Source organism: Hyaena hyaena, unplaced genomic scaffold (genome assembly GCF_003009895.1).
Source record: "Hyaena hyaena isolate Hyena2069 unplaced genomic scaffold, ASM300989v1 scaffold_870, whole genome shotgun sequence".
Lineage (NCBI taxonomy): Eukaryota > Metazoa > Chordata > Mammalia > Carnivora > Hyaenidae > Hyaena > Hyaena hyaena.
Window position 1 is genome coordinate 214968 of NW_024081505.1, and position 57816 is coordinate 272783.

A 57816-nucleotide genomic window follows, 5' to 3' on the forward strand; every position below is an offset into this window, starting at 1 on the left:
GGGATGGGCATGGAGGAGGGCACTTGTGGGGATGCGCACTGAGTGTTATGTGGAAACTAATTTGACAATAAACTATTTCTAAAAAAAAAAATTATGTTGGGAAAACTGAACAGCTACAATACAAAATAATAAAAATGGATCACTATTAAAAAAATGAACCACTATTTTACTCTATACATAAAAACAACTCCAAATAGATTAAAAACTCAAATGTACAACCCAAAACCATAAAATTCCTAGAAGAAAACATAGATGGTTATGCTCCTTGACAATGGTCTTAGCCATGTTTTTTGTATCTTACTCCAAAGGCAAAAGAAACAAAAGCAACAATTAACAAATGTGAACACATCATCCTAAAAAGCTTCTACACAGTAAAGGAAACCATCAACAAAACAAAAAGGCAACCTATTAAATGAGAGAAGATATTTACAAATCACATATTCTACCAGCGATTAATATTCAATATATACAAAGAACTCATACAACCCCATAACAAAAAGAATCAAATTAAAAAATGGGCAGAGAATCTGAATAGGTATTTTTCTAAGAAGGCACACAATGGCCAACAGACATATGAAAAGATAGTCAAAATCACTAATCATCAGAGAACTGAAAATCAAAACTAAAATGAGATTCCACCTTAGAGCTATCAGAATGGCTAGAATAAAAGCAAGAAATAATAAATGATGGCAAGGATGTGGAGAAAAGGGAATCCTTGTGTACCGTTGGGTATGTCAACTGGGGCAGCCACAATGGATAATAGTATAAAGGTTCCCCAAGAAAGTAAAATTAAAGCTACCACATAATATAGCAATTCCACTATTAGGTATCTAGCTGAAGAAAATATAAACTCTAATTCAGAAAGATATGTGCACCCCTATGTGCACTGCAGCATTATTTATAGCCAAGGTATAAAAAAAAACCTAAGCATCCATTAATATAGAAATGGATAAAGAAGATGTAGTATATATAACTGACCCTTAAACAACAAAAGTTTGAACTTCATGGGTCCACTTATGTGCAGATTTTTTTAAGTACTATGAATGTATTTTCTTTACGGTTTTCTTAATATTTTCTTTTCTCTAGCTTACTTTATTGTAAGAATACAGTATATAATATATACATGTGATATTTGGCTGTTTATGTTATCAGTAAGTCTTCCAGTCAAAACTAGGCTAGTAGTAGTTAAGTTTATGGGGAGTCAAAAGTTAATGTGGATTTTTGACTGCATGGTAGTTCAGTGTTCCAACCTTCATGTTGTTCAAGGATCAACTACATATACTATGGAATACTATTCAGCCTTAATTGAGAATGAAATCATGGCATTTATGACAACATAGATGGGCCTTGAAGGTATTATGCTAAGTGAGAGAAGTCAGAGAAAGACAAATACTACATGTTTTCAGAGTGGAATCTGAAAAAACAAAATAAAACCAAGACTCATAGATACAGAACATAGATTAATGAGAGGGAGGCAAAGGACCAAATGGCTAAGGGGAATCAATAAATACATAGTTTCAGTAAAAAAATATATGTCACGGGATGTAATATACAGTATGGATCGGGGAAATAGAGTCAATAACATTCTATTAGTTTTGTAAGGTGACAGATGGTAACTAGACATACTGTAGTGACCATTTCATAGTGCATCAAAATGTCAAAACGCTATGTTGTATACCAGAAACTAATATTAATAAGTTATGCCAATTATACCTCCATAAATGAATATAAACAAATCCCTACCACTTGGGGAAAAAAAGGAAGGGTTTTGAATGTCAAATTACTACTTTCCAGACTTGCCACATATGGGATTTAACTTAAAAATTAAGAGAAATAATAGTGTTCAATTGCTGTTTTACAAACTGAAGTAAAATAATGAGCATATTACACAATGAAGAATAATGGTGTTAATAAGAAAATATCAAGCTATTTTATTTACTTCATTAAAGTCTTGCTGTATGTACATTTCATTAAAATATAATGTTCTTTGTTTTTAACATACTGAAGTAATGTGTGGCAGAAAGAACAAATGATCTGGCATTTGAAGACTTGGCTTGAGTCCTCATTCTACTACTTACTAGTTTTGTGACTTGGGCAAAATAAAAGTTTGAGACCAATCCTTCAATTTTAAAATGGTGACATTACCACACATCTCAGAGTGTGAAACAAATGAAATAACATACAGGAAATCTCCATGTAAAAGTACCACACAAATATGGATTTCAGGTACGTTCTACTTTCATATAAAAAAGATAATTGCTTTAACAAGTGTACTAATAATTCTCTTGGTTATTTTTATTCATGGTTAAAGCCTAACTATTCAGACAAAGATAACTTTTTTCTTTTTTTTCCCCCAAAATATATTTTTTTCACTGATGCCTTTTTCCCAGAGCATGCTAAGTGGTCAGCAAGAAATAACTATACATCTGAGTGCTAAACTTAAAAATCTAAACTTTCATCACTTGAGATTTTAAAAAACCACTAAAGATGTGTAAAAGTAATAATTTGTGCGTTTCTGTAACTTCCATGATAACTTTAGGTGTTACCATGGACTCAAAGAGAACAAAACAGTTAAGAAAATGGATAGTTCAAGAAGTAATTATAGTGTTCTTTCTCCCAAACAACCAACCCAAAAGAAAAGCAGAGATAAATATTTTTATAATATCTGTTATTTTAGTATGTTACAGTTTACAAAACGTTTTCTTAACTATTTTCTCATTTAAACCATGTGATCTTTAGAAATTAAAATGTAACAATTCTCAAAGGAAAGTTCTGACCCCTAAGAAATGAATGTTTAAAGTTGTAACTGCCAACAAAACTCTTAGTAACTGCCAATCAAAATATAACATCTCAATTACCCCACAAACTACTAGGAACTTCAAGATAAAACTGTTCATAACATTCATCATTCAGCACTGTAAGGATAAATCTTGGTTTGGAGGAGAGATGAAAGAAACACAACTAAAAATATAAGATGTTTGAACTCTACATAAAGATTCCTTTTAAAACCTATTTCAGGCTGAAATCCATACATGTGAAATCTTCAATTTGCCCTGCATTATGTTGGTAACAGGACAGAGTCCCTTACCCTCAAGGCATTCACAGCACAGAAAGGAAACATATACCTAACTTACAAGTGTTCCTTATAACACAGGATCAGTGCAATAAGTAAATATAAGATAAAGCTGAAGACGTAATTAACTGAAGTGCTGAAGTTAGGGGTGGAATGGGAGGTGATCTCTAAGCAGTGAGGATGGTTAATCTGAAAAACTATTATTTTGCTAGGTGAAAAAGGGAGGGAAAAAAGACAAGGACTCTAGGTGGAGAGCACAATACACGCACAAGAGAATGTGGTGGTTCAAGAAACGCGATTTAGTATTATGACATAGTATACCCTTGGGAATCCAAAACAAAGCTGAATTTGCACCCTTTAATTCAGACAGTCAACAAATATATAAACTATGCAGGCACTTTTGTTCTAAGCAATAAACAAAGAAACACCTCCCCAAGCCCACCTTTGCAGAGTTTACACTTCAGCAAGGGGAGAAAGATAAAAAGCAATGAATATAATAAAAAGGGATACAGAATATTAAAGGGCTGCACACAATATAGGGGAAAACGTTTAATAGCACATTTTATTTCCAGGTCTTTATACTGTACACTCTCACAAGCAGGGGGAAGGGAAAAGGGCAGGAGAAAAAGAGGCAGATATACCCATCACTCACAAAGTCCCATGCTCTCAGCAATTATAAACAGTAACAGCACTATTCACTATAGTTTATAAATCCACGTAAGTGATTTTAGCTGTCAAAATGACAACAAATGCCACTGACACCTAGTGGGCAACGACTCAAGATGCTGGCTGGATGTTCTGCAATGCATGGGACAATGGGCCCACATCCAAAAGATTTCCCACTATGTAGTCCTGTAGGCCAAACAAAATTTTAAAAATTAATTATTTGAGGGGTCCCTGGAGGCTCATTTAAGAGGCCGACTCTTGATTTCAGCTCAGTTCATGATCTCCTACTTCAAGAGTTCCAGAACCACATTGGGCTCTGTACTGACATCGTAGAATCTGCTTTGGATTCTCTCTTCCTCTCTGTCTGCCTCTACCCTGTTCTCTCCCTTACTCTATCAAAGTAAGTAACGTGTTAAAAAAAAAAACAAAAAAAAAACTGAGTCTAGAATCTAACTCCATTTTGCATATAAACACAAAATATGTTCTGTATTTTATACTACAATCATTTCCCCAAAAGTGCAACTCCCGTATAAATAAGTAAAAGGTTGTATTTGGTCTTGTTAGGAACTTTACCAAAAATTGTTCATTTCAGAAAGTCACATTAAAAATTAAATAATTCTTGGGGAGCCTGGGTGGCTTAGTCGATTAAGCATCTGACTTCAGCTCATCTCATGATCTCACGGTTTGCGAGTCTGAGCCCCACATCGGGGTCTGTGCTGACAGCTCAGAGTCTGGAGCCTGCTTCAGATTCTGTATCTCCCTATCTTTCTGCCCCTCCCCTGCTCACACTCTCTCTCAAAAATAAACATTAAAAATTTTTTTAAAAAAACTAAACAATTCTTTCCTAAATTTGAGGGCAAAAAAAAAAAATCTGACCATCTGGGACAATAAAAAAAAAAAAAAGAAACAAAATCATCAACAAAGACTGATCTTTTCCTTGCAGATAGCTATCATCCCCTTCCCATGTATCCCAAAATTCCCACTTGTCTCCAAAACAAAGAAAAATTAGGAAAAAAATGCCACGTACTATTTAAAACCAAATATTCTGGTGTTTTGTTTTTGTTTTAATATTTGAATTCTGGTAAACTTCTGGCCCTATTAGAACCCAATAAGATTCTCATCCAAATTCTTTCACACCTGTCATATAGTATTTTTGCAACTATTTTTATCTTTTTTTTTTATCATGGGATTCATACTTTGGGGTTTCTAGAGATTGGCAGCATTCTCTCTCCCCAGATTAGCAAAGCCCTACTTTTCTTAATCCCTCCTGCCTAGCAACTTTGTAAGGTTTATAAAATGGCACTTCAGTTTAGCTCGGTCCTATCTGTATAGAATGTAACATGACAACTAAGACCCCTAGAATATAATGTTTAATTTCACAAATTCCAACATGAAAATACTTAAATACATGTTTAACTTAATCTACTTGGATAAGAGACAACCCTGAACTCTCACTAAATAAGACTGAAAATAGGACTTTACATGTTTAAAACACTTTAAGATAAATAGTCCGTGCTCAGAGTTTGAAAATAAAATTTTAAAATGTAAGGCTGTACACACAGTTTTTTATTTTTTTCTTAAACTGGGTGTTTAGAAATTTGGCTCTGATACTTTATATAATAGCATACAACAGTGGGCAAGTCTGCCTCTCTAGTCCTCAGTTTCCCCAATTAAAAAAAAATGAAGATTATCTGCAGATTTCTTCCACAAAGACTCCGTAATTTTACACTCACACAAAAAGGGATTTTTTTCATAATTTAAAAACCAGAGCACAGTTAAAGGGGATATGAAGAGTAGCCTTTTTTTTTCCTGTAGTGAGTTTTTAATGTAATAAAATATTATTATAGCTCTTGTATAATATCAACAATTGCTATAAACATGCTTTGGTGGCCAGAAGAACTGGAAGCAATTTAGCATTCATGCTTCTTTCTAATCAGGTACTGTAATGTTTATCCTTTCAAAGTATGGTCAAATCACAAGGACTTATTTTGGTCTGGATGATCTTCAAGGTTCCTTCTAACTATTAAGATCTATTCACTTACTCTTCAAAGTATATGGGAATGCCTGAAGACTGAAGGCCAAGAGGAGGTCCTTCCAGACAGAGTAAAAAAAGGGAGTAAAGATCTATGGTACAAACAGCATAATCTGGAAGTCGAAGGAGGCAAAAACCATTTCTGGGGCATAGGAATGACAACAGTTATGAGGAGTTTTACAAACATTGAGATACTCTCTGGGTTGGCTGAGGTTCATTTAGATGCCTCCCAAGATGATAAAACAGCCCAGGAAATCCACTAGAATGTATTAAAATGCTTCTCAATCTTGACCTAAAAGAATAAGACTATTCAGTCATGGGTGCAGTGTCCTGAATCATAAGACTAGTGTAAATTATTCAAGATTGAAATGTAATGACAAAGAAATCCTGGGTACCATCTTTGATGGTACACCTTATAAGTGTTACTTTCCACACATGCTAGCGGTCTCCTGATTATAAAGGGCTTATTTGCTTCAGAGTTTTAGAGACATAGAACCGTGCCTCGGAGCTATCCATGGTGCTTGACTCAGACTCAGCCCACCACTTAACAACAATTGGTGCATTAGCCTTTCTATTATATAGTACCACTAAGGATCTGTCTGACCCATCATCCACACAGTGGCCTGTGACAAACAGGCCAGGATCATGGGCCACTTGTATCCCTGTCTATTCCACTTTGCATATGCCCAGACCCTCAAGAGCCTTAGTTTGTCGTAGTATGGGTATCCAGCTCACCTACCCTTTTCTTCCAGGCCTGTTACTCTATCTGCTATACAAAACCCTTTCTGTGGAGATGGTACACCTTGTAGAAAATCACTGGCATACTCTGGGCAAAACATTATGGTTCTTCTGAACCAAGTCCCCACAAGATACCTTATGAGTTTTAAAACATTATCATTACAATTTTTACCATTAAAACATGAATAGAAATGACCTTTAAATTTTCCTATATATGTTTGTGACTTTGAGAATAGAAAAAAAAAAAGGAAATATTAACTCAAAATTGATGTGTGAGCTTCAGGGAATCACGAACCACTTGAAATTATGTGATTCTTTAGCCAGATGCATGTTTTTCTGAGGAAGAGGGTGTTGAGACTCCTATCCTTAAAAGGTTAAGAACCACTGATCAATATGGTAATAACTCCCAAATAATGATCACCCCAGGTTTAAGCACTAGATTTTTATGTTTGTGATATAACAAATATATATGGTCTTTGTCCAAGTTCCTGGCGCAAAGCTACTAAAATCCTTGGGATTCCCTAAGTCGTAAGAGTGTCTTTGGTTATTCATAAGGATCCCCGTTTGAGCATACCTAAGTGTATGCTAATAAATGAGTAGGTTAGGGCCCCAAGAGAGCCTCAGGATGAGACTGGTAACCAGAGACACCATGTGATTAGAGGGCTGGAACTTCCAGTCCTACAGAGTATCTCTGGGAAGGGGAAAAATGGTAGCGGTGGAGTGATGGGGGGTGAGGGGTGCTGGAGATTAAAGCTCTATAAAAATTCTTGAAAAAATTTGATGAGATTCTGGGCTGGTGAATGCATCCATGTACAGGAAAGTGGCACAATCCAATTCCATGCGGGCAGAAGGTATTGCATTTGGGATGCCTCTGGCCCCATGTGCCTCATCTTCTGGCTGTTCAACTGTATCCTTTTTAATAAACTGGCAAACATAAGTTAGTATTTTCCTGAGCTTTGTGAACCATTCTAACAAATGATCAAAACCAAGGAGGGCTGAGGTGCCTGGGTGGCTCAGTGTGTTAAGCGTCTGACTTCAGCTCAGGTCATGATCTTGTGGTTTGTGGGTTCAAGCCCAATGTTGGGCTCTGTGCTGACAACTTGGAAACTGAAGCCTGCTTCAAATTCTATGTCTCCCTCTTTCTCTGACCCCTTCCCTGCTCACACTCTGTCTCCCAAAAAAAGAATTTTTTAAAAAGAAGGGCGTCATGAAAACATCTGATTTATAGCTGATAGGTCAGAAGCACAGAAGAACCTGGACTTGCAACTAGTGTCTCAAGTGGGACCGTCTTGTAGGACTGAGTCTTTTACCTGTGAGATTGACACTATCTTTAGGTAGGTAGTGTCAGAATTGAGTTAAATTGTAAAACACCCAGCTGGTGTCCACAGAGAACTGGAGAATTGCTTGATGGTATGGAAAGCACTCCAGAATATCCAACTGCCTACTGGACACCTCTAAAGGGAGGTCCAGAAAATACTGCAAACTCAGCAGGTCTAAGATGAAACTTATTTTTCCTCCTTACTCCCCTAACATGTTCCTCTTCTTATCCTCACTGGATAATACTACCTAGTTGTAAAGGTAAAAGTCCTGTCAATCATGTTTGATTATAGTCATGATTCTTTTCCTTATTTCCCTTACCTAATTGGTCACCAACAACTTTCTGAAAGCCTAATGAGTTCTTAAAACACTCCTGAAGCAAAAGAATCATGTATTCTAGAATAATTTTGCAGGTGGTAATGACCACAAAATATTAATAGACCCTATATGCTGGAAACTCTGCCTACCGGACCACAACTTTTCATTTTCATGAGGCAGCATAATGCTCTCTTATCATTCCCCCTCCTCCAATAACTGTATTATGAATATACTGGAGAATGTAGCTAACTTGTTAGTATTCCAATTTTATATAAGGAAGACAAAACAGTTTTTCCTTTAGCAAAATGACAAGTGGGGGCTTTTTCTGCAAAACAGCTCTTATTTGAAATTCTTTTCACTCCTATCTAAATAGTCCCGGGGATCACAGCACCACTGTTCAGTGAAGGTTGATGTTTTCTGGTTTCCAGAAGGTAACAGGACTTTTCCTTTGTCAACAACTCCATGTCTTTATCCAGAAGCCAACATGACAGATGGTACTGCAAAGCAATTGCCAAATCAGAAATAAAAAAGGTACAAGTCAAAATCACTGAAATTCCTGGCTCTTGGCACTATTTTAAAATTCTTAATGAGAATGGGAGGAGACAGGAAGGCTAGATCTCCAAGTGAAATAGAAAGATCCTACACAAAGGTGTTCTAACTCATGGTAAAACTTAAAAGACTTCTTAAGCACTCACTGAATTCAGGTGGCAATCTTTCTTTAAAGAGACAAGATGTCCAGAAACAAACAAATGAGCATCTCCATTCTTCACACATTGCCACTCAAGATTTGGAAGTTCATACTGTTTAATTCCTTTTAGGACTGACCAACTTCTGACATACTCTGAGCTTTCTGGTGCTTTGTGGAGTGAATTAATGCCAAACTTTAAAATATGCTGACCAGATTTTACTTTGCATTTGTTACTAAAAACAAATTCATGCCAATAGCATAGCCAGGCTTACCTTCACATAAAAATCTTTCCTATTGTCAGCTGTTCATGTAAAAGAACAAATCAATATGCAGCTTAATGCCAACAAATGTTTGTAATTATCAAGAACAGAACCAAATCAGGAAATACTCAGACTTGAGATACCCTGTATAGTTCTACCAGTTGTCTTTTTTTTTTAATGTTTTACTTATTTCTGAGAGAGAGACAGACAGACAGACAGACAGCGTGAGCAGGGGAGGGTCAGAGAGGGAGACACAGAATCCAAAATAGGCTCCAGGCTCTGAGCTGTCAGCACAGAGCCTGACACAGGGCACGAACCCATGAACCATGAGATCATGACCTGAGTCGAAGTCGCATGCATAACCGACTGAGCCACCCAGGCGCCCCTACCAGCTGTTTGTCAAAAGGCATAATGGCACTAGGAAAACATTGTGAACAAGACAATTAAAATTAATAGATGCCTTAGTTGTCTATACTAGCCTACAATGTTATTCAATAGCATTTTATTACCTTTCCTCTCTCAAATCATTATGAAGTAACCAAAATAAAATGCAATCATCCTCTTAACAGAGTCTTTCACAAAGCATAAATTTTCGTTTTGGTTAAGTCCAATTACTAATTGGACTCAATTTTTAATTTAAAAAAATTTTTAAATATGTTGTGTGTTTGGTGTTATATCTAAGACTTCTTCAACAAGCCCAAGATTTTGCAGATATTCTCTTGCTTATTTTAAAAGTTTCATACTATGTTTTATAATTAATGGTAATTATGTTTTATTTTAAAACAAAATTAATTATGTTTTACAATCTATGACCCATTTTGAATTCATTTCTGTATAAGGTGTGAAAAGTTGAGATCAAAGTTCATTTTTTTTAACCTACGGATAAGAGGATGAAAAGATAGGGGCATCTGGGTGGCTCATTTGGTTAAGCATCTGACTCCTGATTGTTCAGGTCATGATCTCTCCAATTCATGAGTTCAAGCCCCGCATCGGGCTCTGAACAAACAGCACTGAATACCCATTATATGCAAGACATAGTTCTATAAATAGCAGTGGTCTTAAGAAAAATAAAAGGTCAAGCACTTAACTCTGAATTAATTTACTAAGAAGACAGAACAATTATTAAAAACTCCAGGGCCTTTGCCTGGACTACTCTGGTTTTTCTAGTTCATTCTTAACCATTCTTGAACTTTCAGTTCATTGTCACTTCTTCAGGGAAATCCTCCTGACCTCTCCTCATTGTCCTCTACAACAGAGCAGGTTCTCCTACCCCATGCCCATACAGCACCCTGTTTTTCATTCATAACACCTATCACCATTCACAATCAAAGAACTGTGTAATGATTTGATATCTATTTTCCCCCATTAGGATAAATTTTCCTGAGGGCAGAGAGATCTGCAGCTCACCACTGTATTTCCAAACCCAATGCCATACCTAGCAAATGACAGAAGCTCAAAATATACTACACGAATAAAGAGGTGCCTGGGTGGCTCAGTCAGTTAAGCGCCTGACTTCAGTGCAGCTTTGTGAGTCTGAGCCCCATGTCAGGCTCTGAGCTGTCACACAGAGCTTGGATCTGTGTTTCTCTCTCTCTCCCCTTACTCTGCTCACGCTCTGTCTCTCTCAAAAATAAACAAACATTTAAAAAATTTTTAAAAACAACTTTAAAAAATATATTACATAAATAAATCCATACAAGGCTATAATTCATATGTACAAACAAGCAGGCAGACAATACGAGTTACTGGGTTTGGAAGAACCCAAGATCACTTCAATTTGAGAAAGCCAGTTTATATGGGACAGAAGGTTCATGCAGAGGATAAAGAATCTTACACTCAAAGCTGAATAGGATTATCAGCCTTTCAGCAATAGGAACCCACTAAAGAACTAAAACAGGAAAGCAGTGTGTCCAATGTCTTCCATATGAAAATTACTGTGGAGAATGGACTTGAACTGAGAGGGTAAGACTTAAGAGGCAGTAAGAATCCTTTTGAGGACACTGTGTTAATGGCAGGCACAAAATGATACAACAGGGTGGCCATGGGGACAGGCAGATGTGTGAAAAGCTAAGAGCCAACAGAACTTAAGGACTGATTAACTATAGGGGAATGGATGGAGGAAGGGCCAAAGATGATTCAAGAGGTTAAACAGTGAGTGATCAAAGTATTATTAACAGAAATGAAAAGTCATAATTAAATGTCTTAGAAGGGACTGTGCTTTGTTAGAAGTCTTAGGTAACATCGACACAAATGAAAATGTGACAACAGGTGGAGAAAAGTCAAGGTTGGCAATGTAATATGTGAGTTGATCACAGTTAAGGTTATAAGAGTGAATGAGATCTCTCATAGGGGAGAAGGTATAAAGGTATGAATGAAACCCTTAAAGCCACTGAATTGTCCCTTGCTTGAATTATTTTTATCAAGCTATGGAGTCATTTGGACTGTGAGATCCCTGAGGGTGCATCTGATCTCATCCTTGCATTCCCTAGAAGTATATACTACAAAGTGTTGTACATAACTGGTGCACAGTAAGCAGCCTATTAAAGGAATCAATTATTGTCAAGATAATTACTGATTAGTATGTCCTGTTCTACCTACACTCTATTTCAAAAGGTGGTGCCATAGTGGTGTTTGATTTCCTAAGGCTCTATAACTGATGAACAGAGTCCAACGAGACTCTGGAACTATGAAAAACTTTAAAAATAAATAATAAGCCCCCAGTGAGATTAAAACTAAAGCAACTCCCCACTAAGAGTAGGGAATAATCTTCAAGAAGTTTCTGCATAGGGGTGCCTGGGTGGCTGTCAGTTGGGCATCCGACTTCAGATCAGGTCATGATCACACAGTTGGTGGATTTCAGGCCCACAATGGGCTCTACCCTTACAGCATGGAGTCTGCTTGGAATTCTGTCTCCCTCTCTCTCTGCCCTTCCCCAACTCATGCTATCTCTGTCTCAAAAATAAACATTTTTTAAAATATTTAAAAAAAAAAATAAATATTTTTTAATGTTTTTTATTTTTGAGAGAGAGAGAGAGAGAGAGAGAGAGACAGCGTGAGTGGGGGAGGGGCAGAGAGAAGGAGACACAGAATCTGAAGCAGGCTCCAGGCTCTGAGCTAGCTGTGAGCACAGAGCCCGACGCGGGGCTTGAACCCATGAACAGTGAGATCGTGACCTGAGCCGAAGTCAGCCGCTCAACCGACTGAGCCACCCAGGCGTCCCATAAATAAACATTTTAAACAAATTAAACAGGAAATATTTACTGAAGGAGTGAAACAAATGTAAAATTTCCATGTACGCACAAGTTGACAGTGTACAAAAAGTAAAGAAGCTTCAGGTGAAGGATAGAAAAGATAATTAAAGGGAATTAAGGGCAGTTGAGAGGCATACTTAGAAAAATAATAATGAGGGAGGGCTGCCTGGTGGTACGTTCAGTGGGTTAAGCTCCCAACTCTTAATTTTGGCTCATATCTCACGGTTGGTGGACTTGGAGCCCCTCAGCGGGCTCTGCGCCAACAGCATGGAGCCTGCTTGGAATTTTCTCTCACTCTCTCTCTGCCTTGCCCCTGCTTAAGTGTGCATGCTCTCTTTCAAAATAAATATTTTTTAAAAATTGCCTTAGGCTTATTTATTTCTGAGACAGAGAGAGCAGGGAAGGGGCAGAGAGAGACAGAGGATCTGAAGTGGGCTCACTGAAAGGAGAGAGCCTGATGGGGGAATGAACTCACCAACTGCGAGATCATTACCCGAGCGGAAGTCAGATGCTTAACCAACTGAGCCACACAAGCACCAAATAAATGAATTTGGTTCAAATAAATGAATACTTAAAAAAGAAAAAAAAAACATAATGAGGGAAAAGTCATTCACTTGCTCTCCCACAAAATATTCCTGGGTATTACAGAGGTAGAATAATAGGCTAATCTTATTCAATGGCTTAGATGAACAGTGTTTCCCCAGCTGCCGTATAAAATAAGCAAAAAGACTGCTAAAATTAGTCAGGGGGCAAATTTGGTTACAGCCTCCCACCAAGTTATCGAGGTTGAGTATGCCACAATGTTCTAACCCTCACTATAGCAAATGTCCTAAGTGCTTCCAGAAAGGCGAGTGCTTCCTTAAGACAAGTCAGAGAAGAGTGAAGAAACCAGTTGGAGTCACATTCTAGTAGCCTGAGAAGTCAGGTAATCTGTAATCCAACCACCCTCTCAATATCAGACAGCTTCCACCAGTCTAAAAGACGGCCAATCATTCTTTGCCAATTTCCAACAACAGCCAACGGACCATTTGGTAAAGTGACTATTCTGAGTTGGACAGCTCTAAATGGTAAAACTCTTCGAAGTTATTTCTCAGTACCTTTCACTTCTCAAGAGCAACACAGTGAAAGGCGAAAGTTGTATTTTGGATTTTAACTTGGGGAAAAAAAAAACCAACCCAAACAACTAGGTATTACTTCCTAGCAGATCAATATGTTCCCTTCTCCCAATAGTAGTAAAGTTTTATTATTTTTTTCCCCAACGTTGACTCCCCTTTAAGGAAAAAGTAACGCGAGACACCGATTCCTTTAGAGTCTGAGCTTCGACCTCCAAAGCAGAGCGGAGAATAGGGGCTTAAACTACATACGCCAGAATATGTTGCAGCTGGTATGAAATTCCCATTGCCAAGAAGCAAGCAGTTCTAGCCCGTGCCGGGACGCGACAGAAGCCAAACAGACCTGACCTGGCCGCTCTCAGGTTGTGGGGGCCAAGGTGCCTGCACCTCTTTCAGCCAAAGCCATGGGGGGCTGAATGGGCGCTCGTTCCCAGGCCAGCGTCAAGCCCGGCGCGTTGCAGGTAGAGCGCTCGGCCCCAGAGAAGCGGCAAGCTGAGAGAAAGGCTCAGTGAAGCACCTGGCAAAGACCAAGCCGCGCCACTGGGCCGGCTGCCCGTACGCCCAACCACCCTGTCCGCCAGAGGCCACCTGAGAAACGGCACCGGTGGGAGCTCCCGGAGTTAGAAACGTTTCTGGCTCGGTCGGGGTCCGGTCTACTCCGCCCGCCCACCCTCTCTCTCCGCGGCCCAAAGCTGAGCCGGAAGCCACCCCAAGGGGTGGTGTCCAGGAGGCACTAGGCGTTTGGGGTGAATGCTGCAGGCTGGCCCGAGCTCTCGAGCTGGCGAACAGCTGCGGCGGTCACTCACCGAGAGGACGCTCATGCGGATTGGGGTCTCCAACAGGCACGCCATCTTGAGCCTTCCCACCCGGCTGCGGCCGGTGCCGGCGCGGGGGCCGGCACTTTCGACAGGGAACTATTGGGCCAACGACAGGCGCCTTCTGCAGAAACTCAGGTAGGTAGACGAGAACGTGCCACGCTCTAGGCACAGCTAAAGTACAGCCAGGGCCTGCGGAAGGGAGAGGCAAAGAAAACGGCGCCAGGGGCCTCCCCTCGAATCGTCCTCTCAGAAACAGCAGCTACTCTCCGCCTGGATTAGAGGTGGGAGCGGGCAGCAGTTTCCGCATGCGCAAAGAAGATCTGCCAGCCCCACCTGCCGCTCGCGGTGGGCGGAGCCATAGGGGCGGGGCCTCCATCTGGCGCTGCAAACTTCACCGGTTGATTCGTTACAATGTGAGAGCTCCCGTATTCGTATTCTGATAAACTACCGTGTGTAGTTACGTACGCAGCTTGAAGTTCATATTCACATTCATTATCTCCCTCCTTTACAACAGACTTCTAGCGTTTTTATTATCGCCATTTTACAGATTGAGGGACTGTGGTCTCAGAACCAGGTCTTCAGCGTAATCTATCCCACCCGTTTATTCTGGTGTAGTGTTAAGAACAGATAGATACTCTAGAACCAGAACGCCTGGGTTTAATCTTTGCTACTTCACTTATCAGCTGCATTACCTCCAGCAAGTTACTTAACCTCCCTATGCTTCAGCTCTCTCTTCAGTAAAATAACGGTCACGAGGTCGGAGAGCTAAAGCTCTTTAGAACATGCCTAGAATGTAGAAAGTATTATATATGTGTTAGTATTTCCCAGCCTCTGAGTCAAAAGTGGGGGCAAATATCTGAAGAATTAACACTAAAATTCTCTGATAACTGAAGCCAAAAAAAAAAAATACTTCTAATTATATTTTCTGATTAGTTCAGCTTTCCCACTCCGTGTGTGTGTGTGTGTGTGTGTGTGTGTGTGTGTACAAAACTGCCCTGCCCTGGACTTGACTGGACACGTTTCACCTTCCTGCTGCCTGTAACCAGTAAGGTTTTCATAGAATGGTTGCAAGGGGCCTTTTTCATTACTTTTCTTTTTTCCCTTTTTATAGCCACTCCCTAATTCAGGTTATTACTGCTTCTCCCCTGAACTAAAGCAATAGCCTTCCGACTGATCTTGTAACGTCTAGCCTTTTCACTTTGTTCCTCACTGTTTTCCAATCTTCGTCCTGTATAGGTATCCCCCTTTTTTAGAAACTTCCCCTTCAGCCACTTTGCTTTCTGAAAAACTCTACGTTAGAACCTACTTTTGCTAACCAAAGAAATCCAAAGAGAATTTTCACTTTTATGAAAAAAAGATAGTAAAAGAAAATAGAAGCGAGAGTTTGTTTTTGCAGGGGGACCTTATTATAAAGGCAGCTTGCAACCCCAGACAGTAGCGGAGAGTGGCATACCCAACCTCTTTCCCCAGGAACTACACTGAGCATCTCAGTATCAAAGCCCATAACTTTAAACTGTGTCAGTGAGCATTTGTGCTTTATCTCCATTTATTTTGTGTGTCTGTTAGCAAGATATGTCCTAAGATATCAGAAATGCCTAAGAGAGGCTGTTTTTCAGGTCTGCGAATGCTCAAAAATGTTTCCATATAAATTAATGGTAATTGCTTCTTTATGCATTTTGATTAGAAAGTTTTAATATGTTGTACACTTGAATTTTGGATAGAGGGGGAGACCTGTGTTTGGTTTCCAAATTTATTGTAGCCCTACTGATCCTTGCTCATGCTTCGTGTTCCCAAAGAAACTGTTGAGTTTCTGGAAAGCAGGAATTTCATTTAAAAATTTTTTTCCTTTTGCAATATTTCAGTAATTCTGCATACCAGTAATCTGCATACCACCCATGCAATCTTTGTCAATCTGCACCCAGATGTTATTTTTCACTCAATATTTTTCTTCAAGGTCAGATTCAATTTATTAGTTTTAGCTTCATCCTCAATCATAATACTCCGTAAAATCAAATTTTTGTGCTCCTTATTTTATTCTAGTACTTATTAACATAATAACTACAAAAAAGTATAAATGTCCATCTACCACCTGAAATCATGTTATATACTACATACCACAGCAAAGCAGAAGCATAACCCTTGCACAGAGCATACAGAAGTATCAACTGAATTTTCAACTGATACTTGTATCGTATAAAGTTGTGATAGCTGTATTTTATTCATATGTCATCTATTAACTCAAGTAATACATCCTCCAGGAAGCCACTCCCTCAGGTATGTTAGGTGACCCCTCCTCCATGCTTTTATGCATCACTGTACTTGCCACTAACTTAGCATCTCCAACAGTATTTTGTATTTGTTTACTTATTTGTCTCCCCATTATGCACTTGAGGCAGGTATTAAGAATTTTATCCACTTAGGTCTTTTATCTCACTACCTAGCATAGAATAGTCACTTAGTAAATGCTTATTGAATGAATTTTTACTTAGTTTGGACACCCCAAAAGGCAAATCCTGAGACAGTGATTTCGGTACAGGTAGTTTATTTGGAAAGTGTTTCCAGAGAACAGATTGATGGGTCAGGGAGAATAAGAAAAGAAAGAAGTAAAGGTCAATATAAGGATCTATTATTAAAGTCACTGCTTAGTCCTTGAGGAGCTCTGAAAAACATACAGAATGCTCCTCTGGATTTCTCTCTTGAGGTTGGAGCATTTATCCACCACTCCCATCCTGTATTGGTTGAGGGTTTCCCTGAGCTCTTACTCGTCCTGGATTGTACTTGCACAGAACAGAGAGGTCTTCCTTAACCTGATATAGAAAAGCAGAATCTGTAGGGTTGCTTTTGGGGTGAGATACAGACAGCATTAATCTGAGCTTGCAGCAGAACCATCACTACAGCTGTGGCTAAAATCAAAGTGGAGAGGAGTTAGGGAGTGTGATTCAAAACACTCAACACCTCTGCTACTCAAGATTTCCTGTTGTTTTCCAGAAGACTGACATGGCCATTTTATGGGAAGGAAGCATTGATGAGCAAACTTCTAAGCTTGGGGATCAGGAATATCATTTCTAGTCCAAACTGTGCTGCTAAATAACCTTAGGTATACTCATCAAAGCCAATTAATGAGAAGAAATTGAGGAGTAATACGAAATTTTGACTTAGCTTCCATGTAACAGCAACAACAAAACAGGTAACTTTGGCACTGTGGTGAGGAGAGGGAAATATCTGCACTGACTTCCTTGCAAACAGGAATAAAATTTTCCTCATTCTCCCATAGCTCTTAGAGCATAATTAATTTCAGAAAAATAATGACAACAAAGTGTGAATTTAATAAAGAAAAATAGAAGTACAAAAAAAAGGTAAGTAACCAGAGAAAGAAATCTGAAAAGGACTTATAAATATCTAAATGCAACCACCAGGCTAGAGAAAGCCATGTTTTTGAAAGTAGAAACCAACCTTTGCAAAAAGAGGAAAGCATTAAGTGTAGCAAGATAGATGCAAACCAAAAAGTGAGGGGCCTCAAAATGAATTTAGAAGAACCTTTAAGAAGAATTTGAAAACAGAGATTATTTAATTAGATCAAAGAGATAAAATATACTAGGGCACCTGGGTGACTCAGTTGGTCGAGGGTCCGACTTCAGCTCAGATCATGATCTCACAGTTTGTGTTCAAGCCCATGTCAGGCTCTGTGTTGACTTCTAGGTTTGCAGCCTGCTTTGGATTCTGTGTCTCCCTCTCCCTCTGCCCCTCCCCTGTTCGTGTGTGTGTGTGTGTGCATGCTGGCTCTCTCTCTCAAAAATAAATAAATAAATAATGTAAAAAGAGAGAAAATGTAGTAATGGTGGTGCAGAAGAGATGTAGTTCAGTTTAACCGTCACAAAGCTATTGGCTTACTTGGACATACATTGTCCTACGGTTTCAAAGTAAACACCTGATTCCTACCTTGAAGCAGACAGGAATGAAAGTGAGACTCTGAGATGTTCGAATAATTTGCCTACGATTGCTCAGGGAGTAAGAGGCTGAATCAATTTGGGCCCCGACTTCTCTGTTTCAAAATCTTTACAGAGCTCTCACAGCCCCCTGGGACCTGACAGGCCTTTCCTACATGGGACTAATAAGCACTAGCCTAAGAAACCAGCTAATTAAGCAAAATATACAAGGACTTTGCAGTGGGAAATAAAGCAACAGATATTTATCAGGTGTTTGGAGGGTGTAAAATATGCCTATGCATAAAGCAGCAATAGTAAGAGGTTGAAAGTCTTTTATTAGAAACAGCAGTAAAACAAGAAAATGTTTTTATAACCAAATTAAGGTTCTAGAATTCCAGCTGACAAATATAGGAAAAATGGTGGAATTTGAAAGCTACCACATGACAGCCATATGAGTTAAAATTGTTTTGAAGCGAGAATCATCAATGGGTGCTTAAACTAATCGGTGAAAATATAATAAAAAACAGGATGTTTATTCAGTCTCAAAATATCTTCCCACAAATTGCTCATGATAGTAAAGAAACATGGTAGACATCAGTTTATTCAAGTGATCAAAATTAGTATCATCACTAATGGGATAAATAAACACCATGATCAGATGCACTAGTAAGGATACAACATCACTTCCATGGTATTCCTGCCAAAAATGCATGAGCGTAATCAGGAGGAATTGTCAGACAGACCCTAAATGAGAGACATTCCACAAAACAACACACCCACATCTTTTAAAATGGTCTGGAAAGACAAAGAAAAGCTGAAGAGTTGTTCTAGATTAAAGAAGATTAAAGTGACATGACAACCAAATACAACTTGTGGTTGCACCTGGGATTAAATTCTGGACGAGGAAAAAAAAACCAAACACATTTCCCCCTCTTGCTACAAAGGGTATTAATGGGAAAGTTGGCAAAATGTGAACAAAATCTGTAGATGACATATCATTGCTAATGTTCTGACTTTGAGAATTGTACTGTTGTTATGAAGAGAATGCCCTTGTTCTCAGGAAATAAATACACATTGAAGAATTTAAGTGTAAAAAATTGAGTAGCTATGGATTAAGCAATTATTTTTCTTTAATAATGAAAAAGGGACTCATTTAGAGAATAATTTTTTTAAACAATGTATTTAGTTCAGGGCACCTGAGTGGCTTAATCCATTGAGCATCTAACTCTTGATTTCTGATAGGGTCATGATCTCACAGTTTATGAAATTGAACCCCTAATAGGGTTCTGTGCTGACAGCACACTCCCCCTTCCCTGCTCATCTGCTCTCTCTCTCTCTCTCTGTCTGAGAAATAAATAAATAAATAAATAAATATTTATGGGTAACAAAAAGACACCTCCACCCTGAATGATGGTGACCACATTAGGCAAATAAGTTTGAAGATGAAGACATGAAGGTAACAAGTAAAGTAAATCTGATCTTTTCACCATGTACAATACAGGAATGGAATCTGGAAATTATCAAACTTGTAAACAAGAGATATTGCTTAGTGTTTTTTTAATGAAATCAGGAAATCCAATGAAATGTCTGACAAATTTTAAGTTTTAGAGGCTAGAAACACCACAGAACTTTTATTTTTTTTTGTGATGTTTGACTCTCTTCAGTTTAGTTTTACCACCACATGCTCCCTTCTCAGTTTTCTAATAAAGTGTGCTGCCACCAGGTGGTGGTAGGTGCCATAATCATCTGGTTCAATTACAAGATAGAGATAGCAAGGATGGATGTTTTTCTTGATGTTTGTCACATTTTATTTATAAACAGACTTGAGAGGCACCTGGGTGGTTCAGTCGGTTAAGCGCCTGACTTCAGCTCAGGTCATGATCTTGCGGTTTGTGGGTTTGAGCCCCACATCGGGCTCTGAGCTATGAACCCAGAGAGCCTGCTTTGGATTCTGTGTCTCCCTCTATCTGCCCCTCCCCAGCTCGCTCACACACACACTCTCTCTCTCTCTCTCAAAAATAAATAAACATATAATTTTTTTTATAAACAACTTGAGAACTCATTGCCCAGATATCTCCATAGCTCACTCCCTTGCTTCATGAAGTTTTCTACTCAATGTCACCTTGTCAACGTGGTCTTCCAGAGCTGTACTACACTCATGAAGTACCCTACTCCCCACCTCAGCATTTCCTATCCCCTCAAGCTGCTTTATTTTTAATCATCCATCATTTAAACACGGTTCTTCCTGTTTTCTTTATTTTTATCCAACTCTTATTTGTCTGGTTTCATTTTCAAGCCACTGTTTTCTTCAAAAAGGGCCCCGATGGTATTGTTTCCTTGCAGTTCTTTTATGGTTGAAAACATCTGTTTGTTGCCTTTTACTTGAATGACACCTTGGCTGGTGTAACACATAGGAAAATAGAACCGATTCTAGGTGTTTTAAGGAAAAAGATCACAATGTTCTTGGAAGGGCTAAAAGTACAAATAGGGGTGGGGGCAGGAAGCATATTTTACTTGAGATCAACAGTAGGAAGTTCGCCACCACTGAAGGAGCTTGAGGTGCTGAGCTACCACTACCATGGCTAAAGCCAAAAGACAATAGAAACAGTTTTTAACTTTCTTGAGCCTTCTAATTGCACTCAAATGTTTCTCACTTGCAAAATGGAATCCAGACCCCAGCTGGCAAGGGAGTCTAAGAAATGTAGTTTCTTAATTCTAGCCCCTGCCATACATGGATGGGTGAAAACTAAAGATACAGAGACTGAGGCAAGGATAGATAGATATAGATGATATAGATATAGATATAATACAGCATATGTGTAAATTATATATCTATTATACACAATAGATATTATAGATGTAAGTGGCAGAAATGATGTTCCTTTATCCCTAAATATATCTATAATATATCCATATCTCTATCTATAATATGTTTTCTAAAAACAAAGAATTCATAGGCACAGTAAAATTATCAAAATCAGAAAATTCTGATGCAAACCTACTGAGTTTACAGACCATATTTATATTTTGCCAGTTGCCCTACTAATATTTTTTATAGAACCATATTCATGAATCTTCAGTCTCCTTTAAGTTTTAATCTTTCTCAGTTTGTCCTTTATTTCATGAGCATATTTTTTAAAAAGACAAACCAGTTATTTTTCAATTGTCTTTCTCAATTTCAATCTGCCATTTTTCTTTAATGTTTATTTTTGAGAGAAAGCATGAGCAGGGAAGGGGCAGAGAGAGAGGGAGACACAGAAACTGAAGCAGGCTTCCGGCTCCATCCAAGCTGTTACCACAGAGCCTGACACAGGGCTTGAATCCATGAACCATTAGATTATGACCTGAGCCAAAGTTGGACACTTAACTGACTGAACCACCCAGGCACCCCATCTGCTATTTTTCAAGATTAGATTCAGGTTATGCATTTTGGCAGTACTATCACAGAAATAATATATGTCATATCACGAGGCACATGATGTTCATTGCTAATGAGATTAACTTTGATAATTCTCTTAAAGTGGTGTTTGCCAGATTTCTATTTTTCTTTGTATTATAATAAGTATCATTTGGAAAGATACCTTCAGACTATATAAGGAGCCTCAAATCATAGATACATTGAAACCATGTAAGTATCCTCTTGCTCTCTGAAGTTTTAACCAGTGGTTTTAGCATTCATTGAAGATTCTTGCTTAAAAGGATAATGAGAATAATGTAATGCATTGTTATGTAAAATCCCACTTTCCCCAATTACTTATTTATATCAGTAAAGAATACAGTTGACTTTTGAACAACATGGGTTTGAACTGTGCCAGTCCACTTATACACGGATTTTTTTTCACAGTACAGTACTGTGTGTTTTCTCTTCCTTATGCTTTTCTTAATAATGTTTTATCTAGCCTACTTTATTGTAAGAATATACTATGCAATATATGTAAAACATAAAATATGTGTTAATTAACTGTTTATGTTATCAGTAAGTCTTCTAGTCAACAGTAGGCTGTTAGTAGTTAAGTTTTGGGGGAGTCAAAAGTTATACATGGGCTTTTCACTGTGCAGGAGTCTCTGCCCCTAACCCATGCATTGTTAAAGGGTCAACTGTAATAGATTCCTACCTTATTCAGTGGCCTAAAGTCTGTTACTATGATTTTGCATTTTCATACTGACATTGTTTCAGATTTGGCCAATGGCAAAACCTTCAACTGGTGTCTTGTGATGTCTGAAATTCTTTGAACACGTCCTTGCTTTCTTGCACAAGATGATCCGTGCTCATTTTGTACTTTCTTTGCCCTAGCATCAATCACTTCAACAGGAAGACTTGATTTCTTTTAGAGGAGAATGGTAATTAGAAGTCAAGGTCTAGGGGCGCCTGGGTGGCTCAGTTGGTTAAGCTTCCAACTTCAGCTCGGGTCATGATTTCGAGGTCTGTGAGTTCAACCCTTGCGTCCAGCTCTGCGTCCAGCTCAGAGCCTGGAGCCTGCTTCAGATTCTGTTTCCCTCCCCCCCCCCCCCCCCAGTAAGTAAACATTAAAAAAAAAAAGAAAGAAACCAAGGTCTGGTTGCCCTTAAGAAGTTAAAATGAACACATGCTGAGTCTCACCTCAAATTATGTTCTTTTTAGCATGTTTCCATTGTCTACACTCCACTTCGGGCTAGAACTCCCAACGTCAAGATCAAAAGTCGCGCTCCACCCACTGACTGAGCCAGCCAACAGCCCCACTCTATTATCCTGATTAGATTAATTTTCTTGATTAAATTTGCCAGAAGTGTTTTTTCTGATTTGCTTGTTTCTGTCGTGGCCACTCATTTTTCAATTGTCAGTTTCGTTCCTTTCTCTCCTGGATGTTTTCGAGACATTCTTCGGCGTTCATTGAGCGCGCAGTCTAGTTATGTAAACACCTATTTGGTAGGAAAATAGTCCCCCGCCCCTTTGAAAAAATAACTGATAATTTTAGAAACCCTTCGGTGGTATAATTTAAAAATCCTCAGTAAGTTTTGAAGTTTCATTTACAATTTACTTTTAGTTTGATGTGTTTTTTTAAAAAATCTTTTAATTTCTCTTTCGCGTTCAGACTATTATATTTGCTTTGAGAGGTCTGTCTTAGGAATTAGCCAATCGCACCGTGTCTCTTGTTTAGTTTGGCTTAATTTTAACAAACTAAACTACTACTTATGGGTTAAAAAAAACTATTCTGGTTTTCATTTTTATCATCTGTCAGGCTGCTGGAACTGAAACACCCACGAAGACAGGCTGGAGTCAATTTGAAAGCTCTCTTAAATCCTTTAATTCTTGAGCTTCCCGATCCCTCTCTCGCGAGATTTGGAAGCCGGAAGTGGATTCTATTTCAGGCGTCTCTGCGAGGCGTGGGCTCAGTTAGTGTTGGCGGGAGCTGAGCGAGCTCTCTGCTCTTTGCTCTCCGGCCTAGGCTGGGTCTGGTTTAGGGGCTTGCGGGCAGCGCTCCCCGCCTCGGGCTGGCAGGATGCGGGTGGCTGTGGCCGGCTGCTGCCACGGCGAGCTGGACAAGATCTATGAGACACTGGCGCTGGCGGAGAGGCGCGTCCCCGGGCCGATAGACCTTCTGCTGTGCTGCGGCGACTTCCAGGCGGTGCGCAATGAGGCCGACCTGCGTTGCATGGCTGTGCCGCCCAAGTACCGCCACATGCAGACCTTCTACAGGTGAGCAGCGAGGCCCGGACCTTAGACCCAGGGGTGAGAGGCGTGGCTAGCCAGCAGTGAGTGAGTGGGAGAGAACCCGGACTGGATTCGAATTCCCCCGTGCCACTGACTAGCTGTCTCCCTTAGTTACCTTCTTTGTTCACGCCGTGTCTAGGAACTGGTGCTTCGTTAAATGTCACTTTTCTCTTCTCCTTTCACCTGTCATATCTGTTTCGGAAGGGATCGAAGCCTGAGGGGAAAACCTGGAGGAAGAAGCTGACAGGGTAATCTACCTTGCACTTGATAGGACTCCGGGACTAGTTTATTTACCGATGCTAGAGTTTTTATTGGACGCCTGCTCTGTGCGCGTTCTAGAAGCTAAGGTTAAGAACTAACAAAGTTCTTGACCTCATTGAGCGTACACTGGCTTTAAACCCAACGCGGCAGACCTTCATTTTTGAGAATAAGTATAGGCAATTCACTTAGACCTTTCGAATTTTTTATGATGAGCTCACATATTTCCTTTGGGCCTAATTTTGCTTTTCTGCTATGTCCGACTGTATAAGCATGCCTAATTACTTTTCTTTGTTATGATTTCTGCTATGCCAACTGACAACTTTACTCTTGTGTTGTAGGTATTACTCTGGAGAGAAAAAGGCCCCAGTTCTCACAATCTTCATTGGGGGAAACCATGAAGCCTCAAATCATTTGCAAGAGTTACCCTATGGTGGCTGGGTAGCGCCAAACATTTATTATTTAGGTATGTGTTCTGGGTAATTTCTTGCTTTGTTTGTAATGGAAGAGCCTGTTAGGATTTATATAACAGTTGGGCAGCATCTCGAGATGTACAGTGTTTGCAGAATGTCTCTTAATTTAAATAGTTAATCATGAAACTTTAATTAAAATAGTTAATTTAAGTAGGTAATCATAAAAATATGTCCATGGGGTGCCTCGGTGTTTCAGTCGGTTAAGCATCCGACTTCGGCTCAAGTCATGATCTCATGTTGTGGGTTTGAGCCCGGCGACCGGCTCTGTGCTGACAGCCAGCTCAAAAAATATGTCCATATTTCTTCTAGTATTTTTATTTTTAAATGTTTTATTTATTTCTGTGATAGCGTGAACAGGGGAGGGTCAGAGAGAGAGGGAGATACAGAATCTGAAGCAGGCTCCAGGGTCTGAGCTAGCTGTCAGCACAGAGCCCGTTGCCGGGCTCGAACCCACAAACCGTGAGATCATGACCTGACCCGAAGTCGGACGCTTAACTGACTAAGCCACCCAGGCGCCCTGCTGCTTCTAGTATTTTAAGCAGTATAGATAATATGACATAATAATAAACATAATTGCAAAGGCCTTACACACTATTTGCAATTCCTTTATTTTTTCTTACTCTGCTGATTGAAAAAACTTAAACATTATGATGGAAATTGTTAAACACACAGAAGAATATAGTATAATGAATATCTGTACATATTAAACAGCTTCAACAACTATTATCATTATGCCATCCTTATTTCAATCTCACTCCCCTCTAAACTTTTACTTAAGTAACTTTAATGTCTCATTAGTTATTGCTTATAGTTAATTTAAGATTCAGATTTCTGTGATTATCACAGAGATGTTTGTTTTACTTTGTTTGACTCATTCAAATAGAATCCAGACAAGGTCTGCACATTTCATTTGATTGTGATGATTCTGAAATCTCTTAGGCTATAAGTCTCCCTTTTCTCTCTTACCCCATGCTCTTTATTTGTTGAAGAAAATGGGAACTTTGTCGTGTAGAATTTCCTGCATTCTGAATTTAGCTAATTGGAATTCTTATATTATTTAACGTGTTCCTTTTATCCTCTGCATTATGTGCAATCTGTGTTTAATTTACAACCAGATTAGATTGAGATTCAGTTTTAGTCCTGTTAGATTATATAGTCCTTTCTTCTCCTTATTTAAATGTTTTCAGCTCTAATGATGACATCATAACTCCAGAAATATAATTTAGCTACTTCATTACTGATTGATCTTTTAACAGCTGCAATATTGTCAAATTATGCTTGAAGATGATCAGTCAGAAATAAAATATAGAAAATATAAATACAGGTTATTTATACTTTATACCTGTTGACTTTCAGATGTATAACCTATAAATCCATCATAGGACATTTTTCCTTATTCTCCCCCCCAAACCCACTGTAATATTTGATTAAGCATCAAATTATGTCTCTTTTTCTCTTAACATACCTAATCTCATCTGTTCCTTTCTGCTTAGTCTCTTCCCTGATCTGCTTCTAGGCCTTTCATCTCTCGTCTGCCTCTTATATTGTTGGCAGATTGCTATGTAAAAGAGTAGCTTCATTATGGTATTTAATTTTCAGATAATTTTAGGACTGCATGGAGTTCTACACCTTTAAACTGTTCTTTTAATTTGTAAAGAGATTGCTTCTGCCTATGATAATTTTATTTAACTGCATACTTTTCCAGGTTTGGCTGGTGTAGTAAAATACCGAGGCGTAAGGATTGGTGGAATCTCTGGTATCTTTAAATCTCATGACTATCGAAAAGGTATTGTTCTGAGAATTGTTTTCAAATTTTAGAACTTTCATGTCTCAGACTAACTTAAGCATAATATATAATTTTACTTTTTCATTGTTTTTTTTTCTGAACTGACTACTTTTTTTAATGAAATATTTTATACATATGAAAATGTTGAGAACGCCAGAACAGATTTTTAATTAGGATTTTATTGTATTTTATTTTATTTATTTTTTGAGAGCGTGAGAGAATGAGTGAGCAGGGGAAGAACAGAGGGACAGGACAGGGAGAGAGAGAATCTCAAGCAGGATCCATGTGGGCTCGATATCACAACCATGAGATCATAACCTGAGCTAAAATCCAGAGTCTGACACTTAATGCACTGAGCCACCCAGGTACCCCAGTGAGGATTTTAAAGAAATAAAACAGTACAGATTCAGTCAGAGCTCATTATTTATCTGTCTTCAGTCCTGTTCTTCTTTTATCTTTCCCTTTCCTTCCCAGGCAGTCACTCTTCTGAATTTGGTGTTTGTCATTCACTTGATTATGTCATTACCAGATATGTAACAGCTTTAAACAGTGTACAATATGGCACGTTTTATTTATTGATTTACTATTATTTTTTTAATGTTTTATTTATTTCTAAGAGAGAGAGATAGCGTGAGCAGGGGAGGGTCAGAGAGAGAGAGGGAGACACAATCTGAAACAGGCTCCAAGCTCTGAGCTGACTGTCAGCACAGAGCCCAACACGGGGCTCGAACCCACGAATTGTGAGATCATGACCTGAGCTGAAGTTGGACGCTTAACCGACTGAGCCACCCAGGCGCCCCCAATATAGCATGCTTTAAATTTGATATGAATGTATCATTTTGCATGTATCTTTTGCAGCTTGCTTCATTGTTTAATATGTTTTTGAAATTTATGTTGATACATTCATTTTAAATTGTGAATAGTATCTATTATAGAAGTATACCACAGTGTACTCATTTATTCCAAGGTATCTGAAAAACGATTTTTATTTTTTAATTTTTAATTTATTTTTAATTTTTAAGTTTATTTATTTATTTTTCTTAGTTTATTGTCAGGTTGGTTTCCATATAACACCCAGTGCTAATCTCCACAAGTGCCCTCCTCCATGCCCATCATCCCCCTTCCCCTCCCCCCACCCCCATCAGCCCTCAGTTTGTGCTCAGCATTCAAAAGTCTCTCATGGTTTGCCTCCCTCCCTCTCCCCAACTAATTTTCCCCTTCTTCTCCCCCATGGCCCTCTGTTAAGTTCCTCCTAATCCTCCTATGCATGCAAACATATGGTATCTGTCCTTCTCTGCCTGACTTATTTAGCTCAGCATAACACCCTCAAGGTCCATCCATGTTGCTACACATGGCCAGATTTCATCCTTTCTCATTGCCATGTATAGATAAACCACATCTTTTTGATCCATTCATCAGCTGATGGACACTTAGGATCTTTCCATGTTTTGGCTATTCTTGAGAGTGCTGCTATGAACAAGTTAAAGGAATAGCTTGAGTTCATATTGATTTCAAAATTATATGAATTAAGTTGGCAGCTAAAATTTACATCCTCCATGTAACTATTAAACACAGATCTGTTCCCTGCTGCCCTGCTCCCCATGATTCTAAACTATTGGCATGGGAGTGCAAAAATAGGTGTCTCCTTCATGGCAGGTGTAGGTGCAAACTGTCCTCCACTCTTTGGAGGGCAGCTGGTAATCTGTGGAAATTACAAAAGTGCTCTGACCCGGAGTTCTACTTCCAGGAATTTAGTGTACAGATATATTCCACAAATGCAAGATGATCTGTACACATTTATTTATTTCAGTCTTGTTTCTAATAGCAAAAGGTAGGAACTAATTAATCCTAATTAACATAACTCTACCATGATAAAACTATACAGTGCAGTGCTCTGAAGCTGTTTTTTTTTTTAAAAAGAAAGCAGCTCTATGTGTAATTGATACACAAAGAATTCCAAGATAGCTGAAAAAAACAAGGTGCTGAACATGTTTCAACTATACTCCTATTTGTGTTAAAAAAAAAAAAGGATGAAGAAGTTTGTGTGTTATATGCATAGATGATATCTCTGGAATAAAATACTAAATACTGATTAACATGAGCTGCCTCTAGGTAGGGTTAATAGTGTCTGGAGATCAGGCCTCCTATTGTTTTATCAGCTTTTTTGAGGTAAAACTTCCATACTATTCTAAGTATACAGTGCAGTGGTGTTAGTAAATTTATGTAGGGTTGTGCAGCCATCCAGATTTAAAACATTTCTAGTATTTCCAAAAGTTTTGTAGTTAATCCCTGCTCCCACCCTAGCCCTGGGCATCACTGGTCAATTTTTATTCCTTTCTGATGATATCTTTTATTTTTTTTTTTTAATGTTTTATTTATTTCTAGGAGAGAGAGAGAGACAGCGTGAGCAGGGAGGGTCAGAGAGAGAGGGAGTCACAGACTGAAACAGGCTCCAGGCTCCGAGCTGGCAGTCAGCACAGAGCCTGACGCGGGGCTCGAACCCACGAACCGCGAGATCATGACCTGAGCGAAAGTCGGACGCTTAACTGACTAAGCCACCCGGGCGCCCCTCTGATGATATCTTTTAAATCTTAAACTATATGAATAAATGTATTCCAAATTAAATATAATTTAATTTAAAAAAATTACAAGCCCCTCAATTATTTAGGGTTATAGTTACTGATCACTCATTAGCAGAAAATACCAACTTTTTTTTTTTTTAATGTTTTATTCATTTCTAGGAGAGAGAGAGAGACAGCGTGAGCAGGGGAGGGTCAGAGAGAGAGGGAGTCACAGACTCTGAAACAGGCTCCAGGCTCTGAGCTGGCAGTAAGCACAGAGCCCGACGCGGGGCTCGAACCCACGAACTGCGAGATCACGACCTAAGCGAAAGTCGGACGCTTAACCGACTAAGCCACCCAGGCGCCCCATCCAACTTTTTTTTTTAATACCAACATTTTAAGAGCAGCATTCTCATAAAATTTTTAAGAGCCAAAGTATTAATGACAGACCTCAGTTTTGGAGAAGTGTGTGTATATTATTTGTATTTACCATATTTAAGGGAGTTGAATATAGCTTATTTCTCTTCTTTAATTCAAGGTCATTTTGAGTGCCCCCCTTATAATCCAGCTACAATAAGGAGTATATACCATGTGAGGAATATTGAAGTCTATAAATTAAAACAGGTATGTAAAAAATACATTACAGCAGACTTGAAAAATGTTAAAGTCACTCTGTACCAAAATGTATTTTGATCATTTTAGTATACTACTTCCAAGAAGAGCTTATTACTTCACTATTTCTAAAGTTTGGATCTTGAGTTGCTTTTAGGAGGTTCACAGATAAACATTTTTTAATTCTAATGTTATGAGTTTATTTTAGGAAGTAAAAATAAAATAGAACTTTAATCTCTGACTTTGTATATTACTAAAGAATATATGTTGGAATAAAGTCAGACTTTAAAGAAAATATAGAGTATTTCATTTTAAATAGTGGTATTAAATAGGGAATAAATTATGGTAAAGAAGATAGAGAATATAGTAAAATTATGAAAGTGATATTGGAACACTGGCTTAACTAGAGAGTAGGTGAAACTAGGTTTTTGTTTGAGAACCCATTAAATGCCTGACACTGGGCTAGGCAGTTATTGCACATGACATTTCATATAATTGCCACGCAATTCTTTGAAGTTGAGTTTTAGTCTAACTTTGTCACATTAAGGATGAGAGATTAAGACTCAGATAGGTAAGTAGCCTCCTGGAGAATTCCCAAGGAGTTAAGTGGTGAAAGCTGCCTGAAGTTGTCAGACCCTCCGCACCAGGCCCTACAGTCTCTGCGGGAGTGTAAGGATGCTTGTGGGCATTTCTTTAATGTCCTACTCATAACAGTTCCCTACCTTCAATCATTTTTCGCTTTCACCCATCTCAGTCCTACCAGTGTTTGATGACCTGGCTTAGATACCAGTATTCTAGTTGAAAGCCATCACCCTTCTCTGAATTTTCATGGCACTTACTGCCCAAATCAGTTATTCAGTGATTAGTCATATCTATCTTTTATATTGTCTTGAACACTTAAGTTATTTTAGTTTTCCAAGTTTTGTTGCAGACTACTTAAAGGTGCTGGGGATGAGTAAAGTAGGAAGTATATTTTGTGGCCTCCCCATGAAGACACCAGCCACATTGAATATCTCTAGTATAATTTATGTAGCAAACAGCATTTTTTAGGTGTATGCTATATGAGTCCATTAGAAAAAAAAAATATATCTTTGGGTTTTACTGTATTGTTTACATTAGAGATCTCATGAAACCTGTGTCTCTATCTTAAAATAGTTCCTTTACTAAGTGACAAGAATAATGGTTATTACATATTTTAGAAACCGTATACTGAAGACCATGGCTAGTTGGCAGTCTGATCAAAGTATGCTTTGCCATGGAAAATAAGGATGATTTGTGAGGTAGAAAGTTTTTTCTTCTTGCTTAGATGAGTGAGGAATTTAGTGTTTCGTAGTATTTTTGTGACCTTCTTAAATAAGGTTTCCTTAGAATGAATTAGATAGAAATGTAAAGGTCTAAGTGGTTAAACAATTGTGTGGCGGTGGGGAGAAATTGTAGGGGATTGCTTTTGGCTAATCTGTTTTTGGGCTTTCTTTTTCTCTTAAAGCTGAAGCAGCCTATGGACATATTCTTATCTCACGATTGGCCAAGAAGCATATATCATTATGGAAATAAGAAGCAACTTCTTAAGACTAAATCTTTTTTCCGACAAGAAGTGGAAAATAACACATTGGGAAGTCCTGCTGCCTCAGAGCTTTTAGAGCACTTAAAACCTACCTACTGGTTTTCCGCACACCTTCATGTGAAGTTTGCAGCCTTGATGCAGCATCAGGTAGAAACCAGAATATTCTTTGATTTGACCAACACTTAGCAAATATCTGTGGGCTAAGGCCCTATTGGCACAGTCGTAAATTTAGAGATAGAGGTCAAAGATAACTTCACTTTTGCAAGTTAACTCCATATCCGTGGGGGGTGAGGAGAAACAAGCAGTCAGTTATAAAATAGTAATACGCATTACTATTAGTAATGAGTAATCATAATAAGTTTGTGATTAAAAGTGCCAGGGTGCTGTGGGAGCACCTACGCCAGACTCTGGTGAAATGGGGATGTGGACAGAGAGATGAAGAGCTTGAGAAGGTTTTCCAAAGGGATCGATTGTGCCTGGAAGCAGTAGGATATGAAGGCAATGTAGGTCGGGAGCCCAATGTGTGCAGAGGCTAGAGGTCTGAATGCATGGCGAGCGGGGGGCTATAACAGTCCATGTGGCTGAGGCAGAGGGAGAGAGGAGGCTGGAAGGACATCCTAACTGCCTTCTGGGCCATGTTCTGGAGTTTGGGTTTTAACCAGAAGGTAACAGGGAAAGCTGGGGAGTAGTGAAACCAGATTTTCACTTTAGAAAGATTAGTTAGGTAGCATTTTTGTGTAAGGATTATAGTAAGGTAAAATGGGAGGCAGAGGAGGCCATTTAAGCAAAAGATGAGGTTCTAACCTGCTGCAAAGAAGGAGCACAGAGCATACAGGTTCCAGAGAGATTTTGGAGGCAGACTCATCAGGATTTGGTGACAGAGGGGGACTCCCAGAATTTTCCCTGGGAAACTGCATGGGTGGTGGGGCTTTGTGGAAGGTAGAGAATAAATATATACTTCACATTAGGCTTTTATGGAAATAGGTGTTTCTTCCTTTCCCCTCACATTCTGACTAAACTGACTTTCCACATAAAGTATTCCATAGGGAAAACAATTAGAAAATGCTGGGTTAACAAGATTAGAGATTTCTTTTCGAAGGCTGCTTCTATAGAATTTCTGAGTCTTTAATGTGTTAATGGGCATATTCTTCCCCCAAGAGTGGAATGTGGTGTGCAGTGCTTTCTGAACTTGACCAAACTCTTTTCTGTGGTGAAAGTACTCTTTAATGATGCTCTTCAAGTACAGATTGGAAAATTCTGTTTGGAAACATTCCTGTAGGCTCTTTCTGTTGTGGACTTATCCTCACTTCCCAGTTTCACTGGGAGAAAGAGGCAAGGTTACTCTTGTTCTCTTCCTTTGGGCTGCTGCCAAGGTGATGATCCTCTTTTAATGTCCAAGTCATCCATTCAGATCAGTCACCTTTTCTATATCTGTGTTATTCTCTTCCATCTCCTAGGGCTTTTGACACGCCTGGATTTTTACTGGAGCATCAGCTTTGGTTCTTTTCTCCCCATTCCATCTTCTCTTGTCAACCTCGGGCACTTATATCTCTGAATTAATATATTCAGTCCCTTTTAATTAGCTCCTCAACTTTCTCTGACTTTGCCAGTGTTCTCTTGCAGCTTCTTTACCAACACCAAAGATGACCTTTCCTCAGAACTGCCCCACTGCCAAGATCTGCCTACAGTCTCTGAGTCTTCCGCCTCTCAATCCATCACCACCACTGATAGAAACCTGGCCAACAGCAGGGTGCCCCATAGCTGCTTCCTGTCCTTTTTCCTCCGTGTGCCTTAGTGTTCTCAGTGAGTCTCTTTTGTACTTCATCCAGTACGACCTTCATATTGTGGTCCATCACGCCGTGTCTATGCTTCTTTCTGCTGATTCAGTTTTTACAAAATAGCTTAATTGGAATATAATTTACATGTCATAAACTTCACCTATTTAAGTGTACAACGCAGTGATTTTTAGTGTATTTCCAGAGTTCCAGATGTTTCTAGAGCAAACAGCACATCGTCCGATTTTAGAACATTTCCAGGCCCCCAAAAGATCTCTCGTGCCTCTTTGCTGTCAGTCCTTGTTCTCACCCTCAGGCCCAGGCATCCACTAATCTGTCTGTGTCTCTGTGGATTTGCCTTTTCTGAACATTTATATAAGTGGGATCAAAGTCTATAGTCATTGGCATGTGGTTTCTTTCCTTTGCTTGTTGTCGCGGTTCATTTGTGTAGCAGGTATTAGTATTTCTCTCATTTTTATTGTTGAATAATATTTCATTCTGTGAATGTATCTCATCTACTTTTGATGTTGTGTCTAAGAAATCTTTGCCTAACCCAAGTTTATAAAGATTTTTCCCTGTAGTTTCTTCTAAAAATTGTATAGTTTTAGCTCTGCTAAATTACTTTTCAGCTCTTCTGTTATTGTTAAACTTTCCATTATATACTGGGATTTAGCATTAGCATTATTGTCAGCATTAGTGTCTGCTTTGACTTTTGTAAGGAAGTTGAAGCCTAGAGTTTAAGTGCCTTGCCCATCATTACACAAGTGGTTGCAGAACTAACTTATTTTGGAAAAGTGACAGTTACTACTTTGACACACAACTTGGGGGTATGTTTAATAAAGATTGTTTCCATCCTATTCTGTGTATGAATTACTGTGATGGTTTAACATTCTTTCTAGAGGCACCTGGGTGGCTCAGTCAGTTAAGTGGGCAACTTCAGCTCAGGTCATGATCTCATGGCTCATGGGTTCGACCCAATGTAGGGCTCTGTGCCGGCAGCTCAGAGTCTGGAGCCTGATTCGGATTATGTGTCTCCCTCTCTCTCTGCCCCTTCCCTGATCACACTCTGTCTCTCTCTCTCAAAAATAAATTAAAAAAAATTTTTTTTAATATTCTTTTTAAAATTAACGTTTCATATTTCTAGGCCAAGGATAAAGAACAGACGGCCAAAGCAACCAAATTTTTAGCCTTGGACAAATGCTTACCACATAGAGACTTTCTTCAGGTAAGAAGAAAATGAAATAACTGTGCAATACAGTTTTGCTCTTCCAATGATGAAAAACATTAATTTTTTGGCTCAGAATTTATTTGTGCTCTTTATAACTTATGTATTCCTAGAATTGGGAATATTTAAGTTATCTTTGTGTTTTTAAGCTACTAAATTAAATTCCTTTTAAATTTTATTGTTATATTCTTAGAGTATTCAAAATAGAAATGTATTTCTTACAATTACCAATTTCTTTCTGTAGGTAATAGAAATAGAGCATGACCCCAGTGCTCCTGAGTACTTGGAGTATGATATTGAGTGGCTCACTGTTCTTAGGGCTACTGATGATCTTATTAATGTGACTGGGCGCCTGTGGAATATGCCTGAAAATAATGGCCTGCATACAAGGTAAGTCTGACATTATTCCAGGTTTGTTCTCTCTGGTGCAGGCACAATTTTTGTCCCCTCCGCCTTTTTTTCCCCTTAAATCAAGGGAATTATTGTTATGAGTGTCAGAATAATTCAAGGGTTACTGACTGGTATGGAAAACTGCAGATTTTCCAACTAAGGGATATAAGAAAATGGGCTATTGAGTACCATCTGAAATAAGTGCTTAAATAAGCATGTGTAAAGCTATAATATGGTCGTGATTTAGTTCACACATTAATTTATACTAATTTTAAAGTGTGAGTTAAGAATGGCCTTTTTTTAAAAATTTTATTATTTTGAGAGAGCAAGAAAGCGTGCATGCATGCATGGGGGATGGGCAGAGAGAGAGAATCCCAAGAAGGCTCTGTGCTGGCAGCGCAGAGCCCGATGACATGAGAGTCAAACTCACAAACCATGAGATTGTCACTGGAGCTAAAATCAAGAGTTGGATGCTTGGGGTGCCTGGGTGGCTCAGTCAGTTAAGTGTCCGACTTTGGCTCAGGTCATGATCTCACAGTTCGTGGGTTCGAGCCCTGCATCAGGCTCTGTGCTGACAGCTCAGAGCCTGGAGCCTGCTTGGATTCTGTGTCTCCCTCTCTCTCTGACCCTTCCCTGCTCGCTCGCTCTCTCTCTCTCTCTCTCTCTCTCTCAGAAATAATTAAAAAACATTAAAAAAAAAAAGTTAGATGCTTAACTGACTGAGCCACCCAGGCACCCCAAGAATAGCTTTTTCTATTGTTTTTATTTCAAAATGGTCCTTTGGTCAATTAACTATAATTTTATTAAACAGAATTTTTATATGTGGTTTAGATTTTGTCCTTGCACCTCAAGTCCATAGATCTTAACATTTGTTGTCTGAGGCTGATAAAATGTAAACAGGTATTGTTTTGGACTTTTGTAGGTGGGATTACAGTGCAACAGAAGAAGCTATGAACAAAGTATTGGAAATACTGAATCATGACCTCAAAGTTCCATGTAACTTTAGCATAACAGCTGCTTGTTATGACCCTAGCAAGCCGCAGACACAAATGCAGTTGGTGCATAGGATCAATCCTCAAACTACTGAATTTTGTGCCCAACTTGGCATCACTGACATAAACGTCAGGCTGCAGAAGGCTAAGGAAGAACATCACTTGTGTGGTGAATACGAAGAACAGGATGACCTGGAGAGTAATGACTCTGGAGAAGACCGTAGTGAATATAACACAGACACGTCTGCCCTGTCCTCTATTAATCCAGATGAAATCATGTTAGATGAAGAGGAGGAGGATGAGGACAGTATTGTGAGTACACACAGTGACATGAATACACCCTCTGTAGAACCTTCTTCTGATCCAGCTTCTGACTTCTCCACAAGCTTCTCTGATGTCAGGATCTTGCCAGCTTCCATGACTGTATCTTCTGATGATACATTGGGTTCCCCAGATGGCAGAGAGGGGAAGCCTGGTGAGGCTCGGGAGTCGGAGGACGGAAAGGACTTAACCGAGTTGCCCCTGAAGAGGCTGAGTGATGAACACGAACCCGAACAGAGAAAGAAAATTAAGAGGAGAAATCAAGCCATCTATGCTGCAGTGGACGATGATGATGCTGCATAAGACAATTTTTTTAGTATTATATGTAGATATGTGATTTTTGAGATCATATTTTTAGAGTTGGATTTTTGACACTCAAGACTTAACTTTGTAATAATGAAGTTACAGGAGAGAATTTTAGTTAGGTATTGACTTTGTCTTTAGTCCTTTATATATTTCAGATAAAAATATTAAAATTTTATATATTTACTTGATTGAGTACCCTTTTTTTTGAAGACGTATATTATTCACTTTCATTATTTTCAGGAAACACTCACTGAATACCTATTCTCTACCAGACACTTTGCTGTAAAATGGCACCATAAAGATGAGTAAGACTGGGGTTTCTAACTTTGAGGAGTTACTACAACTGTGAATATTTTTGTGTATAAAATATGGCATCTTTATATTTTGTTTTGCAAAGTCATTACTGCATGTATGATTTTGTATGCTTTCGTTTTATTTACTATAAATATTTTCCCTGGTCTGCTCTTAATGTCTGTCAAATACAGTTGAAATTGAAGATGGTAGGTCAGGTTTCAGGAAATAAATTACTTTAAATACGGATATTGGTAAACATAAAATTTTACATTTAATTACTGAGATTAACATAACTTGATTTTGGCATATTTTATCTTTAGCTTTAACTTGAAGATGACTGTAGTAACTGTACAGGTCATTTTTGACACAGTTCAGCTTAGTATTAATTACTAGCAGGGATTGAATTGCACAAATGCTGTCCCTCGTGCTGTATTGTGTGGATTATTAGTAGTAGAGTTTTTTTTTTATGTTTGTTTATTCTGAAAGAGTGCACATGCATGCAAGCTTAGGGAGGGACAGAAAGGGAGAGAGAGAATCCCAAGCAGGCTCCGTGCTGGGAGTATAGAGAGTCCTACAGAGCTCATGAACTGTGAGATCATGACCTGAGCTGAAACCAAGAGCTGGACACTTATATGACTGAGCCACCCAGGCATCCCAGTACTAAAGTATTTTTAAAGATCCACATGGAAAAACTATACCTCCATCCTGTCTCTGTTAAATGCCTGGATCACCTGATTAGATGGTTGCCCTGCACTTTGGATCAATTCTAGGCTATCATCATTCCACAGCAGTCCAGATCTAGGGCCCATTAATCTAGGAAAATGCTATAGCAACTGGCTTCCATCTTGTCAGCATGTGACTGGAAGAACATGGAGCACTTTTATCTTTATTGCCATCCATTCAGTTTACCTTTTTAAGTTGAATATTTACTTAAGTTTTCATTACTTAACAATGAAGGATTTTCCTCATCACTGATTTAATTGAATCCCAAAGTTCTGACATTGAGGTTTTTCCCCCTAGAAATTCTTTAATAAAGATAAAAGCAGAAAGTAATTAGATGTAAAATAACAGAGTTCATAAATGATGATTCTTAAATTATTAAAAGAAAATGTCCTCTAGCTTGTTTAATCAAGAAAGTACAAATACCAAAAAATAAATAAAAGGGATAAATAACCACTAACACAGGATATTCAAGTAAATACAGCATTACCCTCAACTTCATACAAATAAATTTGATAAATGATTACTTTCCTAAGAAAATAGAATTTAATGAAATTCCTACTAGAGGTGGGAAGTGGAAAAAAAATTCCGCAAAAGGAATTGAGCAAGTTATCAAAGGATTAACTCCACAAAAAAGCAGTTGGCCCAGATGATCTCAGGAGGAAAGTATAAAATCTTTTAAAGGCCAGATAATCCCTAATGTTAGGTAAACTTCCAAAATGTAGAAAAATAAAGGAAAGTTTAGTTTTCTTTTTATGAAGCAAGTATGACAGTGATACTTAAATCTGGTAAGCGTTGCACAAAAAAACCCCACAGACGAATGTCACACAGAAATATTGCTGCAGAAGTCACCCCCATTTTTGATTTTGTAAAAAGTAAAATCGAGCATCTTGTTTAATAGGGAAACACTATAAGCATTCTCATCAAAGAAAAGTAAGCAGAATCAAGGAAAAAGACGGGATCCCCACTACCTTCTTTTACATTTTAACTTTGTATTGCTTAAAAGAGCAAAACAATTAGAGAAAAGGAGCACCTGGGTGGCTCAGTAGGTTAAGTGCCTGACTCTATCTTGACTCAGGTCACAATCTCCTGGTTCTTGAGCTCGAGCCCCTCTTTCAGGTCCCATGCTGACAGCAAGAAGTCTGCTTGGGGTTCTCTCCCCCTCTCTGCCCCTCCCCTACTTGTGTGCATGTTCTCTCTCCCTGTCAAAATACAAATTTACCAAAAATTATTAGGGAAATCAAGATTGCAAAGGAAGAGACAGCTATATAGAGAGGAACTGAGTGTTTAAGTGGAAAACAAGAACATCAAAACTAATACAGCAAAGTAATAAGATAAAAATTGACCTACAAAGCAATAGCTTTCACATACACAATTGCCAGTGACTGGTGTGATGCAAACAATACCAAAAAGAAATAATAAGAAATGTACAAAACCTGTAATGAGGACAACCTTAAAATACACCCAAAAAATGCAAAATTAGACTTGAACTAATGGAAACCTCTCTTATTCTTGGATAGATAAACCCAACATTTTTTAAAAATGTTTTATTTATTTCTAGGAGAGAGAGAGACAGCATGAGCAGGGGAGGGTCAGAGAGAGAGGGAGTCACAGACTGAAACAGGCTCCAGGCTCTGAGCTGGCAGTCAGCACAGAGCCCGACGCAGGGCTCGAACCCACGAACCGCGAGATCATGACCTAAGTGAAAATCAGACGCTTAACCGACTAAGCCACCCAGGCGCCCCATACCCAACATTTTAAAGATGCCAGTTCTTCCTAAGTTAGTTCATAAATTTAACATGACCCCAATCAAAATATCAATACATGTTTTGTTTTTTGTTTCTTTTCCTGGAGCTTGACAAGTTTCTTTTAATGTTCATGCAGATAAATAATTTAGAACAGATAGGTATCCCACAAAAGGGCAATAGAGATACTAGCCATATCAGCTGTTAAAACATAATATAAAACCTCACTTGAATAAATGATATATATGAATTTCAGGTAACATTAAGTTAAAAACAAGGTAAAGAACATTATATTTTCTATAATAAAAATTTGCTTCCTTGCCTTCTTTTTTTTCCCTTTTAGTTCTGAATTGATAAAACTTGTTTCAAATATCAAAACTATGTAAAAAGTTATACTCAGAGATGTCTTGCTCCCATTTGGAACCCCTTCACCCAGTCTCTCTCTCCCTGACTCTTTTCATCACTTTTCAGTTTATTCTATTGTTTGAAATGCTGATGTCACAAGTGAACCTTTAAAGTGGTGGGAGCCCAAATTTTATAAGTTGTGGAGGGCATTGACTTTTGGCCTGCAAACATCAATTCCTCTTTCTGGTAGTAAAAATAGTATTTCTTTGGGAATCACTCTTCCCACACTGCAGTCCTGCCTTCACCTAGCCAAAAGCAGTCATGTGACTCTCCTTATGCTAATTGGATGTTCCTTCCTTGGAATTTCAATCTTGATCAGAAAGACAAATTTTTAAAAATTTCTTTCTTTCTTTAGTTATTTAGTTAGTTTAGAGAGAGTGAGAGAAAAGAGAAAAGGGGCAGAGGGAAGGAGAGAGAAAGTCTTAAACAGGCTGCATGCTCAGTACAGGACCTGATGTGGGACACTATCTCACAACCCTGGGATCTGACCTGAGCCAAAATCCAAAATCCAAAGTCAGCTCTACCTGCTGACCCCCCCAGATGCCCCTCAATCAGAGGGATAGAAAGATGAAAATCATTGGTGCTCACTAGTTCCAGTGGCAGCACTCTGACAAAACTGTTGAGTAGTTTCTATTATCTATTTTGCACTCTCAGAGTTGCTCTTTTCTAAGCATAGGGTTTCAAGATTCCTTTCATCTTCTAATCCCCATCTCTTTATCTCCTTCCAGTAAATTCCCCTCTTGTTTAATTCAGCCAGCAAGAGTTTTGGTGCTTGCAACCAAAATACCCTGACAGATACGTATGCTCCTGAGTGTTAATGAGCTTGTAATTGGAATAGGGGAGGAAAAGGCAAGATAAGAAAATTATGGCCCTTATCTATTATGATTTCATTTCATTCATATTTATCAGTTTAGGCCATTCATTTATTCACTCAAGAAATAATTATTGAGATAAATGCATCCCAGGCACTATGCCAGGGATACAATGGTGAGAAAAATCAGATATAATTTCAACTTTCGTGGAATTTATAGTACAATGAGGGAAATTAATATTTATAAAATAATACATCAATAATGAAGAAATCCCAACTATTACAGTGTGATAAATGAGAGGAATATACTACTATAGGAGCAAATCAAAGGGACATTTGATTTACAGGTACTGTTTAATAGAATACCGGAGGTCTTGGTCAAAGCTATAAAATAAGAAAATAAGAGATAGAAAGGATGGAAAGGAAACATCATTATTTGTAACATTATTTGATTTGTAGATCACTCATATAGAAAGGGAAAAAGCAAAATAAAAAGATTCATAGAAGTAAACAAGGCCAACAAAAGTCTGCCAGATACAAAAAGAACCTTAAAATCAGTAGCATTTTTCTAAAATAGTAATAACCAGTAAGAAAAAATAATACAGAACAATAAAACAACAACAAAAATAAATGTGTTTCTGGAAATTAATTTATCAAAAAATGCACAAGACTTCAATAGAGGAAAAATTAAAATAAATGAGAAAATAGTCCAGGATTCTAGTTGAGATAGCTTAACATTGTAAAGATGGTGATTGTTTAGCCAAAACATAGAAAGAGCCTAAGTGTCCATCAACTGACGAATGGATCAAGAAGATGTGGTTTATCTATACAATGGAATACTACATGGCAATGAGAAAGAATGAAATCTGGCCATGTGTAGCAACATGGATGGACCCTGAGGGTGTTATGCTGAGTGAAATAAGTCAGGCAGAGGACAGATACCATATGTTTGCACATATAGGTGGATTAGGAGGAACTTAACAGAGGGCCATAGGGGAGAAGAAGGGGGAAAATAGTTGGGGAGAGGGAGGGAGGCAAACCATGAGAGACTCTTGAATGCTGAGCACAAACTGAGGGCTGATGGGGGTGGAGGAGAGGGGAAAGTGGGTGATGGGCATGGAGGAGAGCACTTGTTGGGATGAGTACTGGGTGTTATATGGAAGCAAACTTGACAATAAACTATTAAAAAAAGATGGGGATTGTTGCACATCAACTAGTACCAGTGACTACAAGCCACCTAGGAGAAAACATAGACCCCAATCCTGGTAATTTAACAAATCTGGAAAGTTAAATTTAAGTATAAATTATAGTAGTGATATTATAAAGAAGATTCAAAATCAGTCCTTAAAAGTATATACAAGCATGGTAACAAGAAAAAGCGTTGTGAAATATTGATATGACCTCCATCTTTATTTTTAATATCCCAACTGAAATATCTCAAAGAATTCCAAAACATTCTGTTGCTTTCCTTTGTCCAATTGGACTTCTCTGTAGATCAGCTTATTGACACCAAAGTGGGAAGTTCCTAGTGATTTCATGAATTCCTCATTAACGTATTAAACTTCCGAACTCTCAGGGCGCCTGGGTAGCTCGGTTGTTTGGGTGCCTGACTTCAGCTCAGGTCATGATCTCATGGTTTGTGGGTTCGAGCCCTGCGTCGGGCTCTGTGCTAACAGCTGGCTCAGAGCCTGGAATCTGTTTCTGATTCTGTGTCTCCCTCTCTCTCTGACCCTCCCCTGCTCACGCTGTCCCTCTCTCTCTCAGAAATGAATAAAACATTTAAAAAAAGGTAAACTTCTGAACTCTTCATAAATCTGTGTTCATCAGTCATTGTTGGGATACCCAACTGTTATTCCTTAAATTTAATTTTTTTTTAATTGCTTACATAGTCACATGGTCCACAATTCCAATAGCACAAGGTACATCCACTGAAAGATCTCTGTCGTGTTTCTGTTTGCCACTCAATTCGCCTCCCTAGGGTCAACTAACATCAGTAGATTTTCTTTTTCTCCTCTTTTTTGAGAAAGTGGGAATCCACATGTTCTCTTATTTACTCTTCCCCCCCCCCAACTTAATGTATATCTTGGAGGTGATTCCACGTCCATATGTAAAAATCTCCCTTGTTTTTTAATGGATGCATATTATTCCATTGTTTAAATGTATCTTAATATTAAACCAGTCCCTTCTGGTGGACGTTAGATTATTTACAATCCTTTGAAAGTAAAAACAATGAAAATGAAAATATAAGTCATTTAGCTCATGTGCAACTAGATCTCCAGGATCAATTCCTGGTGATAAAATTGCTGGACACAGGGTATATCGGTTTATTATTTCAACAAGTATAGGTAAACTGTCCCCTGCTGAATTATACAAATTTATGTGCCCCACAGGAAGTTAGAGTGATTGCTTTCCACACTTTTCCCAACGCCTTATGTTACTAAACTTTATAGTCATTTGCTCATCTGCGATATGAAAAATATCCCAGAACAGACTTAATCATCTTATATATAAGGTTGAGTGTCTTCAAATATTTAAACCTATTTGTATTTCTTTTACCATGGACTGCCTGGTCTTGGCTCTTGCCTGATTTTTATGGGATTGAAGTTTAATTTCTTACTGATTTTTAGGGGTTTTTACTTAGTAGGTGATTTATAACTTTGTTATTTGACTGTCTCTGTCAGACTATTAAGGAGTCTATAATCACTGCATCTTTAGGTATTTTTATAAAATAAAATTGTAAAATAAAACACAGCATCAGAACACCTCCAGGACAAATGTATGATTATTAAATTATCGTAAAATGAACACACCCATAATTACCACCCAGGTCACCCAGGTTAGAAAGTTGCTGCTTACCCCAGAAAGTCATTCATATGCCCCAGTCTGATCTTCACACTCTCTCTTCCTCCAGAAATATCCATTATCTTGTCTTGTTACTAGCAATCACTTTCTTGTGTTTCTTTATAGCTTTTCACTTGTGGGCCACACTAGACTCTACAGTTTAGTCTTATCCATTCAGAAAATTACAATGTCTTTAAAGGACCTTTTAATCTTCAGGACAACCTTCCATTTTTTTTCTTTTCTTTACACCTTTTCGGATGATGACCTCAGGACTTTTGATATGGAGCTTTCCATAGTTTAGATTTTGCCCTTGGTGCAGTTGAACACATTCCTCCATCCTCTGTTTTTCTTGCAAACTGGCAGCTGGAGCCAGATGCTGTATCAGACTTAGATAAAATCCCTCTGAAAAGACCATAGGTGGTGCTATGTTCCTTCATCAGGAGACACACAAAGCCTAGTTTTCTTTCTTTTTGTAATATTAATAGCTTTTGATGCCCAGGCTCTAGAATGATTAGTTTATTGCGGGTTGCAAAATAATGATATTCTTTTCTTTTTAAGTTTTCAATTTATTTTGAGGAGGGGGTGTATGTGCAGAGAGGGAGCAGAGGGAGACGAAGAAAGAGAGAATCCCAAGCAGGCTCCATGCCATCAGTCCGCGGAACCCGACGTGGGGCTCAGTCTCACGAACTGTGAGATCATGACTTGAGCTGAAATCAAGAGTCAGATGCTCAACTGACTGAGCCACCCAGGTGCCCCCAAAATAATGATATTTTAGTTCAATAACTCATTTTTCATTTATTAGTAGAAATACTGTATATACCTTTGTGAGATGGAGTATTTTTATAAGAATTCTATTTTTATAGTCAATAACCAATAGTGCAATTTTCTGTGGGAAATGTAGGGTAAATATTTGATTCTTTCCCTTGCAAGTTGTCAGATAGTAAATCGAATTCCTATTACAAACCAAAACTGGCTAATCAGTTTTTATCTTTTTAGATCATTACAAACCTATGGGTTTAACATAGTTGAAGAGTTCCAATCAGTTGCACTTTGGCCTTTTATAGCTAAGAGTGTTCTATTTTTGTTCAGTAGAAACCCCTTCACGTTGGTTTCTGAATCATTTTCACATGACCCTCGTAGCTTCCTTTATCTAGTGTGAGAATATATTCTTGATTATACTTTTTTTCTGCCCCAGGCATGGAGTGAACCATTTTCCAAAAATAGTCCTTGTTCCTCTTAGTGAGACATGATATTTCAAAACCATAACATGGGTACAAGGATTGCTAATTGCTACTGGATTGCCATTGTTTCTGGGCCTCTTCAATGGACAGAGCTAGGAAAAATATACACACACAGACACATAAATACACACACACACACACACACACACACACCCCAAAACACTTCATGAGTTCATACTGATATTTCCAATTAAAATTCAGGACAACAGGCTGTTTTACTTTTCTTCTTTTATATAACATTGATATCTACTATCTTTTATACTGGAAATCTTGATTTCAAGGACCTAAGGTACAATAGAATCAAACTCTCCTATTTACTTTAACCTCTAATGCACACACACAAATCTCAGAGTAATACAAATACTCAGAATAGTCATTTTTGCATATGTGTGATTTTCTTCCCAGTTTGGTTTTTTATTATTAATGTGGTTAATTTTTTTTTTAATTTTTTTTTAATTTTTTTTATTTTTTTATGTTTTATTTATTTCTAGGAGAGAGAGACAGCGTGAGCAGGGGAGGGTCAGAGAGAGAGGGAGTCACAGACTGAAAGAGGCTCCAGGCTCTGAGCTGGCAGTCAGCACAGAGCCCGACGCGGGGCTCGAACCCACAAACCGCGAGATCATGACCTAAGAGAAAGTCGGACGCTTAACCGACTAAGCCACCCAGGAGCCCCTAATGTGGTTAATTTTAAGTCTCTCAGCTTACAATTTTTCTCTATTTCCCCATCTGTATTTTGTCCCCCTTATCTTCCTTTTTTGGCTTCTTTTAGATGAATTGAGCATTTTTAATGATTTGATTTTAACTCCTCTGTTGACTCATTATCCATAAACTTTGTTGTGTTATTTTAGAGGATGCTTTAGGGTTTCTGGTATACATCTTTGTTGGGAAAGCTCATCAAAAAGACCTGACCGCCAGTTGACCTGTAAACTGGACCCAGGTGATTGGAAGTTCTTCACCTCCTCCCATGTCCATGGAATGTGGGTTCTGCTTGCTTTTCCCACACCCAGTGGCTGCTTTAAGGACATAGATTTGAGATAATGATATGGTGTTGAGAATACCTGTACAGCATAAGTCACTATAGCCAAGTAAGGGCTGTCTCCATATAAATTTTTAGTACGTGGCAGGCAGATTCCGGGATCCGCTGGCCTTGCTGCAGCCTGAGGTAAGCCTTATACGTAAGTTCCCTTTGCTTATCAAAGCTGCCACATAACAACCTGGAATGGCTCTTCCTTAGCTCTCGCCTTACCCTCTGCATTTGGGGACCAATTTCATATTACACCTGGAATGCTCCCCAGCGGGTTGTGAACCAACAGTCTTATAAGTACTAACAACGTACCTTCAGGCAGTAGTATACCACTGCACATATGGTGTAAGACTGTACAACCATTTGCTCCCCTTGCTTCCTCTTCGGCCCTTATGCTATTCCACCATTCACTTTATTTTTGTGTATGCTACAAACTCCACACTATATTATTTTGATTTTTATTTCAACAGTGACATATTTTAAAGGGATCAAAATAATAAGAAAAAGTACTTGTATATTTATCCATGTCATTACCGTTTTTAAAATACATTAAGGTATGTATTTTTTAAAGTTTATTTATATTTTTAGTAGTCTCTGCACCAAACGTGGGCCTTGAACTCAAGACCCTGAGATCAAGAATGACAAGCTCTTCAGGGTGAGCCAGCCAGAGGCTCCTCTGTTGTTACTATTTTGGGTATTCTTCATTCTCTTGTACAGATCCATATTTCCTGGTACAGCCGTCTTTTGCCTCAAGGATCTCATTTAACATTTCTTGTAGTCCAGGCCCTCAGGTGATTAATTTTTTCAGCTTTTGTATAGCCAACACACACACACACACACACACACACACACACACTTTATTTTGCCTTCAATCTTGAAAGATATTTTCACTGGGGATACAATTCTAGGCTTAAAGGTGCTTGTTTTTGTTTTCATTTTGTGGTTGAGTATTTTTATTTATTTATTTTAAATTCTTTTTTTTTCAATTTTATTTATTTTGAGAGAAGAGAGAAGCAGAGAGAGAGGAGAGACTCCCAAACAGACTCTGCACCAGCAACACGGAGCCCAAAGTGGGACTTAACCTCACAAACCATGATATCATGACCTGAGCCGAAACCAAGGTTCAGATGCTCACTGACTGAGCTATCAGGTGCCCTTGGTACTGAGTACTTTAACATGTTACTTTACTGCTTCTTTTTCACATTGTTACTGACAAGAAATCGGGATCATTCTTATCTTTGTTCCTCTATGTAATGAGGTCCCCCCCGCCCCTGACTGCCTTTAGTCTTTTCTTCTTATCCTGGATCTGAGCAATTTGGTTATGATGGGCCTTGGTATAGGTTTCTTCACGTTTCCGTGCTTGGGGTTAGCTGAGCTTTTGAATCTGTGGCTTTATCATTTCCATCAAATCTGGAAACATTTTGGCTATTACTATTTTTCCAACTCTTTTCTCTGTCTTCATTATCTGTCCTCTGGGGGACTTCAATTACACATATATTAGGTGCTTGGAGTTATTGCATGGCTCACTTGCTCTTCTGTTCATTTTTAAAGATTCTTTTTTTCTCTCTGTGCTTTATTTCAGCTAGTTTCTGTCATTGTGTCTTCAATATTTCTGTTGGTATGTCAAGGACATTCTTTTCTTGTGCAATGCCAGATCTGTCATTAATCCCATCAATATATTTTTCATCTCTGACATTGTAGTTTCATCTCTGGAGGTTTCACCGGGGTCTTTTTAATCCTTCCACATCTCTTCTTAACTTTCTTGAACACACATAATATTTTAAAAGTAATTGTTTTAATATCTTTGTTTGCTAATTTAACATATGCCAGTTCTGGGTTGGTTTCAATTGATTGAGTTTCTTCTCCTTTTCATTATTGGTTGTCTTTTCCTGCTCCTTTGCATGCCTGGTAATTTTTTTATCAGATGTGAGACATTGTGGATTTTACTTTATTGGGTGCTAGATATTTTGGTTTTCCGGTAAATATTCTTGGACTTTGTTCTGGGACTCATTTAGATTACTTGATACTTTTAGGTTTTGCTTTTAAGATTTGTTAGGCAGTATCAGGGATGTGTCAGTGTAAGAGCTAATTTTTTTTTTCTCCCAATACTGAGACAAGAGCCTTATGAGTTCTCTACCCAATATCCTATGAGTCACCAGTCAGGCTGACTATTTCTGTTCCCGTGTGACCCCCCGATATATTTCCTCTAATTCCTGCTAGTGTTTTTTCTCTAACCTCAGATTGTTTCCACACACACTCTCTTTAATTCTCAAGGATGACTCTGTAGGTCTCTAGCGTTTTTACTCTGTGAAGTTCTCTTCTCTCCAGCACCCTCAAACTTTGCTTACCTCAAACTACCTAGAATCTCAGCTTGTCTTTGCAATGCAAGAAGTCTGTGGGTTCCGCCTGGGCTCTTCATTTCCTGCACTGAGTCCTTGAAATCCTCCTGCGACAGGAAGCAGTGGCAACCAGAGGGCTCACCTTGCCTGTTTCCCATTTTTTGGGGATTGCTGTCCATTGCTCACTGCACAGTGCCTTGAAAACCATTGTTTCATATATTTTATCTATTTTTGTTTATGTGTTTTTGTGCATTTTGTGTATTTTTGACTATTTTAGTTTGTGTATTTTGTGTATTTTTTGTTTCAGGTAAGAAACAGGCATTCTGGTATTCTGCCTTTCTGGAAGTGGAATTCCTTACCCTGTACAATTTTTTTCCTTTCCTCTTGGCATGTCCTCAGTGTGAGGCTCTGTTTTGGAAAGGAGGCATGGTTGTTCAATTTCCAGAGCTCTCAGAGGCTAAGGCTATTCCAGGCCCTTTAAGTTTTACGATGGGTCCCTTGCCCTCACCCACTACACGAAGCCCTCCCAGTCTCGCTGCTGCCATACATTCCAGCAAATGTCTGTTGGATGCTTTGAGTTTCTCTTGCTCTCGGACCTGGTTGCTTCTCTCTGCTTTCTCCAGGGCAGAGGCTGATATCGTGGAGTTCTTGGGGTTTTTGGTGGACTGTTGCCATCCACTTGTATTTTGAGATTTATGGGGATACCTTCTCACCTAGTTGTGTTGTAAATGTTACCTGTGGGATTGGTTTTACTATTTAGTTGTTCTTCCTCTTTTACATGGGCATTTGGAGAGATTCAAAAATTACCTGCTGTTGCCATTTTTCCAGAATCCTGCTGAAATTTCTCAAAACATTTATGTTCTTGCTCCATCATGAATTTCTTTTGGACTATCATTTCCACTAATAGTTTGTGTTTTTTCCTCCTAAATAATTTAAGTTCTTCTTCAATGTTTCCCCTGGAAAGCTGTGGCCTTACCTTTCTTTTTCTCCATCTCCTCTTCCTTCTCCTCCTTTTCCTTTTAAATTTTTCCCAAGAATATGTTCCATCCAGCCACAACTTTTGACCTGTTTTTTATCTCTCCATTTCTATCATATTATTCTAGGGACAAGCATTTTGCTATTACTTCTCTGGTTGTTCTGCCCTATGAGTGCAGCTGCTCCAAAGGCATGTGGGGAAATCAGAGAAGGGAGTGGTCCTTCAATACCTACCACCAATTAAGACCTACTTAAAAAGCCAATGGAATTTAAGAAGTACAGACATAGAAACAAAATAGTAGACCCCTGGAACAAAAGAGAAAACTCAGAGACAGTTATATGGGGGTATACATATGGTAACTTGCTATATGATAGTGCCAATACGACAACACCAAAAAAAGCATGAACAGTGTTGTAGATGATGTTGGGAAACTAGTTCACTATAAAGAGAAAAAGAAAAGTCATTCTTCTCATCTCACTATGAACAAAGACATGGATGAGTAACCTTAATGTGAGCTATGAAGTTAGAAGGAGAATAAGAAAAAAAAATGGAGGAGAATATCTTTGTGACTAAGGAATGAGGAGGGTCCTCTTTGATAGGATCTCCCAAACACAAATCATCCAACAGAAAAACTGTTGTATTTATTGCATCAAAACAAGAATCTTTGTTAGGTGGAAGATACCAAAGATAAAATAATCCAGATGACATATTGGGAAAAGATAGTTGCAGTGCTTAAAACCAATGTCAGACTGATGTCTATAAGGAATTTGTAGATTTTACAAGAAAAAGGCAGAGTACCCTACAGAAAAATGAGCAAAGCACATGAAAAAGTAATTTATAGAAGAGGATAACAAATAGCTAACCTATGGGAAGGGATTCCCAACTCATTAGTTATCAGAGAAGTGCAAACTAAAGCAGCAGTGAGATACCCCACAGGAACACTGGTGAACTGCTGACAGTCTAGTGATTGGTCACTAGCCCCGTACTGGCATGCTGGGCACATGAATGGAATGCCACATGACTATGGTGGCAAAGCTAGAGGTTCTATATTGGTCCAACAGCATCAACCCCCACTTCCCAAAATGGATCTAGCTACTGCTATCTCTGTTCAGCTTGTCAGCAACAGGGATCAAGGACTGAGTCCCTGATATGGCACTATTTCTTGAAGAGATCAACTGGCTGTTTGGTGTCCCGTTGGTTGATTATATCAGGCCCCTCACATTGGAAGAGCCAATGGTTCATCCCCACAGGAATGACTATTCCAGATAGGAGTTTGCCTTTCTTGGCTGCAAATCTTCAGTCATAGCACTATCTGGGGTTATGGAATGCCTCATCCACAAGCATGGAATCTCATATAGCACACTTTTTGACCAGGGGACTCACTTTACAGTGAGGGAGGTGTAGGAGTGGGTCCATCACCATGGGATCTATTGGTTGTATTATATATTGCACCATCCAGAGGGAGATTTGTGGAACAGCCTTCTAAAGCCACAGCTGAAATGTTAGTTTTGAAAAACACAGAAAGAATGGGGTGGCATCTTTCAAAACACAGTATAATTATATCAATCAGAGACCAGTATATGCTTCTCTGTTCCCTAGAGGAAGAATCCACGGATCTAGGAATCAAGAGGTTTATATAGGAGTGGCTCCACCGACCACCACTCCTAATGACCTGTCAGAGGATTTTGTGCTGTCAATACAACTTTGGGCTCTTCAGTGTTAGAGGTTCTGATCCCAAAGAGAACAGATTCTTGTCAGGTGATACTGCAAGGGTGTCATTGAATTACAAACTGCTGCAAAGCCCTGGGCTTCCTGTACCCAGGGACCAGCAACTTAAAAGGAACAGTTATGCTGGTGGAGATAATTGAACCTGACCCTCCAACAGGTGGAGGTCAGGCTGCTTTTACACACCAGCAGCAGGAAGGAATATGGTATGTATGGAAACTAGGAGATCCACTTTGTGGCCTCCTGATCCTCTTTTGCCCATTGTAACTGTGAACAGATATGTGCTGCAACCTTGAACTGAGAAAGAGTATGACTATCAAGGATTCAGACACTACAGGGTCATGAATTGGCCAACTAGCTAAGCTATCAACATGTGGCAAGAAGACCTTTGAGGGTGAAGGGAATTCAGAAAGGATGTTGGGTGAGGGAGTGGACAAGTTATAGCCCTGAGGTCAACTACAGTGACTAGGGCTGTGGTTCATCTCTCTAACCTCTTTCTTATTAGTTCCCCACCCCTCCGCCCACAGGGAGAGAGGCCCATGGGGACTATGGAAGCATTTCTTCCCGAAACTCTGTGGAGAAGTAGATCTGTGCAGCTCAAGGGGTGCACTGTGGCAGCCACAAGGATGTGTCTTACGGACATTTAACCAGAGGAAGCCTAACTGACCAAAGGCCCGGCTACTACTCTGTGAAATACACTGCTGAGTCATATCCAGGCCACTCTTCCCACGGGCTTCCAGTGACTGATGTCGCAAGAATCCTGAAGTAGACCCATTCCTGGGAGACACCACTCTCCTCTAATGGCTGGCTGCTCTGAGGATTCCCTGATGACACTGGTGAACCTGCCAAAGACAAGGACAGCCATCAGTCTAGGACACATCCACCCAAGTTTCTCAGACTCCCACTGGGATTTTCCAGCTTTCCAGCCTCACACAGCTCCCTTCCTATTTTCTCTCACGCGGGCATCTCCACTAATAACATTCTTTTACAATTAATCTTGTCCTGGTATCTGCTCCTTGGAGGACTGACATAGCTTGTACAGGAAAGGGTGAGCAAGGGAAGAGTTAAGAATAACTCTTTGCTTTCCTAACTTGAGTTAGTTAGTTAGTTAGTTAGTTAGTTAGTTAGTAAGTTAGGAAAAGGGAGACCAGGGGGTTTCCATTTAAAGAGAGAAGGCATAACAAGAGTTCAAACAAGAGGTGTGTGGGAACATCTGGGTGGCTCAGTCCATTACGCACCTGATTCTTGATTTTGGCTCAGATCATGACCTCACAGTTCCTGGGATCAAGCCCCATGTTTGGGATTCTCTCTTTGTCCTTCTGTCTCTCCCCACTCTGTCTCTCTCTCTCTCTCTCTCAAAAGAAAGAAAGAGAGAGAGAGAGAGAGAGAGAGAGAGAGAGAGAGAGAGAAAGAAAGAAAGAAAGAAAGAAAGAAAGAAAGAAAGAAAGAAAGTTTAAAAAAACCAAAAAGAGCTGTGTGCAAGAACAAAAGGAAGAGAAGGCAGAGAGGTCTCCGGCAAGGACAATTTCACCCATTACGGGTTTCTGTTGCAAATGAAGTTGTCCTTTCCCCACTGGGGGCCTGGTTTCAATTCTTCAAATCTTAAGAGAAGTTCCAACCTCACTTCTGGCTCAAAAGCAGATCCTCATGAAAATATATGGAAGGGAATCAGAGAGAAGCTGACTCTGAGGTTTGTGTCTTCAGTCAGTTAAGCTGCTGTAGCAAAACACTAGGCACTGGTGACTTAACTGGAAGACATTTACTGTTCACAGTTCTGGAGGCTGGGAAATCCAAGACCAGGGTGCAGGTGAGTTCCTGTTGAGGATCATCTTCTTGGTTTACGTATATCTTGCCCTTTTGCCACGTCCTCATGTGGCTTTTCCTGGGTGTGTGCTCATGGAGAGAGAGAGAGATCTCTCATCTTCCTCTTCTTAGAGGATGCCAACTTCTTAACCTTATTTAAACCTAATCCCCTCTGAACGGCCCCACCTCCCAATATCATCACAGGAGGATTAAGTCTGTAACATGTGAATTTTAGAGATGGTGGGTGGGGGGCACAAACATTTCATCCAGAACAGTTTCTTTCAGCCATATTGGGAAACGCTGATTCTCATGGCCACACAGTCTTCATAGAGTTCCCATGCCATGTGGACACTGGGCATAGGAGGCTCCAAACTGTTCCATATTCATTATAGGAAGAAGAAACAAAATACTGACTTACAGAGTGTAATAGCAAAATGCTTTCAGTCCTCCACTCTCAGACTGGTCCACTGTTCTCTGCAGGCGCCTTGCAGACTCTGTTCTTTAGCGTGAAATTCTGGTGTCTGGGGCACACAGTTTCACGGAGAACAATTATTTTCTCTCATTTCCTGCCTTTATCCCTAGCCTTTCTTTTACTTGCAAATATGTTTTAGAAAGGGGGAAATTACATGTGCAAATACAGTAATTTCCTGAACAAGCCCAGAAACACATTCTTGAGGACTGTGTAAGGTTTTGTAAACAGAAGCATGCTTAACTGAGAAAAAAACCTTAGAGAAAAAAAAGCATAATCTCCAGAAACACAAAGCTAGTACAGTTTTCTTAAAAATGCAGAATGGCTTGGGGGCGCCTGGGTGGCTCAGTCGGTTAAGCGTCGGACTTCAGCTCAGGTCATGATCTCACTGCTTGTGGGTTCAAGCCCCGTGTCGATCTCTGTGCTGACAGCTCAGAGCCTGGAGCCTGTTTCAGATTCTGTGTCTCCCTCTCTCTGACCCTCCCCTGTTCACGGTGTCTCTCTCTCTCTCTCTCTCTCAGAAATAAATAAAAAGACATTAAAACAATTTTAAAAATGCAGAATGGTTTGAAATATCGTGATGGAATGAAAGGGACTTACTCTGGCACAAACTCACTTATTTTTAATGAATTTTTTTCAAGATTTAATGTTGATAACGTCACTCCTTAATGTGCTTCAGTTGTTCTCTCGTGGGTTCCCAGGAGGTGGGCTTTGGATTATTTCTCACTTTGCCGTGAACTGCCTCTGTCCAGTGATCTCCTCACTATTCATGTAAGCCCAACACTCCAGTCTTCGTTCCAGCCTCACCACAGTGGTGAAAGGAATTAGCAGTGTCGATAAGATAGGACCGTGTGTATTGGTTTTGTCCTCTTGAGAGCTGAATGCTTTAACACATTTATCAGTTTCCCTTGCTTGACAAATAAGTTAAAAACCGGAACTGTGGTGCCGGAAGTTCCAGAGTAAATAGGACAAGTATTGTTGGCTTGAATATTTCCTTCTTAGAGTAAATCAGAGTTCAAAGAAGCTACAGAATCGAGAAGTGTGCTTTTTATGTGTAATTCAATTCAACAAACATTGATTGTTAAAAATACCTTTAACTTTTCCTTCTCAATACAGTGAGTCCTTTATGGCAGAGGGAGTGTAGGCCCAAACATTGAACTATTTACAGTTGAAGTTATCAGAAGTTATCCATAAGATTAGAGAGCTGGGGAAAGTTCTGCTACAGTTCTGTGGGGTTTTTTCTTTGTACTACTTTTTTTGTGTGCATGTGCTAGTTCCAAACATCCAAATTACAACATTGTAAAATACAAAGAACATTGGATTCAGAGTTGTTGTTTTTTCCCCCCACCATGCTCATTTATTTGGGTCTACACCAGTCCATATTTCCTAAGGTCTTATTACTTAGCAGCAAACACCAGGCTTCATAGTCCATGGGACTGACCAAGTCTGGCTTCCATTGCAATGGAGAAACTGAAAAAAAATCTCTCACAAGTGGCAGAAACTCCTGGGAAAGTAGACGCTATCTGGATGCACATGTGGCTGTCGCCAGTGTGTTCAGATCCATCCATGCCTCAAAGATAAGTGGCCCTTTGTACGTGTCTACTCAGATATCTACACTAGGGTCCCAGGGGTTGCTTGGCTGGCTGGAGAAGGCCTGAGATTGTGTGATGAAGGTATTTGGAGGGATTTTGAACAGAGGTTATGTCACAGAGGGTCAAAGAACAGAGACGGGCCTTAGGTGACATGTAGGTGAAGCTATGGATAAGTAGTATCCAGGGTAGAGCCACTGACATGAGCTATGGCTCCAGGCTTCAGGGCTTCCTGAAGTCCATCCTTGGAGCCTCTAGGGATCTGTGGAGTCTATCTGGGAGCTGCAGGTGGTGTATCTGACCACAGGCACAGAAGGGTAGCATGGCACAGTCCAGACGGGGCAGAAAGGGGAACAGGAGGAAGGGAAGGCATGTTTGCTCAAAAAGGAAGAGAGAAGATTGAAGGGAAGGATTTGGGGGCCCTAGGAAGTTTCTGATAGAGTGGCCCAGGTGACAGGAGGCCTCCTCAGAAAGACTTAGAAAGGTCCTCAGGCTGTGGCTCTAAAAGGTCCTAGGTCCCAGTGACACACTGCACGTGTCTTCTCCTCTCTCACACAAGGCTGATGATTTCCTTCTTAAAGGTTTCCTGAGAAATAGATTTCATTCATCTGAGACTAACTATGTAATGTTTATCATCAGGGAGTCCAAATACCATTTATAGTAATAGTGTTCTATTTTTCTCTCTCTCTCCTTTTTTTTTTTTTATGTTTTATTTATTTCTAGGAGAGAGAGAGAAACAGTGTGAGCAGGGGAGGGTCAGAGAGAGAGGGAGTCACAGACTGAAACGGGCTCCAGGCTCTGAGCTGGCGGTCAGCACAGAGCCCGACGCGGGGCTCAAACCCACGAACCGCGAGATCATGACCTAAGCAAAAGTCGGACCCTTAACCGACTAAGCCACCCAGGCGCCCCTATTTTTCTCTTTTTTACCATGGTGGAAAGTGCAAGCTGCTTCTTTGCCTTACAGAGAGCTCTTTCATCTTCACCACGAGCCTGGGGTCCTTTATTTTCCACACCTGCACAAGGGAGATGAGGCTCCAGGCAGAGTTGGGACTTCGTGGTGTCCTAAGCCTGGGGCAGGTAGAGGCTTGACTCCAAGCTCAGTGCTCTGTCTATCATACTCTCTAAGTGGTTCTTGCTCAGACAGGTCCTACTTTTTGTGCTTAGGGTTTCAGTGCATTACCAAGTCTCAGTTTCATTCTCGTGACAAAGACCACCAGCTACTTTGCTACTCTCTGCCTCAACCAGTTGTTCAGTGATTTTGGTCACTGTGCAAGCAGTCAGAAGGCACTCGGGTATTTGACTACCTGAGATGCAGATGGTAGAAATGTATCACTTCCCCAAAATGCAGCCCTCTGCTTACTCCAGAGTGGGGAGCAGGAGCTCTGCTCTCCCCTCCCCTCTGTAAGGAAAGAAAACCAATCTATCCAATGCTAGGGAACTCTGGAAACAGGCCAAGCCACCCTGAACCTAGAATCCCTGAGGTCTGGAGAATAAATTCAGTTCCAAAGGAAGAGGTGTGCATGGAGACCTAAAGAGCTGTCCTGGGGAGCCTCAGACACATAGGAAACCAGAAGTCATAGATGAGTGGGACAGCTTTACCTTCCTAGATGTAAGACTTGAGCCAGGATCCAAAGCCTGCTCTGGAGAGGACCTCCCTGTTCACACCAGAGCATCCAGGGGGAACTGAGGATACCTGTTCATGGGTGAGAGAAGGTTCTGGACTAAAGATAGTGACTCCCTCAGCAAAGGATGGCTCCAAAGAGGATTGCTAAGTGCCCATGTCAGGGGCATTGGTTAGCAGACTGCAGGAGAGGGACAGGATCTTGGGGGATGTGGGGACTGCCACATCAGTGGAGGGTGATAAAGCTGATCTCGAGACTACCAGGAAGTTCACACACCATAAGGGAACTGCAGGGCAAAAACATTCTTCCCGAACTGACTTAACTGAAACTGGGGAATCAATTCCTATTCCAGATCTCCAGGTCCTTAGACTCCTGGGGTTTGTCCATTGCTTATTTGTGGTGATGGCTTTCCTTTTCTTTTAATCAAACCTTGTGTTTGCCAAGTTAGAATCAGCTTATAGGCTTGTCTGGTGAAGAAAGCTTCCAAAGTCTCTGCCCATGATTTCAGTTGAAACGGCCTGCCCAGGTGCAGGATTGGCTGGTTCCAGGGTTACACTGTATATTTCTTCCAGGTGAAATGGTTGCCTTATAACCCTCCTGATAGATCCACAAACAGGCAGGATTAGTGTGTGGGGCACCTGGTAGACTGCAAAAACTCCTTATGTTCCCCAACTCTCTGTATTTGGAGGAACTTAGTAAAGGGATGAGCTTCCAGAACTTCTTGTGTTTGGTGTTGGTCTTTCACCAATGATTTACTTCCCCTAGTTGTTGAATTGGATGGGGAGGTGGTGATTTATCAGAGAGCCTAGCAGGAAAAACTTGTTGTCATTGCTAAGACCTCAGGTATTGGCTAATTGCAAGTTCCTGGATGGAAGGTGATAAAGGAAATTTTCAACTTTTGATGTTTGTAGGCCCTGCTCCCAAGGCTCCCAGGGAAGCTATACTTTTATATAAATACTTTTATATAAATACTTATATATTTTATATTTGACATTTACCAAGGTCAAAATGACTTGGCAAAACCTCAGCATATGGGCTTCATTTCTGCCCTGAGCACACATTGTACGTCTGATTTGTTTAAAAAATAATCAAAAAGGAGCATTCCAAACATAAAGATAAGAAAAAGAAAAAGCCCCTCCCTGGTTCCCATAAGATTAAAGTCATAAAGTCCTGCATATAGTAGAGTCTAATGATTTGTAGCTTTTTAATGATCCTATCCCAACTGTGCCTGCGCCAGAGCCCTATCTTTGTGAAGATTGTGTGTCCTGGGCAGCTGTCCTAATTTGGGCTCACATAAAACTCTTTCTCTTCTTCTAGAATTTCTAAAAGGTTTGTTCAATTTGCGTCAATATTTTTTGGCATAGTCAGCAGGATATCAGAGCAACTCTCGTGGTTGCCTGGAGGTCTCCTGGAACTTGGCCCTGTACCAGCACAGACCTCTCCAAATTCTCAGCACCTCACAGGTGTATTGGGTGAGTTATGAAGTCCGGACCTCCACACCTGAAGTTGATGGGCCTGAATTTTATCTGCGCAGCTTATCTGAGATATTGAACTAATGTTCTCTAGGCAGGAGTAACCTAGAGGGGTCAGAGTAGAGGGGTTGGTGTTTTAATTTGGCATTATACTAACTGATGTTATTAATATAAGGTTTGAGTAAATTTTCTGGCTAGAAATATGAGAGACTGATTCACTCAGCTCCCAAGAGAAGGGACACTTTCTCCTTCGGGCCAAAGGGTGCTTTCAGGTGACTGCAAGCCTAGCAGAAGTGTCTGATGAAACTCCAGCAGGCTGTATGTACAACATGCATGGAACCTCTACTGGCAGGTGCTTACTTAAAGTATGGGAAATTTTAACTAAGGATAACCTGAGTCTCAGAAGGCCCAAATGGGATTCTTTGACATGTTTCAATTAATTGGGCACACAGTTAGAGAAAGCCAGTTAGAAGACTAAACAACCAGAAGTTAGAAAGCCATTTGATTCAATCAGTGAAGCACCCAACGTTTGAGAGAGACCAGTGTTCAGAGAGGTACTCTGGGCTTCATTCGGTTTACTTATTGC

At 39.5% G+C, this 57816-nt stretch overlaps 2 protein-coding genes across 3 annotated transcripts in view; one reads left to right on the top strand and one right to left on the bottom strand.

Annotated features, from left to right (window-relative positions):
* The window catches only part of ARMC8 (armadillo repeat containing 8), a 107265-nt gene extending 92718 nt beyond the window's left edge, over window positions 1–14547 (bottom strand). The window contains exon 1 of one of the 2 annotated variants that reach the window (XM_039220215.1): window positions 14262–14547. In XM_039220215.1, the coding sequence (XP_039076146.1) occupies window positions 14262–14306 (45 nt within the window). In that variant the 5' untranslated portion in view covers window positions 14307–14547. The remainder of the gene's footprint in view (window positions 1–14261) is intronic. The other variant, XM_039220216.1, reaches the window with a different exon arrangement.
* An 8758-nt stretch (window positions 14548–23305) lies between these two features.
* DBR1 (debranching RNA lariats 1) lies at window positions 23306–36342 on the top strand. Its single transcript, XM_039220207.1, has 8 exons — window positions 23306–23876; window positions 24491–24615; window positions 26328–26408; window positions 29508–29593; window positions 31068–31292; window positions 34065–34145; window positions 34390–34535; window positions 35458–36342. The coding sequence occupies exons 1-8, from the start codon at window positions 23680–23682 to the stop codon at window positions 36149–36151; spliced, it is 1635 nt and encodes a 544-aa protein (XP_039076138.1). The 5' UTR covers window positions 23306–23679; the 3' UTR covers window positions 36152–36342.
* The last annotated feature ends 21474 nt before the right edge of the window (window positions 36343–57816 follow it).

Excerpts from the sequence above, each read along its gene's own strand:
- DBR1 (XM_039220207.1), top strand. The coding sequence starts at position 23,680 with ATGCGGGTGGCTGTGGCCGGCTGCTGCCACGGCGAGCTGGACAAGATC. Across the intron at positions 23,877-24,490 it reads CACATGCAGACCTTCTACAG|GTATTACTCTGGAGAGAAAA; the intron begins GTGAGCAGCGAG and ends CTTGTGTTGTAG. Across the intron at positions 29,594-31,067 it reads AAGTCTATAAATTAAAACAG|CTGAAGCAGCCTATGGACAT; the intron begins GTATGTAAAAAA and ends TTTCTCTTAAAG.